This window comes from Ursus maritimus, unplaced genomic scaffold, assembly GCF_017311325.1.
Source record: "Ursus maritimus isolate PB19 unplaced genomic scaffold, ASM1731132v1 scaffold_32, whole genome shotgun sequence".
Lineage (NCBI taxonomy): Eukaryota > Metazoa > Chordata > Mammalia > Carnivora > Ursidae > Ursus > Ursus maritimus.
In genome coordinates, this window is record NW_024425786.1 from 17,104,089 (window position 1) to 17,175,951 (window position 71,863).

At 40.1% G+C, this 71,863-nt stretch overlaps 2 protein-coding genes and 1 long non-coding RNA gene across 13 annotated transcripts in view; 1 reads left to right on the forward strand and 2 right to left on the reverse strand.

Annotated features, from left to right (window-relative positions):
* Positions 1-12,821: 12,821 nt before the first annotated feature.
* HNRNPR (heterogeneous nuclear ribonucleoprotein R) lies at positions 12,822-45,782 on the reverse strand. Of its 5 annotated transcripts, none has more exons than XM_040618952.1 (11): positions 45,632-45,781; positions 42,263-42,428; positions 39,897-40,015; positions 39,152-39,259; positions 36,298-36,411; positions 25,784-25,960; positions 24,042-24,177; positions 21,152-21,366; positions 16,692-16,841; positions 14,242-14,363; positions 12,822-14,105 (listed from the first exon to the last, which is right to left on the reverse strand). In XM_040618952.1, exons 2-11 carry the CDS (start codon positions 42,417-42,419, stop codon positions 13,493-13,495), a joined length of 1,911 nt encoding a protein of 636 aa, XP_040474886.1. In that variant the 5' UTR covers positions 42,420-42,428; positions 45,632-45,781; the 3' UTR covers positions 12,822-13,492. The 5 variants fall into 5 exon arrangements, with proteins under 5 accessions (XP_040474886.1, XP_040474887.1, XP_040474885.1 ...); XM_040618953.1 differs by having other exon boundaries at positions 21,152-21,357; positions 42,263-42,431; positions 45,632-45,767; XM_040618951.1 differs by having other exon boundaries at positions 42,263-42,431; positions 45,632-45,767.
* An 11,140-nt stretch (positions 45,783-56,922) lies between these two features.
* ZNF436 (zinc finger protein 436) lies at positions 56,923-67,038 on the reverse strand. Of its 2 annotated transcripts, XM_008694620.2 has the most exons (4): positions 66,958-67,038; positions 65,571-65,663; positions 64,673-64,799; positions 56,923-62,450 (listed from the first exon to the last, which is right to left on the reverse strand). In XM_008694620.2, the coding sequence occupies exons 2-4, from the start codon at positions 65,601-65,603 to the stop codon at positions 61,198-61,200; spliced, it is 1,413 nt and encodes a 470-aa protein (XP_008692842.1). In that variant the 5' UTR covers positions 65,604-65,663; positions 66,958-67,038; the 3' UTR covers positions 56,923-61,197. The 2 variants fall into 2 exon arrangements, with proteins under 2 accessions (XP_008692842.1, XP_008692843.1); XM_008694621.2 differs by lacking the exon at positions 65,571-65,663 and having other exon boundaries at positions 66,958-67,026.
* LOC103666565 overlaps positions 66,897-71,863 on the forward strand; it is a 6,525-nt gene continuing 1,558 nt past the window's right edge. The window contains exons 1-4 of one of the 6 annotated variants that reach the window (XR_005831512.1): positions 66,901-66,915; positions 68,023-68,211; positions 68,614-68,673; positions 69,359-69,498. This is a non-coding gene — a long non-coding RNA (uncharacterized LOC103666565). Of the gene's footprint in view, positions 66,916-66,994; positions 67,112-68,022; positions 68,212-68,384; positions 68,461-68,506; positions 68,674-69,358; positions 69,499-71,863 lie in introns of those variants that run through there. The other 5 variants (XR_569548.1, XR_569549.1, XR_005831511.1 and 2 more) reach the window with 5 other exon arrangements.

Here is a 71,863-nt window from a genome sequence, read left to right on the forward strand (position 1 = left end):
CTCGCTGGCTGTCTCCATCTCTGTCGAATAAATAAATAAAATCTTTAAAAAAAATAAATAAATAAAATGCACACACACACAAATGGAAAGAGAACAAACTGCAAGTAATCAGAAAGGTGTTAAAAAAAAAAAAAGGATCATCAACACTACACAAAGCCATGGTTGTGTATGCACCCAGCATACTTCATGACCTTCAGGTAGCCACTTCAAAGACATAAAAGAAAGCCAGGGAAGGTACAAAACAAGGCAACTAAGAAGTGTTTACAAAAATAAAGTGGCTTTTACCTTCAAAGAGTAAGAACTCCAATCTGGAAAGAAAGTTAAGACAATAAAATTGAATTCCATATAAAATCATAATGATTGCAGATAAAATACCAACAAGACTGGCTCCATTTTATTTAAAGTAATTTAAAACAAATCCAGAACCCTCTAACTAGATGTTTTAAAAGTGGTAAAAGGAAATTTCAAATCACAAGATGTTTGTGGCTTTTGTCACAAGTACAAAAAAAAAAAAAAAGAAAAAAATCATACACAGGTTTAAGAAACATTGTTCCATTAATGGAGGCTACCCAAGTTAGCATTTATTTCCAAAGGGAATTTTCACAGCTATTCAGTGGCAATCAGTAGTTTTAAATAGCTCCCATGCTCTTATTCCTAAAACTAGTTTTTGGTCCCATCTTTAGTTCTGAGCTGGGGAAACCACCAGTCTAACACACTAGTTAGCAGCATCCCATTTAGTCTATATTTCAAAGAAGCCTAATGACATTTACCTGATAAGACAGCAAAGAGTAAGTAAAGCCCAGGAGGTAGTATAGAGTACAGCGTGGTGGTTAAAATGTAAGGTCTGCCATCAGCCCCACTGGTTCCTTTACCAGACTGGCTACTGCTGCTTAGCAGGTCTTAGACCAAACTCTCTCTGGACATCCGTTTCCACAACTTAAAGTCCAAATAACTTAAAACAGCGACAGCCCATTGGAGATATTCCATATTAGCTCTTTTGTCAAGTTTATTTTTGACTGAAATTATGCCAACATATTAACCTCAGTTCTCTCTTGCTGACTGAAGTTCCAGCTGGCAGCTACAGGTCTTAGAGAACTTTGTAAAAAGGAAAAGGTTCATGAGTGAAAAAACAAGAGGCTGTAAGCTGTAAAGGCTGGTAACCCAGTGGGTTAAACCATATAGTCTTATGAGACATGCAGTCTGGAGTCTTTTTTGAAAAGGAGCCATCATATCTTTTCTTTCTCAAGCACCTCAGCAGTCGCTCCTGTCAAGTGTATTAAAATCCTGTAATACTGTGACAAAAAATGTATTACCAGACACTAGATTAGCTAGTTTCAAAAGACAATAATGAAGTATGAGAACAGCCTGCCCTCATAAGGAACTTTATGAGTTACAGGAAATGGAGAAGAGAGTTATTTTTGGTAAATCTATCCCATTTGTACGAAGCAGTATCTGTATGTCTGTTTATCTTCAGGGAGGGAAGAAACATTTCAAAGAACTGTTTATTAATTCAACCATGACCAGAGATTGCTCATGTAAAGGTTTAAAGTTTTCAGTAATGGAAAAAAAAAAATACAAGGAAACCTACCTTCACATTTGTTCTTTCAGATTCAGACACAGTCACCTCATCTTTATATATTTATATGTTCTTTAATTAAAAATTGAACCGAATAGGTTAAAATTCTTAAAATCAAGTTACTTTGATCACATCCAGTGGGCACTATATTTTCAGTTAGCTAAACAAGTAAAAAAATCATGACACAATTTACAAACTTTTTGGCTCTCCAGGGGTAACTGAAATCGTACACACTATTCACGTATTCCAGTTATGAGCTGAAATAGGAGGACAAAATAGATTTTAAGTTTCCAGCAGTGTTTCTGGAAGATTTGGTTTGATGACTGTCACTACTATTTATAAATCTATTATTGCCTCCTGGAATCTACGTTGAATTCTTTGAAGATAATGATCATGGATTACTAATATTATATTCCTAACTGAACACACAGAACACTTAATGGTTGTGAAATGAATGGATCACGAATCAACTATCAATACTAGGTATAAACTAAACTTCACCTTTTTAATAAATAGCTGACTTTTAGCCAATTATCTAGATCTCATAGATGTCGTACAAGATTGATCCATTCAATATCCCTTCTTAAGCATTAACAGCTTGATGGAGAGGTTACTGTACTTTTTGAAAAGAAAAACAAATTAATTACTTTTATAATGCCTTTCAAGGGCAAAATCCAGAATGGGAATTTTTAGTAGTTCCTACTATTACTGAGAGCTCCCACTAGAGAGAAATAAACTAGCAGCTATTGTATATATTTCTGCAATCTCTAAGGCAAAAAAACATCATGTTACAATAAAATAAGATTAAAGTTAAAAATTTTCAACACCAGAAGACATGATGACGACTTAATTTGGGTTTGCTATCTCATTAGATGTTTACTCATTAAACAAAATTGTATGCTGAGAATTTACGTTCAGTGTTCTGCTGGTAGACTACAGTTACTCAAACTTCTTTCTTCAAGGCTACTACAACCATCTATGGAGATGTAAATATATTCTACCCTAGACAGAATCTCTGGGTAAATTTTAAGAAGCACTTATGGTTGCTTTGACCTATTGTCCAGATTAAAATAAAAGAAACACTAAAATTAATACATGTTATTTTTTTAAAAAGCAATTAACATTGACTTTTCAGAGATTAGGCAGATCATTATTTATGTAATATTTCACATTATTAATAACCTCCCTCGGGCAGACATTTAGTCTACACGAAACAAAACTAACCTTGTGAAAATTTTGTTAAGGAGAACTAGTTTTCTTTGAACCAGGCCAACTGATCAGTTATAAACTCAAAGAAATGATGTGAGAATTTAAGTATAGTAAATGAGCTTTTAGGCTCCTCCCCCAATACAGTGTCACATTACTTACTTGTCATGGTCACCTTAAATTCAGGACTGATGAATAGAGAATCCCTGATTGTATCCTGAAATACCCATTACTTTAAGCAATGGCTCAAATTACACAGAATTCTACAAGCAAGATATTAACAGTTAAGAATTAATAGGCTTTTAACAAAACTACCGATTATCTGCTCGCTTATATATTTTCTATACGGCTCAGATTTTCACGAAATAGAAGAGCAGAAAAGAAAATACCTGGAATAATCTAAAACCATTATTAATTTACCTAGAAAAATGTTCTAAGGCCACCTTTCTGTATCAGGGGAGAGAACATTTTCGTTAAGAGTGCATAAGTAAAGTAGATTCTTCATACCACCAAACTGGCTACTTATATGCATAATTTTGTATTCTTGTGCATGCCTGCACACACAGGCACACACTTAGGTCAGGTAAGTGAAGTTGTTTAACAAACTCTTTCACTAAGTCCTTGAAAAATAGAGAAGGGCTGAAGTCACATACTAGACGATGGGAATGGCTTAATATACCAATACTTTAAAAATGCTTAAATGCTAGTACAGAGATGGGGCTGCCTGGCTGTCTCAGTCGGTAGAGCATGTGACTCTTGATCTCAGGGTCGTTGAGTTCAAGCCCCACACTGGGTTTGGAGCCTATGAAAGAAAGGAAAAGGAAAAAGAAAGGAAAGGAAGAAAGGAGGAAAGAAATACTAATACAGATGGAACTCAAGAATAAAAATAAATCTGGATTTTGTGAATAAACTATGTTGAAGTGAAATTTAAAAATTTTAAGTCATTTGGAAAGTGGCACCCCTTTCTAAATCAAGTATAATCTTGCCTAGGTGAAAGCTGGCTTTCTGAGAGAGCAAAATTCCATGATATTTTGGCCTAAATTTTTACAGATGAACGATGGATGAGAAAACAAAGGACAACTGAACTATCAACGTAACACATACATAAAAGGACACTTTAGCAATCCACTTTAATCTAGGACAAAATTATTTTAAATTCAAACTAGGCTGGCTTTATTTTAGGCTTAAAGGGCTTTGACGTAAACATAAATTTTTTTTGTAAGAGTAAAAATTTTAAAGTAAACATAAAGCTTAACATTTAATTCTGACCTCACATTATTAGGCCTATTTCTAACCCAGTAGTTAAGAGTGTACACCTGGAGTCCGGAAGAAAAGGGTTTGAATCCTGGCTTTGCCACTTCACAGAGAGGTGAACCACTAGCTATAATATAACAAATCATATCATCTCGATCTCTGAATTCCTCATATGTAAAGTAGGGACAATACCACCTACTTTAAAGGGTTGTTGATTATACAACACACAATGTACGTATTCACAACACAGTATTACTAACCTACCATTAAAAAAAGCTTGGCTAAGGAAAGGAAACAGCAGAGTATTCGCTTTCCATACTTGACCTGTTTTTATTTTTCAAAATAAACTTTTAGAGTTGAAAAGCAGATATTTTGCTACATTTATCAAGGACTATTTTCTAGCCCCCTATATAAAAACTGATACATACACCTGCCATTTCTATTCTCCACGGAGCATTTCCCATCTGTTGATCTTAATCCATATAAATTGTTTTTAAAGTCACCTTTAATGATTTTCTTCCCTAATCTGCTTTAGCTTTTCACCACCCACTCTGGTTTACTTTGACCTAGTGAATGTTAACCACGGTTTTTCTTTCAGAGTTCAAGATTTCAAGAAAAATAAAACCAGAGGTATCTTTTAGTAACCTATCAACTTTCCCCTTCTAAGCTTTTAGAAGTTATTTTGTCTTCCATGACTCTTGTAACCTGCTTTCTGATCTAATTCCTAAATAAACATGCCATGACATTTCCTCAGCCACCTGATCTTTTTTGCTTTTTCCTTCCTGTTGGTATTTTCCACCAATTTCCTAAAAGTTTATTAAAGATTGTTTTTCTAAACTCATTTCATTTTCTTGAAGATGATGCTCCTAGCCTTTCCTTTAGATCCTGAACACTATTAATATTCGTGGTGGCCTTTGCCAAAGTTTTTAATCTCCAACTAGACCAACCAGATCCTGCAAACCACTGCACGCATCTATTGCTGATACCTTTTCTATGAAGGTCTACTCTGAATCCCCCAGGGAGTGTAAAGATAATCTATCACTCAAAGTGCAGCCAGGGACAGTGGCATCACCGAGACGCATGTTAGAAATGCAAATTCTTGCCCCATCTCAAATCCAGGGACAGTGGCATCACCAAGAAGCATGTTAGAAATGCAAATTCTTGCCCCATCTCAAATCCACGGACTTATCAACTGCATTTTAAAAAAATCCCCAGGGATTTCCACCCACACTGAAGTTTGAGAAATACTGTTGAATGATGAACTGTGACCTAAACAGTTTTTAACTAAGAAATTAAAATAATCATCAGAAGTTCTTTCAAAATCATTTTTCACAAATGCAACAAATGGTCTCATTTACCTTTTTTCCCCACATTTTTGGGAAGTCAAACAGAAACGACATTACAACTAACAAACTTACATTACTCTTCATTATTTAAAAGATTGTTAATAACAATATTAATAATTGGTATTACTTTTTTTAGACAGATCAAATTTCTCCACACCAACTCTATATAAATATGATTAATCTGGTAAGGTTCTGCTTCTTAACAGGAAGCATGGAAAGTTTCAACTAAGAACAGCCAATACTAAACATGGACCGTCTAACCAAAAATATTTAGTTATATCATAACTTCTCAGAAGTATACAAGTTGCTCTGACCACACCAATTCAGCAAAATATATAAACCTCTTTATAATCAATAGGTTCAAATGAAAACAATTTGTTTTGATAATATTTTGATCAATATAAACCATAAAAATTTCAAAATAGTGATTTGGCTGATAAAAACAGTAATGGCTTTTTAAAACATATGAACCACTGTTTGAGCTACTTAAAAACCCAGACAACTGAAATTTGCAGTTTTAGAGGATTCCTGACTGAAGTATTCAAAGTAGAGGCAAGTCTTTGTCTCCAAGTTCTATTAAAAAGTGCTTGATATAGTATATGAGGTCTTCAATAATGCAATATTTTCATATTTAAGGAAATATTTTCCCTTTTACATATCTGAAAACTGAGGTTAGGGTGAGGGTTAGGGAGCTCCTGCCGAACTCCCAATGTTACTATCCTTGACAATACTGATCCTCACCCTTTACCCTTGTGGAAAATAATTTTAAAGTGATCAAATCTCATGTTATTTTAAAGGCATGACTTGAGTTGTACAATTTGATGACTAATGTAACCTCCTGCTCTCTTAATAAATGGATAGCTGGGCTTAAAAATCATCTTTTGGGACTTTTAAGTAAATAGTTGAATAAAGCACTACTCTTGCTTATTAATTTTTTTCTGCATACTAGTTTTTGAGGAAATGCCTATACATGATTGTGAGTTCAGTCACAAATTTCAAGTCTCAGTAAACAGAAATGTGATTTTTTTCATAGCTACAGGCAGAAAATACTCCATGTGAATATAATTCACTCCACCGAAAATATCTAGTAAAATCTAATTATTTCTAAAAATAAACTAAATAAATTCAGGGCTTCGGGTAGAGCCAAAAGATACCAACAGAACCTAAGCTTAAAATGATCATCAAAAGCAACCTGCTCTTATTTTTGGAAAAAACACACCATAAATCAGTAAGTTGCCCCACCCCATCCCCAGCTCTGTCAACACCTAAAGGGGCCCAAGTTTAGATATTTTTTTCAGTTAGAATATTCCTTCTTGTCTCTGTGAATGATCTGTTAATTTTGGACAAAAGGAAAACAACAAATAAAATCTTTCTGGAAAATACAACCTAGAGGAATTATTTTGTCTACTCCTTATCTTAAAACAGTAGGGGGGGGGAAACCCAACCAGTAGGGTAGTCACTTTCTCTTCCCTACAAGCTCATATTTATTTAACAGTTTTCATTCAAAAGAGACAAGGCAGAATATATTGCTATTCCTTCTGAAGAGTTTCTTACTCAATTTGTTCATAGATCATTAGGTCCCTATCACTTTCCTCCTAAGTCTTTTTTCCTATTAATAATACAGTTTGCAGAAAAATGAGCACATTTCTTCAGGTAAATTTCCATTCTGAGTTGCAGAACTTCTATCTCTTCGACTGATAAAGAACTAAGTACACCCTCAAGGGAAAGAACTCCCAAGAAAAAGTACTGAGTTAGGGCTCTCCTCAAGAGAATGGGATCAACATGAAAACAGAAACCCTTATGAAGTTTTAAGAAATCACACTCAATATGGTACTTCTTGTATACTGGAGACATTTCCCAATGATGCACCTAAACCCTCCGACACAGCCTTCCTCAAATATTCCCTCACCCCTTCTTCACTTGCTGGCATGTTATGTCAAGGGGTCAAGAACATGGGGAATAAAATGCCAACTGAAAGCAAGGTTCAAGTGTTTCCCTTTGCCCACCTCTGTATGTTTTCTAGGATCATTTCCAAATGGATACGCCACATTCCATCAGAAAAACTTTACTGGCAACCTTTTATGCCAAAAGCCAACATTCCCATCTTAAACCTATAGACCCAGATCTAACCCCCAGTAAAACTACTTCCTGACAGTTTAATAAACCCCCTCAAGTTCAGCTTTTATTTTTACTCCTTCCCACTCCTTCACTGTCTTCCTTCAAAGCGGTACCCGATACCTAGTACTGAATTTGAAGACAGAACTCCATTTGACCACAAAAATCTCAATTACAGAACTACTGAATCTGTTTGGCATAATCAGAACCATCACACCCCACCCAAAATCACCAACACAACATTTTGAACATGTTAGATTTTATTAAAAATATTTAACATTGTACAAATATTCCAATACAGTTATGGTACCTGAACACTGTACCAAAAGCACGATTTTTATTAAACTGCTGATTAAGTGGTCTTGCAAGTGTTCCTACTTTAATATTCTCATATTACTGTATGCATATAGCAATGTAATGTTCACAGGAGCTTTCAGCTCAATTATAGAAATAGCCTTATAACATAGTACTAAACATCTTAGGATTTGTTAAAGTACAATTCTACCTATGCTACTGAACAGGCTAGAGACATTCCTTCTGTTCAACCATTATAAATGAGAAATCAAGAAAAGCAGTGTTTATGGGATCCTGACAAAGTTACTACATAAAATGAAGCCCTTGTTTGTATTTGAGGAATTTAAGCTTTCCCCCACCCCGCAATGTCTCCCTTCCTGATCCCATGAAATGCATTCTGTTGTTAGTATATCAAAGCCAGTAAGAAGACTGTGCTGCAAAGATGAACCCCTCAGAATTACCTGAGTGTTCCTACTACTTACTATCAAGCTTTCCAAAGAGCACATTATCAGTGCAATTTTTATAATCTTTTCTATCACTGGTACAACATAAAATGTGTCAGAAGAGAAACAAGTACCTTAACAAAATGATGCAATCACTGCAATTCTTAAATATAATTTCATTGTAGCGATTTACAAGTAGTCCACAACAAGCTTACAGACAAGATTTCAGGAGACTGACTAGCACGTTTAACACCTAAGAGATTTTTCCTAGACTGATACGTTCAACCAACAAGGAGGCATAAGAATATTAAGGAGGGTCTTCTGGCATGAATATGCATAATTATTTTTAATCAATGATTATGTCATATTACAATTATTTGTTTATATGTTGTGGTCAGAAATGCTTAGTTATTAAATTTCATTGCCCTGATTTATACTTTACTATCACGAATCCTATACTATGAGAGATTTTAATCTTTAATATCATCTAAATATTGAGTAATTCTACCAATACCTACTAATCCCAACAGCTGTCCTGGGTTTCAGACAAAACACAAGTTGATGACAGATTTATGGTTTTGCTATGTTCAAGGTTCTAATATTTAGCTATGTAATGTCCTCTTGACCCAAAGTCATTATATCATTGTATTTTTAAAACAAGCCCTCTCCTGTTTGTGAAACTGCTAGAACTTTTAAGTCTCATTTTACAACGTTAAAATTTTTTGAAAGATTTAAAAAATAATTTCTCCTAGTGTTTAAATCCTCCATCCTATTAACCCCTTCAACTTTTACTACTATCAGCGTGCAATTAACATCTCTTAAGATGCATTATGTGCTCATCTGCCCAATAAAAATGCAAACATAATAAAGATATTAGAGGGATTGAAACCACAGTAAAATAAAGCAAATTTATTGTCTAAAAGACTTTAGAATCTTGTAAAGTATCTATTTCAAATACCTAAAATAACACCCTGAGTATTTTATTACTTCATACTTGCAGACCTTTCCTGCTAAACTGTAATTTGAGAATAGAAAGTATGAAGTAGTTATTATATGTTCCTATTAAGAACTAAATTATTTAATATTAAAGTCTTACTTGTCTACAAGGCCAACATAAATGCCCACTTATAAAATATGGGCATTCTCCCACACTTAATGTCCCACTACTGATAAAAAAAAAATAGGAAAAAAAAAATTTCTTACCAACAATTCCACTGGTTATCGTCCCCAGCGAACCCCACCTAGCAAGTCGACATCATGACATGTCAGGTCAGGGCAGCCTCAACCTCGCTTCCCTGATAGTCAGGTGATAAAAGGAAGGAGTTAAAACAGGAAAAGTACACTTGCAGATTTCTGGATAACATCTGAAAATGGTTAAAAAACAAAAACAAAACAAAACAAAAAACCCAGAGCTTCTGGTAACCTCTAAATAAAAAATACATAAGTATATATATTTAAAAAGAAAAAAAAACTATTCTAGAAAGATTCACAGTAACTACTTCAAATTAAATATTTATATTAATTACTGACCAATACATTAAATATGCAGTATTTTTAAGGCTTGGTGGTTCCATTTCAAAATTCAGAACTCATTGACAAACTTCTGGTACAAAAGTAAACATGCTTGGTTAGTGGATTTGTCATTCTGAATTCTCTAGCCAGTCACCCAATTCACGGGCTTACTCAGAACTAAGTTAACAGAAGCTCCCATTCTTAGAGAAACATAAACACACTTATAAATCCAGTGCACTCTTTCTATAAGGCTTTTTCTTAGCTGCTCACTTAAGAGATGCCACACAATAAGGGACAACACTAACATTAACATTTCTTCCACATATTTTGGTTGGTTTAAGAATACTGGATAGCTCAGTATAACAAAATTCTCTTTGAAAAATCAAAACTGCAAATTTTAACATATGTAGAAGTCTTTATAATTGACATGTAATAGCCTTATAGCAAGTATTTACTGGAAGGGTTTTGGATTTTACAAATAATACACAATTAATAAAACGTAGGTATGATTATCCAAATGGGCAGGAGGCAAATGATGTAATGAGTTTCCAGAATATTATGTGGCTTTATGCTAGGAATGGAATTTTATGTTCTTTCTTGTTTGGAATTTAAAATAGAATTTATTTTGATGCATGCTTATCTTTTTAAAAAGAGGGTTCACCTCCTAAGTCAGATTTCAAATGAGAGAAAAATTGTCTACTAACAGAAAGCATTGGGCTTTCTTATGCAGAATAACCCCAGTAACTAAGAAAACTGAAAAACAATTATGCTGAACTCTTTGCTTAAAAAAACTAACTACAGAACCATAGTAACTCAATTTCCATATCAATTGATCAAATAAACTTGGATTTATTAGAAATCTGGCAACTTATTAGAACTTTTTTGCTTTTAAAAAATTAAAACACCGTCATTTAAATACATACATTTAAGCAACTGCTATAAATGAGTGATCAAATAAAAATTAGCATTCCATTACGGGGAAGGGGTATATTTAGGTCAGTTAGGAGGGTACCTACAAAGAGGCTAGCCTCAATATGAAGTAAATATATTTCCCAACACACACTACTGTAGCAGGCTCGTAAGTAAAAACAAATGAGTTAGGTTGGGGAACAAAAAATATGGTGTAAGAGCAGGAAATTAAATTTCCCAAAACTCATTTAAAAAAAAAAATTCATTAAAATAAAACACCTAATGAAAATCTAAAATGAAGATCTCTTGAATGGACATTTTTCAGGTTTAAGTATTAGATTGTTAGATTTATTTCTGTGAAAAATTAAGCTCTGAATCGATTTTCTCTGAATGCTGCTACAGCAACAGTTTACAAGATGTCAACAAGGGAAAAAGCTCTAAAGTGAGGCTTACTGTTCAAAAAGTTGTTTCTCTGCAAAATAAAATAGCTACAAAAAACCTATACAGCAATATTAAAGGGACATCTCTTAGACATATTTTAATAGGTGAGAGTAAAATATTATTTGCAATTAAAGGAAAGGATTTTGACATGGAATCCAAGGTTTAGTCTTATGCTTTTGCTAGGGTTTATATTTTAGGATGGGTAGGGGAAGCACAATCAATTACTTTTTCAGAATCACTTCTTTACCCATTCCTAATTTTCTTCATGATTAACTTTGTATCTGGTAACATCTAATTTTAAAGAAATACAAACAAATCAAATTTTACTTGTAGATGCTTTCTTCTTTCCAAGAAAAATCAGGATTTTATTTAAGTCTAATTTGGGCTTTTAGTTAGGATAACTACAAATTGTATTTTCAAAGTTTAAAAACAGCATTTAAAGAATGTTTGGTGTCTTTACTTGCATACATGGGCGTAAGAAAAACCAACTGAATCTAAGCTTTACCTAATAGATACCCATGTTAATTTGGAACTACTATACAAGAGACTACATAATTCCTTTATGAGTTTTCAAAAACACAAAAAGAGTATTAATAAGGCCTGTTAACTTACTGAACTATATAATAAGTATACTTTTAAAGAGAAATGAAATGTTAATTTTCTTACTTAAAATCAAAAGAGAAGCCATGAAACCCAAAATATGATCTAAGCATGCTCATAAGGAATTGCTCATAAGGAATTATTAACTGGCTTATGATTCTGAGATCTATTACTGCTATCATAAAAGACACCAAACAGGAACAAAACACAAAATAAAGGTGTGCCCATTTTAATTATTCCCTAAATGGCTTATTTTTATAATTTAATTAAAAACATTTTAGACCCACCTAGAAGTCAAACGGAAGGGAAATTTTTATGGTAATTTGAATGTGATCCAGACTTTTCTGCACTGTGAAGTTTGGATTCTTTTGTTCCTCTTACTCTCAAGCAAAACTGTCACTACAATAATTCAGAATTTCTAAAGGAAACAGGGAAATAGATGTCATAACTCGGCCAACAAAAACTTTAGCCAGGAGGGTAGTAAAAAAATAAAAGAGGTATTAACAGAACGTTGGAAGTATGACTAGCGGATATTTTTAAGCCTCTCTTATAAGGCACGAGTGCTTCTCAAAGAAAATTTACATAGTGATAGGAAATTATATTCCTAAACCAGTAACTGAGGTGGTAGTCACGATCATGTATACTACAACTGAAGTTTAGTCCGCAGTGCAATTGACGCCACAGTACTAACATTTTTTTCCTGTTATTCATTCACTTATCCAGCAAATAAGGTCTTCAGGCAACAAATTATCCTTTATAGAAAGAATGTGGGTCAAAAATAAATTGCAGTCTGCTTCCCCAACCCCATTTTATTTAACGCAAATTATCCAATGCCTGCAAGAATGTTCAAAAGCCTTTGAACCTGTTTTTATAAAAATAAAGGATAAAATTTCAAAATTAGAAGAGACTATGAAAGAACACCAATCAATAAAGTGCTATTTGGAATAAACACTAGAATTTAGACTAATCCTCAGTCTGATAGCCACGATACATATTGGAATAGACAAGAAATTTTGCATGAATTTGATCACTCACATAGGCAGTTATAATTTGAAAACAATATTCCTTGCAAAGGATTACGAATAAAATAATGTTTTAGGACACAATTGAATTTGAAATAGGTAATGTTTTGAATAGATTTTTTAGTTTTATTGAAATCTTACATGAACAAGAAATTGGAAATACAATCACATCAAAGAACAAATTGTCACGGCTTTGACGTTTAAGCCAAACAAATTTTGTAGGGCAGATTTCAAAAAGGTGTGAAGTTATAACAATTTAAAAACACAGTTAACCTACTTCTAGGAATGCAAAACATACAATCATAGGTTATTTTCAATACAAGAAAACTTAAATTTGTTTGCTTTAATTTCTTAAAACTACTAAGACAAAGCACTAGCTTGTATTTTTATTTACAGCATACTCCATACTCCTATGTAATCTATCCCAAATCCAAAAAAATGAAACTGTCCAAAACCAAAGGTTCTGCAAAATCATGATTTAACAGTGTGCTCAGCTTGTTTTTGAAGCTAAAATGAAGCCTGAAACGATAAAAGCATTGTAACCCCCAGAATAAGGGAACTCTGCAAGCCCAATAATGTCCAAGAGCATTTATGAAAAGAGGAAAAAAAAAATAAAAAGACTTGAGTATATATACAATAGTGATTTCTTCAGCCCAATACAAATGGCAGCAAACTGCTACTTAAAGATGAAACAGTTAAGCCAATTTTTTTTTTGAAGAATGTAGATCTAGAGCCAATCGATCTTGCCAATATCATTTTCAAGCCCTCACTTGTCTATTTCCACTGTTGCCCATAAGTATCCTGATAAAATTCCTGGTTGTCATTATTGTAACCATAGTTACCAGAATAGTCACCACCTTGCTGAAGCGGCTGCTGAGCGATGGGTTGGGAACCCCAGTTCTGTTGGTTGTTGGTCTGACGGCGCTTGGAATCAGGTTGGTTGTACCCATCTGCCTTTCTCTTGCCTCCTACATTGCCCCCACGATTGCCCCGAGATCCACGGGAACCACGGCCTCTCTGCTGTTGTGCAGGACCCCCTCTGCCACCCCTAGAGCCTCTTGGTGGTCCCAAAGGTGCCCCCCTTTGTGAATAGCCAGCTCTACCTCTTGGAGGTGGTGCTCCCCGCCCCCTTGGTGGTGGTGGAGCACCTCGCCCTCCCCTTCCTCCTCCTCTTCCTCTTACTGCATAGCCATCATCATAGCCGTAGTAGGGATCTTCATAGCCTCCACGATAGTCGTGATAATCGTAACCATAGTAATCGTCATAGTAATCTTCATAGCCATAGTAATCTGGAGGGTAGCCATATCCACCTCTCCCCCCACCACGACCCCGACCTCTAATTGGAGGTGGCATACGAGGAGGAGGGTGATAGTAATAATCTTCATACCTAGCAATGGAGGGAAGGGAGAAAAGAAAAAACAAGTTAGCTTACTTCAAGACTATTCCTGAATTTTTTATTAAGTTGATCTCTATTAACAACTTATTCTTTGTTCAGAGATGAAATTACTAAAATATAGACTCACGCAGTGCTTCTGGAAGCCTGTCTAGCAGCTTGGCGCTCTTTCCTTTTCTTGTCTGGTGGCTTGGCTAAGACTATTTCAATTTCTTCCCCTTCTATTTCCTTGCCATTCATTTCATCCATGGCCTATACAAAATTACAAAAATAAATTTATTTTACAGGTAAAAACAGTACTTCAAGACATTATTACATAGACATACCTGTGCGATTTAATACAATTAATAAACAATTTACCTCACAACTATTTTAATTGGCAAAAGAATCTAGCCATGAAGAAAAAAAATACAAAGTACTTATTTCCCTCAATCTTACCTTCTTACGTGTAAGATTATATTGAAAACAAAACTGATGTCCTACTCTTATATGTAAAAAGATAAAAGGGGGGCGCCTGGGTGGCGCAGTCATTAGGCATCTGCCTTCGGCTCAGGGCATGATCCCGGCGTTCTGGGATCGAGCCCCACATCAGGCTCCCCCGCTGGGAGCCTGCTTCTTCCTCTCCCACTACCCCTGCTTGTGTTCCCTCTCTCGCTGGCTGTCTCTGTCAAATAAATAAATAAGATCTTTAAAAAAATAAATAAATAAATAAAATAAAAAGATAAAAGGGCTTACAGAGCCGCCTATCACTGCTTACTTCCAAATAACCAATCCCTCAAGGCTGAGCCATACCAAAGAAGCAAATCCACATCTGGAAAAAGTGCCATAATTAACACAAACTTTTCAGGATTCAAATTTTAAAATAAAAACATGGCGTTCAATATGTAACTCTGAAACTGCTCTTCCATAAAAATCTTAAAGACTTGAAAGACAAATGAGGTTATTGAATGAGGTTATCAGTGAAACTGAACAAGATACCGACCAAAAATGCCTAGGCTTCCCCCCCAACACTTCACCCAGAACATACTTCACCTGAACAGTTAAGAGCAGAGCCCAGAACAGGACTAATGAAGACTTGAGCATTCACCTGGAAAGCAGTCATCAAAAGCATCCTATGCTCTAGCCCTTTATCTATGTTGTTCCCCTAACCGCCTCTGCCATACATCCAAGTTCAAGTAACTCAGGAACAAAATATCACACCTACTCGCCACAGCCTTTCTGCTTCCCTACACAACCTTCTGCTCTCTGGACAAACAGAATAAAATGCCCGATCCATAAAGAACATTCAGAGATTTACAAGCATCTAGACAAAGATTAAATCAGTCCCCCTCCACGTGCTAACTGCTCCCCTTTACCACATTAGCTTTTGGCTACTTCACCTAAAGCAACTAAGTAAGTCCACAGAAGCTTCCCAGTTGCTGACACATTCTGTAATTTCACAGACTTCTTTGGCAAACCACCCTACCAGTTTTTATACTTCTTTTCAATTAGAGACAACCAGTTATTTAGTAACAACTGAATGAAAAGGAGTATTTTGAAGGTATGAATTAGTTATCCGTGTTTCATACCACTGGCAATTTCAGAAACCAAGCATTAAATTATGCACTAAGCTGTGAATTTTATAAGCAATGCCATCTCACCAATTAGCTTTCATCAAAAAGCAAGCCAATAAATTCTAACTAGTCCAAAGATTCTATAAGGCACACTTTAAAGCAAATATCCTGGGCAAGAAACAGAAACTGCTCAAATTAGAGGGGCCACCATCCCAACAGACCATGCAGAGAAAGGACCAGGCCTGAGTGAGTCCCTGTGGATTCTGAACCTACTTTCCCAAATACATAAAAAAGCTTTTGTTAAGTGTCTTGCTTCTCTCCCCCACTCGGAAATGTGAGAGGAACAAGAAACTACAAATTTTACCCACGAAAGATCCATTCTTGGCAGAAAACAGCACAGGTACTCAGGTTTTACCCACTAGCCACCACATGAAAATACTTTTTTCACACTTTTCAATACATCATCAAATTGACTATTATATGCAAGATCTCTAACAACTACTGAAACCAGCAACACAGTTAATACTATTAGAATTCTGCAATGACTGAAGAAAGGCAAATCTATGAAGAACTAACCACTCTCTCAGAACCAATCTGCTGAATTCGATATGCTGTGCTGTGTGTGAAGTCACGTACGCTGCTCTGGGTCTTTCACAGGCCCACAAACCAAGGTAAACAAAGCAGTTATAATACGACTCATTACCTGTTTACCATGTATAGCAGCTCATTACTATACCCTGCAGTGTTTCCAGGGCATCATGCTATCAGATCTTAGGTTGACAAAAACAATACAGAGATTAAAAATAACTTGCCTGAAATCACAAACCCAGTTAGTAATAATCAGGCTCTGAAATATGAAATCTTACCTGTTACACTACTATCACTTCACAGATTATTAAAAGAAAGTTCCAGAGTTCGGCAAAAGCTGAAAACCAATTTTATTTCAGTTTTTAAAGTCATTTTATGTGTTTAGCAAGTTTCAACAACAAAATTCAAATATCCAGAAGCAAAATTTCAAAATCTCTACCTTAACAGCTGCTCCTCTGTCTTCAAAATGAACAAATGCATAATCTTTCAACTTCTTCACTCGTTCGAGTTTTCCAAATTCAGAAAATGACTTTTCCAGTATTTCTTCTGTCACTGTAGTAGCCAAGTTTCTCACAAATAAAACTTTCACCTAATATAACAAATACACAAAATTGGCATTGGCTATTCAATGTTAGCTGAAGTCTTATGTTAAAGTATTTCTTTCTATGCTCACAACAGGCTTTCCTTCTCAAAAACATTAAATAATAAAGGCGCATCATAGAAGTATAAAAATTGCCAAGAAAATTATTCTGTCAGTTACCAACTTCTATAGATTATCGGTTCCTTCTCCTGCCCTGTCATTAAAGTAACTACCACTGGGGTGCCTGGGTGGTTCAGTCAGTTAAGTGTCTACCTTTGGCTCAGGTCATGATCCCAGGGTGCTGGGATCAAGCCCCACATCGGACTCTCCGCTCAGCGGGGAGCCTGCTTCTCCCTCTCCCTCTGCTGGTACCCCCGACTTGTGCTCTGTCAAATAAATAAATTGTTAAAAAAAAATTTTTTTTTAATAAATAAATAAAAATAAAGTACCTAACACTGTGAACAGAACCTTCAAGGAGCCAGCAGGTAATTAGTTAATTCACAAATTTAACAGGACCCTAAGTACCAACTGAAAACAACATGTTTTGGGGTTTTGCTCCCCACCAGAACTGAGTAAGCTAATTCTAAAGTTTGTATGAAAAAATAAACAAGAATAGTCAGAAAAGAAAAAATAAAAACAAAATTCAGAGACTAGCCCTAACAGATACAACAAACTATAATGCTTAAATCAGTGTAGTGTTCACCTGGATAAAAATAAAACTGGGGGGGGGGGTGTGCCTGGCTGGCTCAGAGAGGCATGTGACTCTTGATCTCAGGGTCGTGAGTTCGAGACCCATGTTGGGTGTAAAGATTACTTAAAATCTTAAAAAACAAAAGTTGGATTCAGACCTCAGACTATGTACCAGGCTAAACTCCAAATAGAGAAAAAATTTTAAAAGGGGTGGACAGGGGTAGAGATGGGGAAAGACTGAAAAATATTAGAAGAAAATAAAGGTGGGCACCTAGGTGGCTCAATTGGTTAAGCATCTGCCTTCGGCACAGGCCCTGATCTCGGGGCACTAGGATTGAGCCCAGCACCGGGCTCCCTGCTCAGTGGGGAGCATGCTTCTCCTCCACCCTCTGCCCGCCACTCCCCCTGCTTATGCTCGCTCGCTGTCAAATAAATAAATAAAATCTTAAAAAAAAAAAAAGAAAAGAAAAGAAAAGGTAATTCCTTTACGTAACATTGTTCCAAGGAAGGTTTTGTAATTTAAAATCTATTATATAAAGGAGTGATAAAATTCAACTACTAGAAATAAATGGCTTTCACATGGCAAAAAATGCCAGAAGTGGAGCCAAAAGACAAATGACTTCTACCACAAAGAGTTAATCTCTATTTTTTTATATCAGAGCTCCAGAAAATAAGAAAAAGCTCAGTGGAAAAGTGAATAGAAAGATATGCAAAATTCATGAATACGAGGTTCATACAAAGAAACACAAATGGCCCTTCACCATATTAAAAACTTAAACCCATGTACAGTAAGAGAAGCAAACCATAATGGCTTTGTGATATATCATTTACCAGACTGGCAAAATCCAAAAATATGATCATACACTATTTTGACAAGGATGATGAAAGTGGGCCCCTTGTGTTTTGCTGGTGGGAGGGTAAAACGGTACAGGGGAATATGGCAATATCTTAATAATTACAGATGCATGTACTCTGTGGCCCACAAGTCTATCTCTGAGAATCTATCCTACAGATACATCTGCACTTTTATCAACTAACAAGATACAAGCTCATTCACCACAGTATTGTAATAATAAAAGATTAGAAACAACCCAATGCCCAGCCACTTGAATACAGTATAGTATATTCACACGATGGAATATTACGTAGCCATAAAAAATGAGTAAGGCTCTAAGAGCGGATATGAAGAGACTGCCAAGATACACTGTTGGTAAGGCATTTTTTCCCTTTTTTACATCTCTGAAATAGGGATCCAACTTACAATCAATGTCACATGCACTGTGTCATAATTTAATTGTCAACATTTAATAATTTCTTAGTGGTACACATAATAACGGTATACTACCTTAGAGCTAATGAACTAGGATAGTGAATAAAGCAAATACAGATCAGTGAACGCAATAGGTTACCTGTAACCACCACGTAAAAAGTCGGAAGAGTTAAGAATAAATACTCATATTTGCCTGTATCTGCCTAAGAAAGCACTAAGAGATAAACTAGAGACTACTAAAACTGGGTGTGTATTGGGGACAAGGGAACACAGCAGATGGAGCTAGGTAGAAGTGGGACTTCTTTGTCTATACCTTTCCAAGTAATTTTGATTTTTGAACTAAGGAACCATACTACATATTCAAAGAAAAAACTTAACACAACCACTGAACAAACTGTTGCCTCAGATAAATGGGTATATGAATAAAAATTATTAGGGGGAAGGTATTAATCCAAGGGGGGGAATCTAACACTGTCCACCACCACCCTCTTTATTTTTGCAGTGTTGGCGTAGAGATCAAACTCCACAGTACGCAGGCCTCAGCTTATTTACTTTTTTTTTTTTTAAACTCAACACAGATCTTTTATTCTTTTTTGAGATGAAACCAAAACACACTATATAAAAATTACCTGTGGAAAGTTTGTTTAAAACATTCAATAGGAAAAAAGCCCCCTTAAGAAAGATACATGCAGGCTCTTAGGTTTTGGTTGATTATAAAATTGACCCAACTTGGCAAAAAAATCTTCAATGAATTAGAACACTGATAATGTTAACATCAGAAGGGTAGAACACCCACCTCCCAACTTAGAAAACAATAAAGGAATCAGTATAGTCAATCAAATTTATTCAATCAGTATTATTCAAGTTTACAGAGGCCTTCTTTTCATTCTGAAAGTTGTTTATGATCCAGGAAGAATAGTCCCTAGAATAAAATGTTGAGGTCTTCTAACCCTGTAAAAATTTAGGATGCATTTCAATCTGAAAGGTTACAAGAGGTATGTGAAAAGTACTGATGAACAAATCACCAGCTATACTATACTTTAGTTTTCTGAGAATTTTATTCGCCTCTCTTGATGTGTAATATATCTATACTGATATTTTAAACAGGCTTTTACAGAAAAAGCAAAACAAACTCTACTCAGTTTCTACAAGACAGTTCAAAATTATAAGGGTTCTTAAAAGATTTATCCAGCTCCAATAAAATAGATGACATCCAAGCTCAATAGGTTTGCCCAAAGTCACAATTTTATTAGAAGAAACAAATGGAATTAAAATCAAGTTAGTAAAAAATAAAAATAAAGAAAATCAGAGCTATTTAAATTCCCAGTCCCTTTCCTTAACACAATCTATTCAAGGAATATAAGAAACAGACACTGAGCAACACATCTGAGAGCCTCTCTGGTTCATTCTCGGTCATCTTCTCTAACCCAAAGATGTCTCTGCCTACAGAACTTGACCACACTGGTATAAACTGGGGCTCTCCTCCAAACTAATTAGAGTGAAGACTACCTGCTCAGAACCTGGAATAAAAAGTTTTAAAGAAAGATTTCTCAGTCTAGGAGAATTCAACCACTAATTTATGGTCATCACAGAGTTGCTGCCTAACCAAGAAGGGAAGAGACACACCAAAATACTCAAAAATTCACTAAAAACAGCAGAGATGCAACTCTGATGAGTCCCTTCAATTCCAGGAGTCACCCAAAGGAAAGCCTAACAATCAGGACTCATGGCACCATTATTTACCAGACAGAGATCACAACAATGCAAGTATAAGGCTTAGGAGAAAAGTGAGGGCCTGCCACAGGACCCGCCATGCGTATTTTGCCACCATCACGTAACAGCAAACATGATAACCCTTTGCGCCTTTCTTCATGGAGATGACAGTCTAAGGGAACTTAATCATTAAATTAAAAAGACGAAAAAGAAAAAGAAAAATCAGCTATAAATCTAGATAAAATATTTTCAATGGCAATGTAATAAAAGTCATAGTATGGTCAATGAAGACTGCAAATCATAATCTCCAAAAATCATTACTTCTGTCTTTATTCAACAAGACCCTATCTTTTTTTATACCTCTGTATCCCTCCTAGTGCCTAACCCTAAACAAATTCTCAATGTATATGGAAATACTTAAAGGAATTTCATTTCAGTTCCTTTTGCACATTTAATCTCCAAGAAAAGGGATGATTAATTTAACTTCTAGATACCCAGACTGACAGTTAAGTTTGGTATTAAAGCAGATCCTAGAATTAAGATCAAGAGCTATAATCTCTATCACAAAACTTTTAAAAGTTGAGCTTTACTCTGAGTACAAAATTTCAGTAATAATCTCACTCCCATCCCAAGCAACTGCATTTACCTTAGCCATGACTTCTGGATCTGGTTCTTCCACAGGGTCAGCCCATTCAACTGTAACTACATTTCCCCATACTTTTACTTTTCCACTCATCAGCCGGCGTCTGGCTTGTGCTGCTGACTTGTGATCCTCATATTCAAGGAAGCAGAACCCCCGATTCTTCTTTTTGTCATCGGGTTGATGATAGAGAATAACGTCCACCAAACCCTCTGTTAAACCAACAGCCAGATATATAAGCCAAAAGCATCCACCACACATCTAGTGATTAGGCAGACCTAAATCCATTTGCCGAAGAGCAAAAAAATATTGAAGAAGCCTCAAAATGATTCCCTAATTACCTAGTAGACAATTAAATCAGCATTGTTAGATATGGGTTGTGAAACAACATTTTATGTTCCTTTTTAATTTTGGAAGGGTCCTGAGGGCACAGCCATAAACAACAGGTCTAGTTACTGTATTCTGATGTATAACGTTCTACCATATTTTAGAGTGTTTGATATAACATGACCTTGTAATTTATGAAAACACTACCAAGGAATTTAAAAACCAAACTATTAATATAAATTCAAAAGAACTTACATTCAACCAAGTAATCGTAACCAAAAATCATCCTTGGATCTAACTTAAAAGTTACTTTACCAAGAATGAAAATGATTGCTGGGGCACCTGGGTGGCTCAGTCGGTTAAGCGTCTGCCTTCAGCTCAGGCCATGGTCCCGAGGTCCTGGGATTGAGCCCCACGTCGAGCTCCCTGCTCAGCGGGGAGTCTGCTTCTCTCTCTCCCTCTTCCTCTGCCCCCCACCCCCAGCTCATGCCGAATCTTTCATGCTCTCTCTCTCAAATAAATAAATAAAATCTTAAAAAAAAAAAAAAAAGAAAATGATTGCTAAATATTGGTGTCCCTCTGGTCTTAGTCCTGTGCTCTCATCTTTCCACATATGTTCTAAGTAATATCAGCTAGTTGGTACTTTTAAAAGCTATCTGTATCTTTAAAAATGCTTACATTTTATTTCTAGCCCACACTTAAACACATTTCAAATTTAGCATGTCCAAAACGCAGTCACCACTCCCCAAATCTGTCTTCTCTACTTACATATCTAATAAATAGTACCACCTCCTGGTTCTCAAGCCAGAAATTGAAGCCTCATTCTTGGATTTCTTCCTTTACTCCCCTACCCAATTCAGAGCCCATCTACTTCTTTCCACCTTCACGACTATTACCCTAAGTCCAATCTTCTATCCAAACTACTGTGATAGCCTCAACTAATTGATTAGCTTCTACTCTTAAGCCCCTCTAAACCATTATCTATATGGCAGGAGAGATAATATTCTGTAAACATGAAACAGATGTTACTCCCTGCTTGAGACCTTTAAATACCTTCTCATTCTACAAAAATTAAATCTAAACTCCTTACAAGGTCCACAAAAGCCTTGCCTAATTCATCTAATTCTACCCTTAATTCTACAGTAATTTTAACAACACTGGCCTTCTCTCAGTTCCTGTAATACACCAAGTTCTTTCTTGCCTCAGAGACTGGGCAGATGTTGCTCTCTTGGAATGCACATCCCTCTGCTCTTTGTATGTATGCTACATCCTCCTCATTCTTCTGGTTTTGCGTGAAATGTCATCGTATCAGAAAAGCCTTCCATAACCATCAAAACAGGGATAATAGCTGTTCTCTAGCTAAGTATCCTTTATTTCCCTCTTCTCAGTGCTTACCACAGTGTACAAATATTTAATTTTTTTGTCTTATCTCCTTTCCCAGAATGTAAGCTCTACACGGGCAGAAAACAGATCTTATTCACCATTGTATCCCAGCACATAGCACAATGCCACCACTTTAATAGGCACTGGATAAACACCTGCTGAAGGAATGAATAAATGGGTAAGAAGCCAGAAAGGAGCTGACAGGTAATAAAGTGATGAGGTCAAAGAACTGCACCATCTAGAGCATGCGACCGACACAACTGTAATGGGTAGTGGCAGTGGTTACGACAAAGTAGAACGCTAGAAATCAAGATTTTGGAGTGAGCAGAATTTCTGGCAGCAAGATCCAGAATGTGATCTGGATGTGGGGGAGCTGAAGTAAAGAACCGGAGATGAGGTGGTCAAAAAATCAGGAGGCTAGGGGATTGGACAGTCATCCATGTACATGTTAACGGTACTACAAATAAGTGAATTTAGGGCAGAAGAAAAAGACTATGAGCCAAAAGCAATCTTCAGTTAATGAAAGACTGACTCCAGAAGAGCAATGGATGACAGCATCAAGGAAGGAGGAAGGACAGTTTATCTGGAGGACAAAATCATGGTTTTTATGGGGAGAAGTAATGGTCTAAATCAGTGTTTTTTTTAAACCTTGGCTAGCATGAGTGTATCTCTACCCACGTTTTAAAAAAATGAAACAGGAGAAACAGGAGAGATCACACTAAATCATGTAAAATAAGTGAAAGTACAGTTTTGTTAAATTTGTTTCAGTTATAAATGTAGATAGCCCTGTGATGTAAAATGTACTTCTCCATCAATTCCAGGGATTTAGAATTGGAAATTTTGAAAAATCTGATCTAGACAAGGCAACAGGAAGGAAGAGGATAAGAACTCTCATCCTCTTGGCCCTAAAGCACACTGACTGTCGGGAAGTCTTTACTGGAGGGCTACAAGGGAAAGACTCTGGCAAAAGCTAAGAATCAATTAAGGCACAGACGTAAGGGGACATTCCAAGAAATTACGAATATAAGGGAACATGCTTAGACCAAACCACTGTAAAGCAGAGAGGCAATTTATAGACACTGAAGATTTGAATTTTTAGATTAATATACACTTCCTTTTTTTTTACTTATAAATAGTACCACAGATTTCTCAAAACTAACTTCTACTAAATACATTTTTGTTTTACCTGTGACTTTACTGAATTCTTCCAGTATATTTTCCTTAGTCTTATTCTTCGGAATTGATCCAACAAAAAGCCTGTTGTTTGCCACAGAAATGCACACTCCAAGGTGTTTACCGGGGCGAATTTCATAGCTGTCACACTGCAAGGGAGAAAAGAACCAGATACCCCACAACCATCCCAAACTCAGGACAACTGATCTCAATCTAAAAAATTCAACAATATAAGGTCAAATACTTCCTGCTTCATAAACTCACCGAGTCCCCTCATGCTTACCATTATAAAAATGTGTATTTTAAAACTTGTTATGGCCTCTCGTCTTAGTTTGGTTTTGTTAACTTTCACTGTTCTTCTGGATATAAATGACTCAGTTATTCACTTTATTTTTTAAAATACTTTACATCATATTTCAATGTTATCTATCTGAGAAATTTTCCAGAGAATTTCAGAAAAAGTACCCAAGACTGATCATTCAGGATCCTTGGAGATAAAATTAGATACAGATAAGCCAAAAGCAAAGTAACAACAGAGTCACAACTATGCATAATCAGTAAAAAGAAATTCAGAAGAACTTCACATTCTACACAAAACACAGTATTCTGAAGGTATACATGAGAAGTTTTAAACTGCATATCAAACACAATACCTTCAAAATTATAAAAAATGATAGGAAATAAAAAAGGCTTTATTTAAATCACTATGGCCATAGTTTCCTTGATAAACTTCAGCTTCTTAGGCTTTAACATTACTTACCCATTAGCTTACTAAAAAGATATGTGATTACTAAAAAATAAAAATCATCCATACGTTGCCGAAAATTATAAAGCTTTGACAATTTCTCAATAAAAACAAGTTGGAAAGAAAAGTTCTTAATAAAAACTAAAATCTGGGTCAAGCTAGAAGTGGAACTAATTTAGAAGTGATTAATGAAACCAAAAGCCCTATAAGGACTGGAACTAGACAAAGTGAGGCTTTTCAATGTCTGGGAAGAGTATGCAGAACAGTGCCACGGCTAACTTAAGTTACTGAGATGGCTGTACCGACACAGGCATGAAGATAATTCTCATTTGCAGAACTGTTACAACTACTACTACTACTACTATTACTACTAGGAGCAGTAGTATTGTACTACGAAGTGCAAAGGGTAAAAGGAAGTTACTAGATTACAGAAAATGGGCTATAATATAGTTAAAAAGGAGAGAAAAGATTGAGGACAGAGAAGACTGAAGGGCCTGAAAACAAAATACAGAAATGAACATATACCTAGGAAATAAATTGTATGATTAGGTTGTGACAAAAATAAAAGAGTCTCAATCATTTCCTGAATTGTGTCCTAAAAGTCACTGTCCCCCGGTTATGTTCTCCGGGATCCATCCCAGCCTTCATTACACTTTTAAGAATCTTGTCCTAAAGTTTAACAGTAACAATTCACATCTTTTTTGCCTAAAATCCAAAGAGAGAACTGCAGAAGCCAAATATTCAAATGAAACTTTAGATACTAACCAATCTAATAAATAACTTACTAGAATCCTGGGAGACTTTCTCTAACACATTATTTCTCGGGTATTTTCATTCTTTTTTACTTTTATAATCAGAATAATAGAGCAAAAGAGCAAAGGTCACATATCAACTTTATCAACATCTAACCATGCAAAGCAAATACTAAAGAAAATGAAACAATGTTAATGGCAAACATTTTAAAATGAGGTGATCTGCCACTAAACAATGGGTATTTGTTTATCACATACCAGTTTAACAGCTTCCTGTGCAGCTTCCTTTCCACAGAAGGTGATAAACGCATACCCTCTGTTCTGACCAGACAGTGGATCCATCATAAGACGTAGATCCCAAATGGGACCAGCCTTTTCAAAAAGGGGTACCAACTCATCCTCATATAAATCTCTTGGTATTTTACCTACAAAGACCTGAAATAAAATCTTTGTATTAGAATCCCAATGTAAGCATTTTAGAGCCATAAAGCCCAACAACCTTTCTTCTAAGGGGCTAGGGGCACAAAGATGGTTAAGGAGGAATGAGGACAATTTGAATCTTTAGGAGTTAACCCTGATGTTTATTATAACGACCTTAGGGTCACTAACAAAGAACAATATTCTATGCTGAAAAATGGAAACTATTAATAAGAGTGTGCAAAATCTATACAAACTCTAAATTCTTTAGTTTCTCTTTTTCTCACATAAACACAGAATAAAGGATACATGTATGTAACTTTGAGAAATATGATATCTGCATTTTTATAAAAACAATAATTGAATAAAGACGTTTTCTCAACTCTAGGGGTGCCTGAGTGGCACAGTCAGCTGAGTGCCCAAATCTTGATTTCGGCTCAGGTCATGATCTCAGTGTCCTGAGATCGGGCCCTGTGGCGGGCTCCATGCTCAGCATGGAGCCTGCTTAAGTTTCTCTCGCCTTCTGCCCCTCCGCCCCACGTGCGCTCTTTCTCTCCCCCTCAAATACGTAACTCTTAAAAAAAGTAATTAAAAAAATTATCTAACAAGGGTTCAATTATAATATACAATAAATTAAAATTAAACAATCAAAAATCTTCTCGGTATTTAATATCAGACCACAATTTCTTCAAGCTTCCACCATGTCAGCAACACTAAAGACAATCTTTGACGTTCAAACATTTGCAATCCGCATGCAGTCTTTATTTAAAGATTTATTTATTTATTTAAGAGAGAAAGGGAGACAATCTCAAGCAGACTCCCCACTGAGTAGGGAGCCAGACACAGGGCTGGATCTCAGGACCCTTGCTCAGATCATGACCTGAGCCAAAACCAACAGTGGGACATTTAACTGACTGAGCCACCCAGGCCGCCCCCCCAACCCACAGCCTTAAAGAGTAAGTCAGTGTCTACATTACAGATGAATTTTTTTTTAAAGAATTTTTTTATTTATTTGTCAGAGAGAGAGAGAGAGAGCGCGCACACAAACAGGGGGAGCGACAGGCAAAGGGAGAAGCAGGCTCCCTGTTGAGCAAGGAGCCCAATGGGGGACTTAATCCCAGGACACCGGGATCATGACCTGAGCCAAAGGCAGATGTTTAACCCACTGAGCCACCCAGGTGTCCCTAGAGATGAATTTTCTAGTGAAACTCATCTACGTCAACATTTCATATTCTGAAAAATGACCTGATAAATGAAACAGCAATTCAAAAGACGCCCAAATTATTACTGGATATTAAGTTTCTGACGTTAAGCTCTGTAACTGTGCTAAGACAATCCTTTTCAAAGTAATTAGATTTACCTTCACTGTTGTCTGGTAAAACTTCTTTTGAATCCCTAGGAGCATTCTCACACAACAGCTATTCAATCCTTCTGTCTCCTTAAAGTCTCCAATCTTCATTCACTAAGTCATTCCAAGGAGATCATGTGGAACAATCAGTGGTTTCCTCATATTCTTTCCTCTCAGCCTTAGAACTTTCTCAGAATCTATTTCTACTTCTTCGTACCTCAGAAAAAGAGATTTCTTTCCTTTCCAAGGTTAACTTCTTAACCATAATAACTAAGCCCATTTCTTCACACCACCTTCTCCCGGAAATAACTGCCAACTTTTATTTCTTCGACTCTCTTATTTTGCTAAGTACATCCTTCCAAACATGCCAGATCTCCCACAACAAAACAATATGCAAAAAAAAAAAAAAAGAAAGAAACATTTACCCATTTATCTTTCCTCTCACTTTCAAATGCTTTGAACACATGGCCATGTCTGTTTCATTTTATTCATGCAGTTATTCAACCCATCTACCACATCCTTAGTACTGTGCAGCTACAAAGTGTAAGACATCTAAGGCATCATCAGAGCAGTATCGCTACAGAACCGTATTTCTAACAAAAACTCACTCTGAAGAGCCCTTGGCGTCTATGCTCTCCAACTACGACACTGGCTTCTTCCTCTAACAACACTAAGCTGCGCGCCCAAATGTCACTAATGGACTTCAAATGACTTAATTCAAGTCTTTTTTCCCTCAGTCTCATCTTGCCTTCTCGGTAAGCGATAACATTGGTGATGTTGCCTCCTAAAAATTCTCTTCCCTTCAATTTTTAGAATCTTCCACTAGCCTGGTCTTTTTACCTTTAATTATTTCCCTATCCTTTCCATAGTCATTCTTCTATTCATCTAATAAGTTTGCATATTTCCCAAAATTATGACTCTATCTCATCTTCCCTGTATTTCCTTCACTTCCAAAGATCATATCCATCCCCCAAGTCCATATCTATACAGTCATCTCTCACACCTACATCCTGAAACCTAACTTTATACTTCCAACTGCATTTGGAAACATTTCCTCTTGGTTGTCCTTATTTTACCTCAAATCATCAATAAATAGCAATGTCATTTTTTTGTTTTTTGAATATAAATGTATAAATAGATATGAATGACTGTGTAGTGAATAGTACTAATAGTGATTTATCAATGCATGAAAAACTGTTCTAACTTATTCTTTTTCTTTAATTATATTTCCTAAATATTCTACCATAGATATAATAGATTTGTAACAAATGTTTCTTTTTTCCAAAAATCAAAATGAGTAAAACCAACTCTTGTCAACCAGCTCCTTTGATTTTCTTCATTTCTCTTGGAGAACATAATTTCTGCTGCCTCCTCCACCACCCCTCAAGATGACCAAGGAAATAATACTTTCATAAACAAAAATCTCAGCTATTTTGAATCCCTCCCATTCCTAACCATACCCAATTAATCTTCTAAGTATCAGCCTGAAGTTGTTCCAATAAATAATACGTAGCCTACATAGTAACTCACTTCCAACCTACTCATAGAATTTGTCCTAACTTTTCATGAGACCTGGAATTCCATATACCTTGATCTCATATGCCATGTATTTTTCTAAGTTCTAGAGATGCAGTGAATACTACAAACAAGGTCTAAACATTCATGAGACTTATATACTACTGATAGAGACAAGAATTTTAAAAAATATGATTTCAAGAGGTATTAAAGGCTAAGACAAATAAAAGCAAGGAAAGGGAATACATGAGGAGAAAGAGGCTGTATTTTAATTAGGAGGGTGTCCCTAAAGAGGTACATTTGAACTGAGACCTAAGGTAGAAAATTAAATATCTGAGAAAGAGCATTCCAAGGTAAAGAACAACTACAAAAAGACAGGAGCACACTTGATGTATCTGATGAACAGCGAACAGGACAGTGACTGGAAAAAAAGATCCACATAGGAGACAGTGTTGAGAAAGAGAAAACAGGGACCGGATTAAGTTAAACCATGTTAGGAATTTGCATTTTATTCCAACTGTGTTGGGAAGATATCAGAGGGTTCTGAGCAGACAAGTGACTAGGTATGACATGTTCTAAAGCGTTGGCAGCTAAGTAGAAGATGGATGGTATGGAGAAACAGGCTGCCCAGTCAGGTTCCCAAGGCAATCCAGGCAAGGGATGATGGCGGCATAGAGCAACAGGTTGACAGCTACAAAGGTACAGAAATTTTGAGAAATAGTTAAGTTTTTTTTTTTTAAAGATTTTATTTATTTATTTGACAGAGAGACAGCCAGCGAGAGAGGGAACACAAGCAGGGGGAGTGAGAGAGGAAGAAGCAGGCTCCCAGCAGAGGAGCCTGATGTGGGGCTCGATCCCAGAACGCCGGGACCACGCCCTGAGCCGAAGGCAGACGCTTAACGACTGAGCCACCCAGGCGCCCCAGAGAAATAGTTAAGTTTTAAGTTATATTGGATTCAGATCTACATTTTAGTTACTTTTTTTTTTTTTTTTAAAGATTTTATTTATTTATTTGACAGAGATAGAGACAGCCAGCGAGAGAGGAACACAAGCAGGGGGAGTGGGAGAGGAAGAAGCTCATAGCAGAGGAGCCTGATGTGGGGCTTGATCCCGCAGTGCCAGGATCACGCCCTGAGCTGAAGGCAGACGCTTAACCGCTGTGCCACCCAGGCGCCCCTACATTTTAGTTACTTTGAGCAAGTTTCTTAATCAGTGAGTCTCAATATCCTCATATGGGAATAACACCATCCGAAGAGTTCAATTTCCATGTGAGCAGACAGCCACATCTTGTTCCTCATTTTACTCCCAGCTTAAACACAGTGCCTGGAACATAACAGCTGCTCATCTTTGATCAATGTTCAAATGAACATCTACCTCATGCGGTTAACTTTTACACTAGATCCCATCTCTTCTCTTCCACTCAAGGACACATGGTCCAGCAACAATTTGATCATCAGCACACAAGAGATTACAATTTCTCACTTAAAAAAATTTTTTTTCAAGGGGCCCCTGGACAGCTCTGTTGGTTGGGCATCGGACTTCAAATTTAAATGAAAACAAAAATATATCTTGACTATGACACACCTTTCAGTTATTGTCCCATTTCTCTGCTACCCTTTTTAACAAAATTGCTCAAAAGAGCTGTATGTACTTGCTATCTTAAATCCCTTGCCTCCCACTCTCTTGAATCCTCTCCAAATATGGCTTTCACCACCATTCTTGTCAAAGTCACTGATGACATCCATGTTGCCAGAATCAAATGTCAATTCACGGTCCTTGTCTTACTCGGAAAGTTTGTTGTAACCGAACACCTTCCTTCTGTGAAAACTCTCTTCACTGGACTTCTAGAATACTACATCCCTGATTTTTCTCTTACCTCATTGGTTCTTTCTGCTCAATTCCTTCTTATCTCCCCAATCTCTAAATATGGATGGCTGCAGGGATCAGGTTTTAGACCTTTAGTCAATTACACACACTTCCTTGGTGATCACATCCAAACTCACGGTTTTTAAATACCATGTAGATGCTTATGCCTCCCACACTTATAACCTCCAGCCAAAATTCTTCCCTCATTCAACAGCTCCACTTGGAGGTCTAAGAGAAATCTAACTCTTAACATGTCCAGAACGGAACTACGATCTTTCAATCCTGCTAATCTGCCCTTTTCTACAGCATTCTTCATTTCAATTAACGGCAACTCCATCCTTCTAGTTGCTCAGGTCACAAGCCTTGAAGTCATCCTTGGCCCCCTTCTCTCACACCCTCATCAATAAATCTGTTAGATGTGCCTTCAAAATATCCAGAATCTGACCACTTCTCACTAGCCCCAGCTTATCAATCCTATAAATAAGCATTCATAACAGGGCACAGCACTAAAAAAACTACAGATAAAAAATGTCCTGACAAAAAAAAATATACAAGGATACTTGGTATTCATTTTGAAATGTATTTTTTGGTGTGGCTAAGCTCTCAAGCCCAGTCGGACAGTGTTTTTGTATTTGAGGGTATTTGTATTTGAACATTTAAAAACTGTTCTGGGAACCAAATTCTGCTTCATATTACTTCCGTTAACATAATGCAATGGTGCTTCATAATTACATTATTCATTATCCCTAATTCTTCCATACCCCTTACAAAAACACATAAAGCAAAGAAAGAGCACATAAAGTGGCACTGTGAAAATACACCTGACACACAGCTAAGTGAGGAAGCTAAGTGTCAGGTTAATACACTACTTATGTAACACTTGTGCCTATATTTTTAGAACAGACAGGTTTGCCTCATTAAGCAAATCTAAAATGAAAAACCTGTATTTTCAGAAAAAGTAATTTAATGATTGATTAATCACTTTATATAAAGGATTCATAAGAGCCAAGTTCCTTGTACTCCGAAGTATCATTTGAATGTTAGAAGTCCAACTTACAGGTTTTCCGTAAGAATACTGTTTTACTTTAGAAGAAAGGTCAATACATCTGTGGTCAACAAAGTGCCCAATATTATAATCACTGGGATCCAAGAAGAAACAGGCTAAAAATACTGATTTACTGAGAAGCAGGAGATGGCTTCACTTCCAGATCAGTTTAATATAGGACATTTAAATAACTTAAAAAGTCTAAAAATAAACAGTATTCAAAACTAAGCATCTTTCCTTTAAAAGTTTCCAAGCTCAATTTTTAATTAACTAAAATGAAATAGAAATGTTTTCCTTTTATTAACTTGTTGGTCCCTGAGCCATTCTGGCTCCATATGAACTGTTCAGAGTAAGCACTCAGGCATATGCAGATAAGCCTCCCCCACCCCCTGCCCCTATTAGAACCAACAGAATCTAATGAATACTGTTAACAACAGTTCTTCATTTACTCACTAAGCATCAAGGCTTGAAAAAAGTTTGGGCTGTCTACTATCTAACCATCAAGTACTTCAACATTAATAGAGAAAGCCTTTTGAGGCTCTGGAAGGAATAGAGTTAAACGAGTTAACAGGCAGCGCAACATAGTCTTTTGAGTATCTACTAGGGCTCTTCCATTTCCCCCTCCTACGTGCTATTTTGCAAACACAGCAGCTTTTCCTTATACATAATTCAAATCCGGTACTACTAAGTCATATACTTTTACATCTCTGTTAAATACACCGGTTCTCTAACACTTCCATTAGTTAAAATACCAAAGAATTAAATTTCAATCTACCACGTCCTTTGAATTCCTCTACAAACTCCAGTGCCATGCTCTTTAAAAAGGTAAGTGCTTATTATAATGGAAACAAATAAAAACAGAGGCTGCTTCCCAAAACAGTTTTACAATGCCAGGTGAAAAACACAAAAGATGCTATAACCGGTCTAGATCTGAGGGCCCACACATGCTAAAAAACACACTTCAAAATTAATACCTATCTTTTATATTTCTTATCTCAGGACAATGCTTAAAAACAATGCAAAGGAGCGCTCTTTTATAGGGTTAATTTACAGTAGATTTTACCAAGATGAAACCTCAGTCTTCTCATAACTTAATTTTGATATTGCCAGACTCAGGCACTGACCCTAATTTCAACTTCCTCAATCAAGAGCTAAAAATTTTTAATGACCACAGTGAATCATAAAAGAACAAAAACCTAAACCTCACAGCACCAAAAATGACACCAACGAAAACCAATTTATTTATTAAATCAGCAACCCAACATACTAAAAACCTCCTACTTTTCCAATTTTTAAAAAACTTTAGGGGTGCCTGGGTGGCTCAGTCGTTAAGCGTCTGCCTTCAGCTCAGGTCATGATCCCAGGGTCCTCAGATTGAGCCCTGTGTCAGGCTCCTTGCTCACCGGGAAGCCTGCTTCTCCCTCCCCCGCTCCCCCTGTTTGTGTTCCTTCTCTCGCTCTAATAAAGAAATAAAATCTTTAAAAAAAGAATAATAATAACAAATAATTTTAGGGGCGGGGCGCCTGGGTGGCACAGCGGTTAAGCATCTGCCTTCGGCTCAGGGCGTGATCCCGGCGTTATGGGATGGAGCCCCACATCAGGCTCCTCCGCTATGAGCCTGCTTCTTCCTCTCCCACTTCCCCTGCTTGTGTACCCTCTCTCGCTGGCTGTCTCTCTCTCTGTCGAATAAATAAATAAAATCTTTAAAAAAATAATAATAATAATTTTAGGGGCACCTGGGTGGCTTAGTTGATCAAGTGTCTGACTCCTGTTTTCGGCTCAGGTCATGATCTCATGGGTCGTGGAGTGGCCTTGAAGATTCTCTCCCTCTGCCCCTCCCCCACCTGCTCTCTCTCTAAAACACATAAATCCTTAAAAAAACAATACTTTAATTTTCAACAAGTATAAGCCGAATCTCATAGAATTTAACTTTATCGGAAGAATCCAAACCTTTACACTAAGATTTTGTTGTAAAAAACTGCTTGGCAGGAGTAGCAGTGGCTTAGGCTCATATAGGGATTTCACCGCAGAGTTATTTGCTGTATGCAACGGTATCTGATATATAGGAAAATGCATTTTTCTCCTAAAGACACAATGCAATAAGAGAATACGCATATTTTACAAGTAGGATACCAACTTTGTTTCTAATGGGATACTCAAAATAGTTGATCCTATTAAACTGTTTAAATGCTTTCAGTGAAATCTTAAGAGTACTAACAAACTGCTTGCTTATCTATATAAAACAAAGATAAGTCCCCATTAATGAGCTCATTAATAAAACCAATCTAATGGGCTAAAGAAGTTCATTTTTATAATTCTGAAATAGATACAACCAACTAATTTTATACCAAGCTATACTGGGCATTGGAAAGAACATTAACAATATTGTATACACTTAATTTTTATTCCTAAGGATTTTATAACTAAAGAAACAAGACTAAGATATATGTAATAATTGGTAAATACTGACGAGGATATCACATGCTGAATGGTATACTACAGATAACTTTTTCTAACTGTATTCCCCTCCTGAAGGTGTTTTAGGCTGCCTCTAAATAAGGAAGAAGCAAAAGAGCAATTCCATTTTTTAATTTTATATGAGGGTTTAAGGGAAGAAAACAAAATTTAAAACCATTCGGAAAAAAATACCTATGATGCAGCAGTTCAAGTAAGAAAGTTGAACTATATTTTTATAGTGTTTAAAAGTTAATGACATGTAAATGTAGATTTGAAAGGGTTCACAGTCTAAGTAGAACATTAAAAATGAAGGATGGCTTGAGGCACCTGGGTAGCTAAGTCAGTAGAGTGCAATTCCTAATCTCAGGGTTGTGAGTCTGAGCCCCACGCTGGTACAGACTACTTAAAAATAAAAAATCTTTTTTTTTCCCTAAGATTTTATTTATTTGAGAGACAGTGTGCACAACCAGGGTGAGCAGCAGGCAGAGGGAGGGAGAAGCAGGCCCCTCCTGAGCAGGGAGCCCGATGTGGGGCTCAATCCCAGGACCCTGGGATCATGACCTGACCCGAAGGCAGACGCTTAACCGACTGAGCCACCCAGGCGCCCCATTAATAAATAATCTTAAAAATAAAACAAAACAAAAAACAAAACAAAACACTTAAAAAAAAAAAAAACGACCAAAATACTTGTATACTATGTTTCAATGACATTTGCTCCTGTAACAAACTTACAGGGCTCACAGACCAATTCCAACTCTGTAATAATTATGGAACATGAAATAATTTACAGTTTTTTAAGAGACTCAAAACAAAAATATGTAGATGATTGAGGTATCACGGAAAGTAAAAATGTTTAGAGTCCCCTTTAACACTACTAAATATTAAGAAATAGATTATTAACTGTAATAATGCTTGAGGGAAGTTCAGGAAACAAAGACCAATGAACGTAAACTCTATTCTATATACAGTGAACACACTGGAATTACTTCCGATATAAATCTAAAAAGTTATGTTAACTGCTGATGTCTCTATTCACAAACCAGAAATAATAATCTTTGCTTTTGGCTACCTGAAAGACACCAGAAAGAAAAGACCCTGCCGTAACCTTATATTTTGGCACACGGTTTTTACCATTTGCAGGATCAGAACTGGTGGGGCACCTGGGTGGTGCAGTGGGTTAAGAGCCCAACTCTTGGTTTTGGCTCAGGTCAAAATCTCACGGTTGTGACATCAAGCCCTGCATTAGGCTCCACCCTAGCACAGGAGTGTGCTTGGGACTTTCCCTCTCTCTACCTGCCCCCACACCACCCCCGTACTGCATGTGAGCACATACTCTCTCTCTAAAATAAATAAATCTTGGGGCGCCTGGGTAGCGCAGTCGTTAAACGTCTGCCTTCGGCTCAGGGCGTGATTCCGGCGTTCCGGGATCGAGTCCCACACCGGGCTCCTCTGCTGGGAGCCTGCTTCTTCCTCTCCCACTCCCCTGCTGTGTTCCCTCTCTCGCTGGCTATGTCTCTGTCAAATAAATAAATAAAATCTTTTAAAAAAATAAATAAATCTTTAAAAAAAATAAAAATAAAGGATTAAGAATTGTCTAACATAAAGGTATATGAAGAAAACTTTATGAAGGCACAGATGGAGCAGAAACGGCTTCTTCGTTCAATGACAGATCAATGTGCTCGACCTTTCATCTGATTCTCTAACCTTCCCCTGTGTGACCCACTCCCATCAATAAATCTCTCAGCAAATACTGAGCATCCTTTATGTGGTGGGGGAGGGTCAAGGAGGGAGGACAAGCACTGTTCAGAATTACTGACATAAAACAAAAACAGAATAAAGCAACTGTCTCTCCTTAGTAACCGCAACCCAAGCACCTAAAATGGTGTGTTGCTGGTTGCATGGTTTTAGCAGCCAGTTCCAAGAAATCTATATTCCTTTACAGAGTGTTTGGGTATCTAATAGTCACATGGTTCTCCTTGCTTATGACTACAGTAAAATACAAATGGATATCCAAAGAAAATAATTATAGCTACACTACAAAAAGAATCAACTAGTCTTCCCCATCATACAATAGAATAATTTACAAACTGGACAGGTTTCGGCAAACAGCTGAAGAACACTTACTTCTGTTCCAATTCCAGGTTGTACTCCAGAGTACACGCTGTCTGGAGGAGGACCACCATACTTCCTCTGTCCTGTGGTTACATCCAGAGTATAGCCAGTCCTCTCAAGCAATGCCTAAAGATAATTATACATCTGTTTATACTTGAATATTGTATCACACATCAGTATATTAATCTTTTCCAAAAGATACCCCAATATCCTAGGCTATGTTTAGGTAAAATAATGTCAAAATTCACACTGTTACCACACACACGTGTTGCTCCCACTTCATTTTACTGCTCCTTTCCATGCATTTAATGGAAAGAATTGTAGACAAATTAAATCTCTAAGCACACAACAATTTTTTGATATGAATGAGAATAGAAAAATGGGGCAAGGATTATTACAAATGTGACATAAGCTGACCCCAGGCTACCTATTCATACTTCTATACGGCAGTAGTCCTCAATTTGCATTCTCCTCTACCTCAATGAGAGCTCTCCTTAACTTGTTCCCTTTACGTACCATCTACCTACCTGTGATTCTTTCAAAATGTTCTCTAATCAGAAATCCTACCTCCTTCATGCAGCTTCTCTCATTCACTATTCCTCACATCTTCCTACTGTGACTTTCTATTATAATCAGGTAATTTAACCTTTAATACTTTTGTTTTGTACTTCTGCTATATCATAAGCTCTGTAAGAACCAGACTATTTCTCATACAACACAAATTCAAAATATTTGGCAATTACCAAATGAGTATACTCAGGTTTCAGGAAAAAACAAAACAAAACAAAAAAAACCTTATGTTTCCTGATTACCAACCTTCTTCACAACATTGTATTAGGTATTAAAGAGGGACTGTAGAAAAGTTAATGTTCTTGCCCTTAAGGGTTTGTATTTATATGAGAGGCCAATAGCGCGGACACAATGGAAAAAAAGAAATGCAATCTACCTAAAAAGGGGAGAATTTTACACTTCATGTTTTAAAAATTAGATGGTCCCCAAATTGCAATGACTCAACTTACGATTTTCATCTTCAGGATGGTATGAAAGTGATACACATTCAGTAGAAACCACACTTCAAATTTTGATTTTTGATCTTTGCCAGGGCTAGCAATATGCAAGACGATACTCTTGTGATGCTGGGCTGCGACAGGGAGGCTCAGCTCCCAGTCTACCACTCAATCACAAGGGTAAACAACCAATACACTTACAACCATTCTGTTTCCATACCAACCACTGTTTTTCCTGTCAGTACAGAACTCTATAAATTACAGGAGATATCCAACACTTTGTTACAAAACGGGCTTTGTGTTAGAGGTGATTTTACCCAACTATAGACTAAGATAAGTTTTCTAAGCACATTTAAGGTAGGCTAGGTTATAATGTTGGCAGGTTAAGTGTCATAAGATATATTTTCGACTAAGGATATTTTCATCAATGTCCAGATAAACCCATCCTAAGTTGAAGATCTATAACACAAATGTCAAAGCAACAGGAGATTTTAGACATCATCAAGTTTAGTGGCTTTCAAAAATATCATTGGAGGAACCCTGGGATTCCAGAGTTACCTTAGGGTCTCTATTTTTCTACCTTTGACTCAAAAAGAGCTGCTCTAATTTTAAGCACAGAAATACGTGTAACATATAATATACACACAATATATATATTACATATTTAAACATTACTTGTCTAATATGTAATATACACGTATCACATATACAATATATACCTTACCAAAAGCAAATACCCAGTTCTGGGGAAATAACATAGGCCTATTCAATACACACTAATAAGTTTTTTTAAAAAAGCAACTATTACGTTAAATGGAATTTTCATGTATTTATTTTAAAAATATAAGACCATTTTACAGATGAAGGAAAAAAGTACAAAGGAGCTCTATGTAAACTATTATATGACAGAAAATACAAGTTCCACTTCCTGTCTAAAACAAAACTATAGAATTTCATTAAATAAAATAACTAATTCAGTTGGAAAAGTCTATCACTATGGCAAAACGTCAATATCCCCTTAACTAAGGAATGAGGTTCACTGGTCTTTCACCAAAAGCCCTATATTTATCTTGCAGAGCAGTTCATCTAAATAATAATAATAATAATAATAATAATAATAATAATAATAATTGGTCTGGTTACACAGTTCTTGCCACATTCCAGGCATTACTCTAACCACCTTACATATCTTAATTAATCCTTTAATCCTCACAACTCTATGGGAATAGGTACCATTACTATGCCCAGTTTACAAATAATAAAACTTAGGTAAATAAAAATTCAGGAGTAAAGCAGTTATAAAACACCTCTTTACCAAAAAAAAAGAGAAACAAAGCGCTTAGAAAGAAACCGAACCAAGAGACATGACTGAGTCAATCTAAAAAGCTATTACCGGAAGCATCAATAGACATGTATCACTCATAGCCAGAACAAGTAATGAGGCAAGGGTCTGAATTCGAGTTTTTCACCAAACATGCAACTGAATGTTTGCCCCCCAAATTCTTCTTGTGTAATATTCCTTAAATTATCTCATTTCTAAACACTAGCTTAAAAAAGGAGGGGGGGGCCTGGGTGGCACAGCGGTTGAGCGTCTGCCTTCGGCTCAGGGCGTGATCCCGGCGTTATGGGATCGAGCCCCACATCAGGCTCCCCTGCTATGAGCCTGCTTCTTCCTCTCCCACGCCCTCTGCCTGTGTTCCCTCTCTCGCTGGCTGTCTCTATCTCTGTCAAATAAATAAATAAAATCTTTAAAAAAAAAAAAAGGGGGGGAGACAATGAAAACTGTTTCTAGGAAACATGAAACATTCAATGTCATCATTAAACTTATTATCATTTCAATGACCTGATTCAAATTTTACCTTGATCTTTGCTTCATCAGGCCCCTTTGTGGACTCTTGCACCTTGCTCCCCTGTTTCTCCCTTTGCCTGTAGGTCTTCATAACTCCACATAAAAATGCACTTTTGTTCTAGAATAGACAAGTAATTCAATGAAAAAGAACCACCAGGAATCACTGAAGGGTCAAATACATAATTAATTTACAATTTCAAAAAACCAGAATATTAACGAAATATTTACTCATTTATTCACTCTACAAATATTTGCTGAATGATTACTATGTGCCAGAGACTGGAACAGACCGCAATAAGACAGCCAAGACCCCAAGGAGCTTACCTTCCACGCTGGCAAGAGTCTTCCACTTGTTGATATTCAAATGCATCTGGACTACCTTTGCCAGATATTCCGAGACTATTCCTCCTACCTACATTACTTTCCTCCAAAATAATAAAACAGGATCACATAACCCAAAAATGTTTAAAACCTGAGTAATTTAAACCCATAAAAGCCTACTAATAACAATCAGCAAAACCTGACTTTAAGTTTTTAAAGTAACTTACTGCAAAGAAGTAGGGAGAGATTTTACTTTACACTTGTGTTTCTGAGAACTCTGCCATAAAAGGTCTTTTTTTTCTTTAAACTATTTTTTTTTAACAGAAGCAGAGGTAGTAAAAAACAAACTATCACTTCGATTCAGAAAATAAAGTAATGGTAAAGTAATTTCAGATCATTAGTTGTTCAAAGGCATTTCTAGTAAATGGCCTTACCTGAACATGTGATAAGTCACTTTCCTTGAACTGTTGTAGTACAGAGAGTGCTCCTTCTTCATTAAATTCCCTGAGAGCATCAATTGCTCTTTCATCAAGATCGACATAAGCTACCAATCCTAAAAATTAAATTGAAAAGGGGTAATGTTATTGCAACAAAAGGGATAACCTAAACTGTGCTATCAATGTTTAATCAAGTTATATTCAGTACTATTACTAACAAACTACATTTTCATTTAATATGCATACAGACAGCTATACAAATACTATACAAAAAGGTCAAGAGTACAAAAACGAAAATAAAAGATAAAATGTCAAACATGAATTTCAATCCCCACATCCCACAAAAAAACCCACAAAAATCCTAGCCCCATTTCTCCTCCCCTCCTTAAGGCTTGGAAGTTAAATCTGATGTACACCGTATACTACAGATTAAGCATTAATATAACAAATTCTGATTTACGTTAGAGTAGTAAACGTACACTGTATTCCCCAAGGATCAATCTTCAAATTATATGGACTGTTATAGTTGTTGCTAACCACACAAGAGGTGGGAGAAAAAAAGAGAAACCATTTTTACTAAATAATTCTTTCCACTCTCCAAAAGGTATCAAAGGCTCTCCCTCCTTGGCACCAAAGAGAAAATGAAATGCGGCTGTTTATCTGAGCACCTACTTTGCTGCAATCAGAATGTGGAAAGGCATAATTTTAAACTCTTCTACAAATGCAAGTGCAGCTTGATTAATCAATTCTGAAAGTCATATTTTAAGGCATTTTTTGGTTCTTCTGATGTGTCAAGCTGAGGTTTAAAAGATGCTGTGGCATTCACAACACTGTCAATAAGGACTATTTTTTTTCAAATGGCATTAGGGACTTTACTACGGACTTACAAGTAAACTATACAGAAAATATTTGCACTGCATTCCATACACATAGTATATTAACTGCACACAGAACATCTACTCAGTTTGAAATGTTATTCTTAAGTCTGTTAAGTTTGTGTTGTAGTTCTCTCTCTCTAAGGAATATATTTCAGAATTGATCCAATGTAAAAAGGAAATATTTGGCAGGTTAAAACCCCAAGTCCATATGAACTAACATCAAAAGTGACTCCATTTTGATAAAGCGAAAAAGAACTTTATTCCATACAGTAAATATATTTTAAATAAATGTAATGCCATTTGTAAAGTTACTTTAAGAAAATGCTGCCATGATTTGTTTTAAAAGCTCAAAATGAGCATGCCTAAATATTTGGACTTTCCTTACTTCAAAATTCCATACCACCACCCAAAGCCACAACTCAGGACACCCATCGATCCATTCTGTCAATCCAACCCTACACCCAAACCATCAGCCTCTTATCAATAACAAAACACTCTACAAGAGAGCATCTCTGAGCAAATCACTGCCAATTCTCTATGGCAGAATGTCAACAGAAAGTTCCTGAGGACTGATTTTCAAATGGAACCATCACCCAGGAGTCATTTTTAGGAAGTCATTTTAACGTCTAAAATTATCCTAAGCTTCTCGGATTTGAAAAAAATTTTAAGGACAAAAAAAACAGATATTTGTTACTACAGTACTTAAGACACATTTGTGAGACAATTCAATTCTCTCTCCCAGAATCTGGATAGGCACACAAAACGCAGAGGAAGAAAGTTTCCATCTATGGCCCCAAAGGGGGAGGACACATTTATTTATGAACAACACTCCCTAAGGGTAAATATTTCTCTCCCTCTTTAAACTTCAAACCGCTTGCAACCGACCATATTAAGATATTCAGATTTGCTTAAACACTTATCCATGGGACTTCTAGATTTTTTTAAAAAGCAGCTGTTACAAACCAAACACTTCCAAATTACTGAGAGATGTGGATTTTCGTCTATTAGAAACTAGACAGGCCACAAACTCTCAAGGAGTCTGACATTTATTATCGTTTCAGACAATACAGTCTAACCAGTCCTCTTATTATGCCACCTAATCAGACCTAAGCTAATTTAACAATCACTTTAAGAAGCTAAAAGTAGAAAAGTAAAAGCAAAATGATGACTGATTTAGATTAAGAAAAAAATGTAAAATTTGGTATGCTGAAACATACATTTTAATTGGTGGTAAATCTAAGACAAATTGATGTACTGTTCTGAAACAACTAAGACTGCATATTCAACACTAAGAAGGCTTCAAAATAATGAAATAAGAATATCAAAGTCAAACCCAATATGCCTTCAATGAAGGGAAAGTAACAAACATTCAGCTCTACATAGATCAGAAACAGTATTATTTAACCTTAAAAAAAAATCTATAAAATTCAAAGTGGTTTGCCCTCACTTTCATAACCAGTCAGAAACAAGAAATGCATATTATACCTGTCTGAAATATTTCATCAAGTCTTTCTGCCACCTTCTGTGGGAGGCCTGCCTCTATCAGTGTCTTGTAGTGTTCTGTGTGAGTTACACTGGAAGTATCCATTGGTTCTTCCTCTTCTTTTAACTGTACCGCATTACCATTCACCTGATTAGCCATTTTATTATGCTGCTGGAAAAAATTCAGGAGCTATATTACATTAAGCCAGAAATAACTAGTTTGTAGGACAATGCATGATTTATCTAAACTAATTTGTATACATGCTGCTAATAAACTCTATCAAAATAATATTATATGCCTTTTGTGATGTATCTGACCTAAGTTTGCAACAATAATCCTGTAAAACCGTAGAAAATGTACATGGAAGCATTCGGTCTTTAAGGAACTTCATGTACACAGGGTTAAAAAAAGGCTTGAATTTACTGAAGGTAGAATTGCTGATTAACAAAAGTAGCTGTTGTGTCCTGACAAGCATATCAACAAATCACCACAAAATCCTAAAAAGCCCATCAGCTCTCGATTCTTACACAGTTTTTTAAAAGTTTGATTTAGAAACAGAATGAACACCCACAGACCACTTAATCAAGGTTTAAGGACTTTCAAATTTTCCTAGTTCTGCTTCAAATCTAGGATAGGTGTGAAATAAATGCACTGCTGTCTCTAGTTCAACATGCTGGTGGTTTGGGTTTTCTCCGCCTCACTTAAAAAAAAAAACAACACAACTTGACATTAATTTTTGTTCTAAAATTAATTTGCTATTCCCATTCACAGATTTAAAAGAAAAAATGACCAAGTTTAAAAGCTAAACGATTGTTTTAAGTCCACGTAAAATAAAAAGTGAGCTATAATTGAGGTTGCATCTTTAAAAAAAAAAACGTGAGTACATATTGAATTTTTCATATCAGTAAAATAAAGCTGCAAATACATATCGAAGGATGGACAGCTAACTTCTTCCAGTTTCAACAAACATTACCTAATGAGGGTAAACTTAGGTCAGATGTCCCAGATTAACCTACCCAAATTATTCTGTATGTTCAACCTGTATATAATACTGAAATGGAACAACTCCCTGAAGAGAGAGATTAGATAATAAAACCATACAAGACCAGTCTCTATACTGCCTCAAAAGACAGGGAATTAAAGTGCTCTTGTCTGTGGTGAATGTGATGAAGATAATAAGCAGCAGAATAAAGACATTGCAACAAATACTGAAACAGAGGACATGAAGGTGGATCTCAAGAAGAAGCCTACTTTTCTTGATGAACCCCAAGGCACCTAGTCAGCTATAAAGAGAATACAAGCTTCCTAAAAAGCACTAAAACCCACAAGATAACCACACTTCCAGATTGCTTACAACCACTGTGCAAATGCACCAGGTGCAGTTTTCTGACCTAAAACAACTTCTCTTCATTTCAGAGTCCACTGATACTTAGTTGAAATTAATGAAAAAGGGAGGAAGACCGAGGGGAACAAGGTAACATAGAGTAGGAAGAGAGGAAAATTCAGAAAGGGCTCTTCTAAAAATAAGATAAATATCATGACTTATGATTACAAAACGTTAAGACCTGATGACCCACTAAGGTCTACACAGACGCAGACTCTCCTTAAACTTTGGGTGGAGAAACGCTTCTCAAGGCAAGCCTCAAATTCTGATGAACTGGCAAAAAAGAAAACATTCAAAAATGGCACACTTTTCATCAAGAAACTACTTACAGTGTAGGATGAATACGTTTACTAATTAATACAACCTATTTCTATAAAGATGCATCCTAAAGTCCAAAATCTCTTTGTGAACATATAGTTCTGTTTTCCCATGCTCCCCCACCCCAAATACAACCATAAGATCATCAGAACTCAGAAGTTCTCAGTACCACAAGACCCTTAACAGTATTGCACTTGGGAATACTATTAGTCACAGAAAGAAAGCAAATTTTTAACAGGAAAGTTCAATGAACATCTGCTAAGGTGGTTTTTTTTTTTCTTTTAAGTACGTGTAAAGCAAAAAGACAAGTTGTGTATTAAGCACAAGATAGAAATATTTATGACAACCATTTCATTGCAAAGGCTCTCCTACAAGTTGATTCTGAAATTGGTTGATATTGTCAAAAAGTTTGTACACTTTAACAAAAAAAGTAAAATAATTAGATTCCAGAAAATAAAACCTTTCAGATCAAGGAAAACCTCTCTCTTCAAGCCAAATACAATGTGCTCATTTAAAAAAATCTTTTATGTCATGTGAGACTGTTTAAAACTTGTGTCAATTCAACACAATGCCACACTGCCAAACCATATTTCTGGATGCAGCAAATGTACTGTGACTGGAGTCATTTGATTTAAGCGTTTTTGCAAAAAGTAAACGTTTAAATAAGATTTTAAAGGGCTGCTGGGAGATTTGGGAAGTCAGCACTAGCCCCTCCCTGACTTTTTCTGAATATCTCTGTGCAAATTCTTCATATTAAGAGACGGGCTTTAAAAGAACCAACGAAATGAAAACTAACGGTTATCTCATGGGTTAGGACTGTCAAGCCCTTAACCTACGACTGACTCATGAGACATAAATTCAGTCTCTTGAGGACAGCAAAAATCTCAGAGGTCAGTGTGAAAGGACTGAACCTTTCAAGAACCCCTTGGCCTTAAGTTTTACACTCTGGCAACACGGTTACTACCGTATAAGAAAAAGAATCGCCTTTCCAATTTAGTACGCCTAAGACATTCTTAGAATTATGTATCTCAGGCGCCGCTTGAAGCCTAAGTTTCATGGCCTCTAGTAGTCATTTTTTCCTTCAAATCTCGGCTCGCAGCATGCAGAATGGGGGAGGGGAGGGAGGCTTCCTACACAAATCGGCCCTCGGGCTCCAGCTCGCACAAAAGTTTTCTCCCGGCTCAGGTAACCCCGGGTGTGCATCCCGCCCTCTGCCCACCCCACCCCTTCATGCCCGTCCCGATCAGCAACACATCCCACTCGTGGCTAGGCCGGCCGAGACGAGAGCGAAGCGGCTCCGGAGGAGAGAAGCGAAGGGGCCGCGGGCGTCTGAAGCCTCCGGCCGGGCCAGCCGCGTGGAGCAGCGGGCGGAGGCGGGAAAAACACGGCCTTCCCCGGCAGGCCGCGCGGAGAGTGCCCCGCGGGCCGGACCGCGGGCCGGGGGCTGGAGGGTTGGGGGGAGGATGAGCAAGGGCGAGGAAGCGCCACGGCGGAGCCAGGCCCTCCGCTGCGCGGCCGGACGAGGCCGAAGCCGCCCCCAGCCCATCCCCACCCCCACCCTGGGGCCTCTGAGCGAAAACGAAACTGGGGCCAAGGCGCCAAGCCCGGGCTGGGCCGGGTCGGATCGGGGCTCCCGGCCCCTCCCCCCACGGGCCGGCGCGAGACTCACCAGGGCAGAGCTGGGGCCGCCGGCCGGGCCCGTGAGAATCAGCGCGAGGCGCTTTGAAAACGACTAGAAATGGCGCGCGCGCCACCCCCTCCCCCCCTCATGGACAGAGACGCGATCCCGGCAGCACGCGGGGTTTCCCGGAACTGCTTCCAGGGACTCCGAGCGGCCGGGCAATCACCTCGCGCGGCGGCCTGAAAGGCAGCTTGGGCGTCCAATAGTAGCTAAAAGAAGCGGCTCACGCTGGACGACGAACGAGCCAATCGATGGAGCCGTCGGCTGAGCCAATGAGGGAACTCAGCGCCGCCGGCTGGGGCGCCTCCGGGGCGGGGGCAGGAACACAAAGGGGTCTGTGGTGGAGATCCGGGTAGAGGCGAGGCTGCGGGGCACCAGGCCTTGAGTGGCCGAGGCTCTTCGCTGCTCGTCCGCCGCCGGTACGAGACCGAAAAGCTAGGCCTCACGCCGCGTGGCCGCCTCCGGAGCCCCGCCCCCTACTGTCCGCACGGGCCTCTCTCCTCCGCGGCCCTCCCGCCCCCTCGCCGGCGCCTCCGCGTCCCTAATCCCCCTTCGCGCCGCAGCCGCCGGCGTTCGCCCCAGACACGCCCACCGCCACGCGGTCGGGCCTCCTTCTGGGTCCTCTTTTGGGCTCTGGTTGGACCACGATTTAAGAATGGTCTGGCTGGAGAATTTTCACGGAGAAAATAATCCCTTGGAGCGATCGGAAAACTGTCCCCTGGCTCAGAACGTGAGGGAAATCGCTAAAGTTGGCACCATTCAAGAGCACTGTTCACTCGCAAATTCTAGAGCAGGGACCTTTTCCCACTGGGTCTGAGGCTAATTATGAAGACAGACATATGTATCTGCGAAGCCAAAAGAGCCGTGCAGGGAGAAGGGCTAAGTCCCAAAGGAGGCGAATTCCTGTTACTCCTAAATCCCTTTTTCAACCCTCCACCCTTACTGGTTTGTTTCCTGTCTTTGCCTTAGCCCGAACCTCTCCCCTCCCACAATCTTCCCAGCTCACTTCTGTAGAGCCAGCTCTTCCCTACCCCAGCCTCCAATGGCCTACCTTAGGGACTGGAGAAGGTCAAGCAGTGGTCTACAGGATTTCCAGATAACACTGGCGGATCATTTACGTTTCCCAGAATCTATCAGCCCCAAATTAACTATTAAAAACGTACTATGGGGGGCCTGGGTCGAGTTGGTTTGGCATCTTGGTTTTGGCTCAGGTGGTGATCTGGGTGGTGGGATAGAACCCTGCCTTGGGCTCTGTGCTCAGTGGGGAGTCTGCTTGAGATGCTCTGTCTTACTCTCCCTCTGCCCCTCCCATTTCCTGTTCTCTCTCTCTCCCTAAAATAAATAAATCTTTAAAAACACGCACACACACAACCTACTATGTACCCAGTACTGAACTAAATGTCTCAGTGGATCCAAATTTTGTATCACAGATTGTGAAACTTACACAAATGCTGGGATCTTTTCTGGAAGTAATATAAATGATAAATACAAATTGAGAAACAGAATCTTGGACGGGCATGGTAAAAGTGAGAGACCTCAAGTGAGAGACCTCAAACTTATTAATCTCTAACTCAAGGGTTCGTAACATTTTTAGTGCTATATGGTAAGGGCTATGGATCTCTTAAAGATTTCAAAATAAAATACATAGCATTATAAAAGAAACTTTATATTAAAATACAATTAGGAGATATATATATATAGAGAGAGAGATATAGATATATATATTTTTTTTTTGACAGAACAAGCATGGGGAGTGGCAGGCAGAGGGAGAGGGAGAAGCAGTCCCCCTGTGGAGCAGGGAGCCCCACCTGGGGCTCAATGCCAGGACCCCTTGATTAACGACCTGAGCCTAAGGCAGATGCTTAACAGAATAAGCTACCCAGGCGTTCCAGGGAAAAAAAAAAAAAAAGAAAAAAAAATATATATATATAAAGATTTTATTTATTTGAGAGAGAGATTGAGAGAATAAATGGGAAGAGGGGTAGAGGGAGAAGCAGACTCCCTGCGGGGCAGGGAGCCTGGGATCATGACCTGAGCCAAAGGCAGATGCTTAACTGACTGAGCCACCCATGAGCCCTAGGAAATATATTTTAAGAACAAATTTGTGATGTAAATCTGTTTTTCTTTTTTAAGACATTAAATATCAAGATCTTGCAGCAGGTCAAATAACTACTGAAATTTTAAAGCGATGATGAGAATATATTCAAAAAGTCCATGATAACTATAATGTGATACAAAAATGCCTTTGATTTCTTTTGGTGAGAGGGTGAAAGGTGCTGCTAATTCTACTGTGGTTTGTTGCCTGCATTCACAATGGGGGAAAATGCTTAGTTTCAGCTAGACATTCGTGAAAATAAAGATTGGGGGGGGCACTACTGGATGGCTAAGTCAGTTAAGCCTCTGACTTCAGCTCAAGTCAGGATCTTGGGGTCCTGGAATGGAGCCTTGCCTCAGTCTCTTCCCTCTCCCTCTGCCCCTTCCCCCGCTCTTGCTCGTGAGCGCTCGCGCTCTCTCTCTCTCCCAAATAAATAAATAAAATCTTTAAAAAATGTTATTTTTTTCCATCCAAATTGAAGGGTCATGCACTTTCACCTGGAGACTCCTTTAAGTCCACTGACAGCAGACTAAGAACCCCTAGGCTGGATACCATAATTAAAGAGATTCTATCACCTGATATTTTCTGGGATAACATTTCAAGTATTTTGGCCATATAGTCCTCAGAAGTGTACCCCACCTTTTCAAACCATTTATCGTGATTTTTTTTTTAATTTTAGAAAATATGGTCATTGGAGCTTTGCATTTCAAAAAAGAGAGAGTGTGTGTGTGTGTGTGTGTGTGTGTGTGTGTGTGTGTTTGATATTCCACAAATAGGTATTGTGTGCCCTCTGCAGACAAATCACTGTGTTAAAAGTAGGGAATATAAAATAAATGAAACTCGATCTCTGTCCTCTAAGAGTTTACATTCAAGCTAACAACGCAGGCCAAGTATATAAACAAACATAATAAAAGTGAGCTGTTAGGGAGCATTTCAGCTATATTCCTAATCTTTTGAGATTAGGTAACACAGGGCAGCCAGGCCATTTGAGAGGCACAACCCTTACCTACCACAGACCAAACATGGGGTCTGAGCTGATATGTTAATGAACATGCTTTTGCTTCTTAAAACAATTAACAGGGCACCAGAATATTCAAATCGAAGCACTGCCTTTTACTACTTACAACCTGAAGTTAACAGAGAATTTTTTAAATTACCAACCCTTCTTACTGGATCCGTAGATCAATCTTCATCCTGCTTTTCCCTTTTATAACATTTAGTCTGTCCTTCAGACTTCAAACATGATGACATCGATTCAGCCTCTTCGAAGTATCCTCACTTGCCACGAACAAGGACAAGCTAGCCCAGCCACAGTTCAAAGGCACAGGCAGGGGAAAGAAAGAAAGAAACAATACAGAAAGGAAGAAACAGAAGAGAAAAATGGAAAGTAAATACCACATGTAGCATGTTGGGGAAAGGACATCGCCAGCCAACCCTTGCTAACATTAGGTGCCAAGAGTCTTCTACTCAGCTTTACTTGAAAACTTCAAACTTCATTTTCTTCATCAAACTTTAATTTTTATGTATTATTTTAAGGTGCTTTCCCAAACTGTGCTACTCCAATCAAACTAACCAGAGCTGAAGATTGTCTAGGATTATGCTTCTTTTAAAAAAGAAATGTGCCAGGGATGTCTGGGTGGGTCAGTCGGTTAAGCATCTAACTCTTGATTTCGACTCAGGTCATGATAGCGTCGTGAGATCGAGCCCCGCTCTCTCTAAAATAAATATATCAACCTTTAAAAAGAGAGGGGGGGGCACCTGGGTGGCTCAGGCGGTTAAGTGTCTGCCTTTGGCTCAGGTCATGATCCCAGAGTCCTGGGATCAAGTCCTGCTTGGGGCTCCCTGCTCAGCGGGAGCCTGCTTCTCCCTCTGCTTGCCCCTCTCTCTCTCTCTGTCTCTCCCAAATAAATAAATAAAATCTTTTTAAAAAATAAAAAAAGAGAGAGAAAAAATTAACGTGCCATATGGCTGACTTGCAATAGCTTGTAGTCAATTTACCCCAAGAGCTTCTCACTTGTCACCTTCTGCATTATTTTCATAGCATTTTTTAAAAAGATTCTATTTATTTGACAGAGACAGCCAGCGAGAGAGGGAACACAAGCAGGGGAGAGGGAGAGGAAGAAGCAGGCTCCCAGTGGAGGAGCCTGATGTGGGGCTCGATCCCATAACGCTGGGATCATGCCCTGAGCCGAAGGCAGACACTTAACGACTGCGCCACCCAGGCGCCCCTGTTTTTGTAGCATTTTTTGTCTTTTGAAGATTATCCTTGCACTGGCCTGTTGAATTCTCTTGTAATTCTCAAATTCATCAAAGGCACTTTAAATTGGACAGCATATCTCCACCTTAGCAGCAAGACATCTTACTGTGAGTTGAGCTCCTACTGTATATTGGGAGTTTTACAGACGCTACTGCTGATCCTTAAATGAAACCTTAACGATAAGTAGTATTTTCCCACTTTCTTGAGGAAACAAGTCTCCGAGAGGTTAAAACATTTGCTCAGAGCCACACGGCTGAAACCAAGACTGAAACGCAGCTCCATGTGACTCCAGAAGCTACCCCAGCAAGCTACTTTTCAATTAAAGTCCCAGCATCGGCAGGTTCTTCGCTGTACATGTTTTAACCAGTCAAAAATCGTCAGTGTCAATCTGATAAGTTAGAAGACACTATTTAGAGTCCCAAGCAAACTGTAATATAAGATAATGACATTTTTCTTACGCGGTTTGCACATTGGCTTCACAATGCAATTGGAACTTGTTCTGAGAAATGACAGTATCTAAGAACACGACTGTGGCCTCACAAGGTCTCAACATTGGGAAGCAGCAGTCCTTTGGGTAGGTTTGTCAGAAAAGAAAATGACTCATGAAGATTATGCCTAGATGGACTTCGTCATGCTAGTTAACATTTGCTAAGCACTTACCAGGTTATCTTATTAAGTGCATGCAGTATATAAAGCAAGTACCAAAATGTATCCTCTCCTTTTTGCAGATGAAGAAACTAAGGCTCAAGCTAGAGCTGAGACTCAAACTCTGATGTAACTCCAAATTCTAGTCTCTCTCGCTCTCTCTCTTTTTTTTAATAGGCTCCATACCCAGCATGGAGCCATGAGGGGCTTGAGTTCACGGCCCTGAGATCAAGACCTGAGCTGAGATCAAGAGTCGGATGCTTAACTGACTGAACCACCCAGGCGCCCCCCAAATTCTAGTCTCTTTATCATTATGTTACACAGCCAGAAGAGACGATTCAAAACCAATAAAGTTAATCCTCCCTCTTTTTAAGCCTTCATATTCCCAAACTTTATGTTGGAAGTCTCTGATTTTGAAGTTCTTTTTGTCCTTATTACTTTTTTTCATGGGTTCTTTCTTCTCTTGGGTTCTGTTGAGGGAATATGGAAAAACTGGAAAAAGTGGGCTCTCCTTTCCAATCCCCCACTCCAACCCGAGAGAGCAAGAATCAACATTCAAGTCTAATTAGGATTATTAGATCCAGGGGCGCCTGGGTGGCACAGCGGTTGGGCGTCTGCCTTCGGCTCAGGGTGTGATCCCAGCGTTATGGGATTGAGCCCCACATCAGGCTCCCCTGCTATGAGCCTGCTTCTTCCTCTCCCACTTCCCCTGCTTGTGTTCCCTCTCTCGCTGGCTGTCTCTATCTCTGTCAAATAAATAAATAAAAAATCTTTAAAAAAAAAAAAAAAGGATTATTAGATCCAACTTGAGAGTGATGGACGCTTGGTCTAGTGGAAGAATTTAACAGACTCAGCAACAACAAGATTCCTTGGCGACTCACCACCAGGAACTCCATGCATCTACCCACTGACACTGAACTCTGCAGCCATTTAAAGAGAGAGGCACCGGCAGCAGCAGCTACTGCCACCCAAAGTCCAGAAATCAGATCTTAGGAGACCGTTGAACATAACATTTGTCCACTGAGGTCTAATTATTTTAAGGCTTCTCTGTAGGCAGGCAGAAGATCTCTATCTGCAAATCTTTTATGAAAATGTTACTATAAGTTTTTAACCCAAACCCAGGGAACTCAAAAATTCTAACAATTATTATCCATATTAAAATGTACAAGTTAAGGGGCGACTGGGTGGCGCAGTCGTTGGGCGTCTGCCTTCGGCTCAGGGCGTGATCCTGGCGTGCCGGGGTCGAGTCCCGCATCGGGCTCCTCCGCTGGGAGCCTGCTTCTTCCTCTCCCGCTCCCCTGCTGTGTTCCCTCTCTCCCTGGCTGTCTCTCTGTCAAATAAATAAATAAAATCTTTAAAAAAATAAAATAAAATGTACAAGTTAAATACACTGTTAGCCAAATCAGATTCAACAGTGCCTGCGAATCCTGCTCCTTCAGTATAACTTGTCTTGCTTTTAAAACCCAATAAAACGGTAAGAATTGATTATAAATAGACGATGTGTTTATAACTAAATTCTCATTACCCTTAAATCAAAATATCCATTAGAAGGGGACAAGTGCTCTCTAACTATCATTAATAGTAACGAGGCTATAATACCTGTACTCACATAGAGTTTTTCCATTTACAAAGCGTTTCAAATATAGTATTTCACTGGACATCCTCGCTGTCTGGACATCTTGAAATGTGCCCCATACTTGGCCCGGTGACTCTCCTCTCCTGATTTTCTGGGTTCTGTAATACTTCCTTCTCGGTCTTCTCCTCTGCCCATCGTTATCTACTGTTCCCAGGATTTCATCCTTGAGGCTTTGTGAGGGCCACCCATTCACATGCATGGTTTACACCGTCATCTCTATTTCTTTCTGTTCTTCTATTCTTCTTTCTATTCGCATTTCTTTATCGATAGCCCCGCTTTTGGTCCTGGGCTCCGACTCATATTTTCAACTACTTGCTGCGCATATGAATATATGTTTGGATGTAACAGGTTCTTTGAACTCGACACCTAGTCTCTAAAGATGGTTTTTATCTCCCACCTTTTGCCCCCTTCCTCAATGAGCTCCACCCCCACCAACCCGTGGTCGTTCCTCCAGGATGCCAGCCACAGCCTCACTACCTTACATTTGCATTTCAGTAAATGAAGTAGTTAGAACATTTTCCGCAGATATCCTGATGACTCATTCAGGGCTCTGCTCTAATGTCACCTCTTTGGAGGGGCTTTCCTTGACCACTCTGTCTAAAATAGCAGTCCCCTTCGCTTTCCTTCCCTTACTTCTGTTTTTCTTGTTATCACCCGGTGTTATAGATGTCTTTGTTTATTGCCCATCCCCCCACCAGAATATAAATTCTACAAGGGCAGAGTCTGCAGCTCATTCAGTCTTATGCCGGGTACAGAAACTGGCGCTTAGCGGATGTTTGTTGAATGACTTAACTTGTAATCTAGATACCCATCCCAGACTCCTCTTTTGTGTGTTCTGGCTCCATTCATAGCATACTCATCCATTCAACAAATCACTTACCTCAGAAATCTGCATTTCATAGCTTCTAACTCCTCCTCACAAGTCACTCATGGAAAAAACATTTTTAAGTCAGCTCTACATCCAATGTGGGGCCTGAACTCACAACCCCAATTTCAAGAGTTGCATGCTCCACTGACTGAGCCAGCCAGGCACCCCCCAATTAAAAAAATTATTTATGTATTTATTTTAGTAATCTCTACACCCAACATGGGGCTCAAACTCATGACCCGGAGCTCAAGAGTCACATGCTCTTCCTACTCAGCCAGGTGCCCCGGAAATGTTTGCACACCTGGAGCCAGGACAGGAAAATCATACAAACAGAGGCCCGCCCCCTTCTTTTCCCATCTGTCTCTGTCCCATTCTAGGAGGGCCCTAATGTCCACATGTGTGAGGCTACCCAACCTTCAGGTATAAGGTCTATCCTCCCAAACCTAGGCCTACGGTACACACATGAATGTTGATTTGCCCTCAAAAAAACAACCTGGGGGAGAAGCTTGGAAGTGGGCTGTTTGGGCAAAGAATTCCAAGGTCCTAGGTACTCGGAGTTTGTGATCTAGAGAAGGGGGGAGGGATGTGAGCTCTCAATGGGTGTGTCCCCTTAGCCTCATGAGGAAATGTGCAGCCGGAGAAGAGTCAGATCAGGCCGTTTAAAGAGCAGGGCTCAAGGGGGTGGCCCTGTTGTCCTGGTCTAATGGCAGTACTACCTAGGCTAAAGCCCAAACTCCACTAGAGTGGATGTAACTAAACAACAATGAAGTCCAGAAAGCATGCTTCTGCCTTCCCTTGCTAAAAACCAAAGATTTAAGTGCTATAATTCAAGAGCTATCGGTGTGGAGATCCAGAGAAGGAAACCTTGGGTAAAAATCCTATCAGAAGATGAACATCAAAATTTAAAACTGGTTCGTTGAAAGACACTATTAAGAGAATGAAAAGACAAGCCAAAGACTGGGAGAAATATTTGCAAATCGTGTGTCTGATAAAGGACTTGTGTCCAAAACATATAAAGAATTCTCAAAACTCAATAAAAGCAAAATGTTGCGAAACTTTCATTAGATTCTCAAAGGGATCCGGATTCTCCCTGTAAAAAATTAATCACCATTGGTTTATGTGCTCTGCTTGGAGAATTCAGAGATTGACCAAATACCAAACTTAGAGCAGGGAGCTTAAAATCCTGCTCATGCTCCCTGTACTGACAGCCTGCCATGCAACACAGTTCTTGCCATAAAGAGTCTATACCTAGATAACCCTCCAAAAATGACAATGTCTCATTAAACACAGGAACCATCAGGGGTGGGTGTCTTTATGATCCCAGCTTTATCTGGGGGAGGGGAGAGGGCGTGTCTTAGATGGGTCACAGCACCTGGGGGAGCCTTCATCCTCCTGCATAAGGCCCCACCAGGTAAGCAATGACAGAATTTCCATAGTTCTTTCGTTCGGTACCTTGTGTGATGACAAATCAGAACTGAACTCACCGGCCTTGCTGAGGGGAAGGAAGTTTACACATGTTCTCTCATTTAGCCAACAAATATCTGTTGCCCGCCTACTCCACACCTGAAGTCAAACATTTGCTAGCGGCTGAAGATACAATGGTGAGCTAGACACAATGACTTCTTCAAGGGTAACAAAGTCTAATGGAGGAGATGAAAAAGTAAACAGGCAATTATGAAACAGGGATAAAGTGCTTTGATTGGAATAAACCCATGGAACACTGACAAGGAACATCTGATCCAGTCTTGTGGGATCAGGAAAGGGTTCCTAGAACAAGCGAGGTATGAGACCTGAAGGATGAGGAGGAGTTGGCCAGAAGAGTGGAGAGAAAGATAGTGCAGACAACTGAAACTGAGGGCAGTGGAGGGCAGCAGAGGCCAGAGCAAGGATGACCTCCTCAAAAATTACACCAAAGGAGTTTCACCGTATGCAGATGGCAATGGGAAGCATGAGAAGGTTTTACACAGAACAGTGGCAAGAAAGGATTTGCCCTTCAGAAAGATCTAGCTCCAGCAAGGCAGAATAGACCTAAGGGGACTGAAAATAACAAAGAGACTGGGGGTGCCTGGGTGGTTCTGTCAGTTAAATTTCTTGACCTCGGCTCAGGTCATGATCTCAGGGCTGTGAGATTGAGCCCTGACTCGGGCTCTGAGCTGGGGATGGGGCCTGCTTAAGATTCTCTCTTCCTCTCTTAAAAAAAAAAAAAAAATGAAAAGGGTGCCTGGGTGGCTCAGTCAGTTGAGTATCTGCCTTCAGCTCAGGTCATAATCCCTGGGTCCTGGGATCGAGCCCCACATCGGGCTCCCTGCTCCCTCTGCCCCTTTCCCTGCTTGTGCGTTGTGTGTGTGTGTGTGTGTGTGTGTGTGTGTGTGTCTACTGCAAAAATAAACAAATAAAATCTCTTTTTAAAAATGAAAACTCATTAGGAGATGGTTTCAGTAAGCAAGATGTGGGGTTCTAGCTGGCTCAGTCAGATGAGCTTGCAACTCTTGATCTTGGGGTTATGAGTTTGAGCCCCAAGTTGGGTGTAAAGATTACTTAAAAATGAAATCTTTAGGAGCACCTGGATGGCTCAGGTTAAGCGCCATCTCGATTTCAGCTCAGGTCATGATCTCAGGGTCCTGGGATTGAGCCCTTATTGGGCTCTGTGCTCAGCAGGCTGTCTGCTTCAAGATTCTCTCTCTCCCTCTGCCCCACCCCCTGCTTGCTCGCTCTGTCTCTTTTCAATAAATCTTAAAAAATAAAATATTTTTTAAAAAACATGTTATTGGGGCGCCTGGGTAGCGCAGTCGTTAAGCGTCTGCCTTCGGCTCAGGGCGTGATCCCGGTGTTCCGGGATCGAGTCCCACATCGGGCTCCTCGGCTGGGAGCCTGCTTCCTCCTCTTCCTCTCCCCTGCTGTGCTCCCTCTCTCGCTGGCTGTCCCTCTGTCACATAAATAAATAAAATCTTTAAAAAAAATAAAATAAAAAATTTTATTTATTTGAGAGAGAGCAGAGCAAGAGAGAGAGAGAGCATGCACAAGCTAGGGGGAGGAACAGAAGCAGACTCCCTGCTGAGCAGGGAGCCTGACATGGGGCTCGACTCCAGGACCCTGGGACCACGACCTGAGCTGAAAGCAGACACCTAACTGACTGAGCCACCCATGCACCCCCCCCTCAGTAAAATCTTTAAAGGTATTTGCAATGACATGGATGGAGCTAGAGTGTATTGATGCTGAGTGAAATAAGTCAGAGAAAGACAAATACTATATGATCCATGATCTCACTCATATGTGGAATTTGGGAAAGAAAACAGATGAACATACGGGAAGGGGGTAAAGAAAAAAAAAAGGAGAGAGGGGAAAAAAGCCATAGGAAACTCTTAACGATAGAAAACAGACTGAGGGTTGTTGGAGGGAGGTGGGCAGGGGATGGGTTAAATGGGTGATGGGTTTTAAGGAGGGCATTTGTTGTGAAGAGCACTGGGGGTTGTATGTAAGTGAAGAATTGCTGAATTCTACTCCAGAAACTAATATTGCACTGTACGGTAACCAGGTAAAATTTAAAAGAAAAAAAAAAAACTGCAAGCAGGGTGTGGCCTGATGATGATAGGAGTAACTGCAGCTAGTATTTCAAGCCCAATTAGCTCACTTCTATCCTTGCAACTCTATGAGGCAGACATGATTACCCCCATTTTATGGATGGGAAAGCCAAGGAACAGGAAAATAACTTGCCCAAGGTTGCAGGGAAAGTGGTGAGAGAGCAAGTATAGAAAGCAAGGTTGGTCATGACTCAATGACTATTCCACTAATATTTATTGGTTTGGGGAGGGCGCCAAAAGGAACGGGAGCTGTTGAGTATGATATACAAGTTTCTAGCTTGGATAACTAGGCAATGACCGAGTTAAGAAATATGGGAGGGGTGCCTGGTTGGTTTAGTCAGTTAAGCGTTGGACTCTTGGTTTCGGCTCGGGTTGTGATCTCATGGGTGGTAAGGTGGTCCCGGTCCCGGGGTTCCCCTCTCAGCAGAGAGTCTGCTTGAAGATTTTCTCCCTCTGTCTGCCCCTCCCCTACTCTCTCATGCTCGCCCTCTCTCTCTCTCTCTCTCAAATAAATAAATCTAAAAAGAAAGAAAGAAAGAGAAAGAAAGAAATACAAGAGAAGCAGCTGGGAGGTGGTGGAAGAAAGTGGTAAGGTCAGTTTGGGGCTTGATTTTAAGGTGCCTGGGTAATTTCCAAACGGAGATGTCTATAAGGCAGCTAGGTGCAGGGGCTGTTGTGAAACTCAAAGTGAGATTTTGAGGTTATCAGCCTCAATCTCTCCCAGAAAGGAAAAACAAAACCACCTTTGGAGAAGCTGAAAATGATACAAACTTTGAACATGAAGCATTTAGGAAAACAGATTTAAAAATGGGATTAACTATGAAACAATTTTGGGTCATGACGAGGTAATTTTCTTCTATTAGTTTCATTCCTCAATTGTTTTTCATTAATGACCTTTTATTTTGAAGTCTCCCGTAGATAAGCGGTAGCCCAGGCTACACCGTAGAGATGGATATCTAACCAGTGCTTCAAAAAGTCCATTTCTCCCAGGGCATAGGAACTCCCTTTCAAATAATACCAACTTTTGAAACAGTAGGGAACCACTTAACAAATTATCATTTCAGTGCATTCATCGGTATCCTAGTGGCCTGGAAGCAAAGCCCTAACCTAGCCTCTTAGAGAACACATCACACAGAAGGAAGTCTGCTCCATTATAATAATGGCGAAGTATTAACATATCAAATACGCTTAGAGAGGAGGCTCCAGGTGAGCCCGCGTTTTCCTTTAACTTTTCCTCCCAGAAATAAAAGTTGTTGAACATGTAGAAAGGAAAAATTGAATTTTTAAAAAGATTATGATAAAATCTCTTTTCAAGTCCTGGCTATAGGGTTGTAGTTTTTCTTCCCTATGTGTATTTTCCCCCAATTTAAAGCACTTCTACTCCCTACCTCTGCCTAGACTGGCCCTCCCTTTAAAGAAAGGTTTCATTAGAGAAAATTGCTTGTAAGTAATTTGAAAATTGTGGCCCCACCCTAGTAATACATAATCACTACCTTAGGCAAACTGTAACTCTGTCATGCACAGAGGGCCTTTGACTGTTTCTAAGAGGTATCTGTTCTGGGATCCCAATACTGGTTCAGTAGAAATTGTTTTAGCGTTCTCAACAGATACCCAAAAATATCTCCTTAAAGCAACAAGGCCTCCTCTCATTTCTGCTTTTGGACGTGTTTGTTTTTTCCTTCTCCAAAGCTAATGAGGCACTCATAACCAAATATTTCCATGCTGTTCTGCCACCAGCCCAATCTTCATAGGAAACTATCCAGATTTTTGCATCTTCCCAAAGTATGGCAATATCCAGAGGGCTCACCGATGTGTGGAAACAACGTACTCCCAAATTTCCACAAGAACATTTGTACAAATGCATTAATGTCAACACAATCGTGCCCCATTTTAATGAATCTGATGAAATGCCATTTTAGGAATCAGTGCTGGATTACTAAAATAATTCTCAGTGTTTTGATTTTTAAAAATTATACTTTTAATTATAGAATATTGTTAGAATACAGATGTAGATAGACACTAGCATAACTGCGACCAATACCATACGAAAAACTGCTCTACACACTTACTTGTTCACTCACTCTCCACAACCATAGAAAACAGGCACAAAGTGTTTAGGGCATGTGCAGAGGCAGCCAGAGACTTGGGAGCAGAAGACATGCAAAAAGCATTAGCAAGGAGAGTCTGATGCATAAGTTCTACACAAAGTTCAACACAGCGAATGGGCAGCAATTGGGTAAAAGAGGAAACAGCTGGTCTGGCCCTTGCCCTTTTAACTTCCCAGCTGAAGTGTACACATATGGAGAGGTTGCTGGGGCACTTAGAAGCCTCTTCTTGAGCCACTCACCTCTAAGAAGCCAAAAGCAGCAGCAGGAACAGGTCGGGATGGGGCAGGAGAGTGGGGAAGAAAAAGGGAGTGATATACACTTGGGTCATGAGGATGCTGTCTTCTGTGGCCACTCCAAAGCTGATGCCCATTGTGGCTCGCAGACACAACAGGAGAACCTCGATATTCATTAAAAACATTAGCAACACTGATACAGGAAAAGACATACTCGAGTTTAGTCATCAAGAACATGTAAGTCATTCAACAATTAAAATAGGAATACCCACAGTCAGCTAGATTCTGTATAGAACACAAAACATGCTCCCTGCCCAAGTTTGCATTTCAATAGGAGTGGCAACATAATAAAGAAACCTCCTTGGTGGAGTGGTGTTTCATTTTGTTACTTTCAGGGCTGTGTCACTGCAAAGGATGCAGTCCCACACGGTTGTGGGTCCTGATGACTCATTTTAGTAGACTACTCGAGAGACCACTGGCTCCTTAACACACCAAGTCCAAAAGAGCTATGGCAGAAGTATTTTTCAAATGTTACAACACTCACAATAAAGCACAGTAGAAAGAATTTGGGGGCACTCTCAAAAATATATATTCCTTACTCTAGTCCCCTCACACTGCCACCCCCAAATACCTGGGTAAGCATCAATATCTGGGGTATTTCTTAATTCCTATGGTGGGCTGGGATAAGGAGAACTGACACTAACAGGCTTAAATTGGGTCAACTCTCATTTTAACCACATGTATCTGTAGACTGAGAGGATGGAAATACATTCCTACCTAGGTTTATTAATTCCTTGTGACTAGCCCAAAGAGAAGATAATTCGGTCTGAGAACAGGACAATCAACCTCTCTGTCTAGTCATTATCTCCCACAATTGACTGATACACATAAACAAGTGCTTAGTTCTGTACAAAGACAGATCTTACAGGAGAGTGCACACTAGAGCACTAGTGTTTAAATTTTTTCCTTAGAAAAAATGAAACCAAAAGGACATTTCTCACATTGGAGTTGTCTGTAGTTCTGTCACATGATCAACATCACCCAAGAACATGCTAATTCTGTGTGAATTCAGTTTCCACTACTGGAAAAATTACAGGAATACACGTTTTACTGTACATTACACATGCCCTTATGCAAGCCAAGATAAACACTGGGATGTGGCCTTTAGCAAATTCTAGAGTTAGCAGTATAAGGAGAGTTGATCTTAAAGGGTAGAGGGGGAAGAACATAGAAAGGACTGGTGGTGTTCCTTGGGGAGGAATTCTGTGTTTCCTTCCCTGAAGTGGTCAATCTCACTTGCTCTTTATACTCCACCATCAGTATGGTCCTAGCTTTCCTTGAAGATATTTTCCCTACAACGTTCCCTACAGTGATCCCCAAAGAAAATGAATACATTTTGATTAATGGCAATAACAACAGTGGGCATCTCTTGCTAAAGTCACCACAACTGATGAGTCCTTGGTCCCCAAACCTGTGTCTCATTTTTCCTTTCAATCTGTATCTTCAGTTAGCCTTTGCAAAGATGCAAGCTTTAATAAAGTTAAATTAGAAACAATGAGGAAAAAAGTTTTGATCATTGCCTTCATCGTGCAGAATCCTGCTCTCAGGAAGATGGAAAGATACAAATGCAGGAGCAACTCAAGAAAAAAGCCTTTTGAAGGGGAAGATGTGTGTGCCCAACTACTATGGAGAGTGAATAGGTGTGGCAATTCACACAGTCTCTGGTTGTCTTTTTCTGAAGCAGCTGTGACCACCCTATTACAGTCCAACATTTCCCCCTAGCATAGTTCTTTGGGCCAAGGATGAGAGAAATAACTTTTAAAGATTTACTCCATTTCCAGGCCTGAGTATTTACCAGCATTTATCCCCTGGTCTTCAGATTCCCAGTTATTTGTGGGGCTGATTTTGATGAAGTACTTCATTAATATCGAATGAATAAAAATCACTACTTTGGAGGAGGGGATAACATTCCCAGAGTTGTGGGTCAGAACTGCAAATGGCTTATCTTCTTTGATGCTTTTAACCGTGGCCCACAAGGAAATTCAGTATGGTAAAAGAAGCTCAGTGTTGAGAGAGCTCTTTGATGTCAAAATTGTACCTTCAAATGAATCATTTCTTGTAATTACAGGACTTAGTCAGTGTGAACTCTCTTATGTTTAATAAGAGCTGAGCTCCGGCTGAAACTCTTCTCACATTCGGTACATTCATAAGGCTTCTCTCCCGTATGAACCCTTTGATGTGTGATGAGGTTGGAGCTCTGAGTGAAACCTTTTCCACACTGTACACACTCGTAGGGCTTCTCTCCTGTGTGGGTTCTCTGGTGTTTAATTAGATCTGACCTTTCACCAAAGCTTCGCCAACACTCGTTGCACTCATAGGGCTTCTCTCCAGTGTGAATTTTCTGGTGCGTGATGAGATGAGAGCTCCGGCTGAAGCTTTTCCCACAAGCATTACATTCGTATGGCTTTTCCCCAGTGTGGGTTCTCTGGTGCTGAACCAAGTGCGAGATGCGGCTGAAATTCTCCCCACATTCATTACAGTGGTACGGCTTTTCTCCTGTGTGGGCTCTGCGATGGCGCACTAGGTCGGAGTTCTGACTGAAATTCTTCCCACACTCATCACACTTGTAGGGCCTCTCCCCCGTATGGACTCGATAGTGTTTGATGAGATCAGATCTCTCACTGAAGCCTCGTCCACATTCATTACACTCGTAAGGCTTCTCACCTGTGTGGGTCCTCTGGTGCTGAGCTAGGTGAGAGCTCCGGCTGAAGCTTTTCCCACACTCCTCACACTCATAGGGCTTTTCCCCACTGTGTGTCCTTTGGTGCTGGATTAGGTGAGACAGCCGGCAGAAACTTTTCCCACACTCGTTACATTTGTGGGGCTTTTCTCCAGTGTGGATTGTCTGGTGCTGAATGAGGTGAGAGCTTCTTCCAAAACTTTTCCCGCACTCATTACAGTCATAGGGCCTTTCCCCAGTGTGCGTTCTTTGGTGCTGAATAAGGTGTGAGCTTCGACTGAAGCCCTTTCCACATTCATAACACTTATAGGGTCTGTCTCCAGTGTGGGTTTTCTGATGTCGATTAAGGTCTGAGATCTGACTGAAGGCCTTTCCACAGTGAGAGCATATGTGATATCGGATGCCTGTGTGGACTTCCTTGTGAACGAGCAGATCAGTGACTTGTTGAAGAGGATAGCTTACCCATTCTTCTGCTGTTAAATCTCCCCACTGTCTTTCTGGTCTATCTCCACTTTCAAAGGTCTCTTCATTTTCAGGATTTTCCTCAGTATTCCCAACAGGTCTTTCAGAGGCAGTCCCAAATTCTACATCTTCACTAATCTCTTGCTTCGGATTCACCTCATTCTCACTCCTGATCTCAAAATCTGTAATAAAGGATTAATAATAATAATAATAATGGCAAATATACACAAAAAATTTACCTACTGTGTACCAGACATTGTGCTAAATTCTTTACCCGAATTACCTCAACCACCCTGAAAGTTGAGCATTATGATGATTTCTACTCTATGAATGATTTAAATCCAAGACCCAGAGAAATGGGACACCTGGGTGGCTCAGTCCGTTAAGTGTCTGCCTTCAGCTCAGGTCATGATCCCAGGGTCCTGGGATGGAGTCCCACATCAGGCTCCTTGCTCAGAGGGGAGTGTGCTTCTCCCTCTGCCTGCTGCTCCCCCTGCTTGTGCGCTCATGCTCTCTCTCTCTCTCTGACAAATAAATAAATAAAATCTTAAAAAGAAAAAGGCCCAGAGAAGTGACTCGTGCAGGCTCATAGAGTAGTAAATGGTGGAGCCAAGATTTAAATCTAGGTCTGTCTGATAATAGTTCTTGCTCTGTACCACTATAGTTAATGGTTCTTTATGAAAATTGTATATATTCCTGGTGTTTTGAAAGAAAAGAGCCAGAAACAGAAAATATAAGAGACTGTATATTAGAATCTCTAAAAGCCAAGGGCCTAGATATTTTATGTGTGATTGTGTTGTGTGTTATGTTCTTAACTTTTCAAGTCTTTATTATTACCATTATATAATAGTTACTAAGAATCTACTGGGTTACTATAGAAAAAACAAATTTTTGTCTAGCTGTATCAAGTTTTAGTTGACAGGAAAGGTGACTGCCAAACACTACTTGCTACTTTCCAGTGGCCTTTTAATATGAACAGAGGAGGGAAGGTTGGAGGATGCAAAAACAATGCTTGGCTCAGAACGTTCCTGATATTATAACTAAATACAGTCTTCAAATGAAAATGAAAATATACAACCACTGTCTATAAGAAACTTTCTACCAGACACTGTATTTTCCAAGTTGTATTTCTTAGCGTACTCTTCAACAAAGAGGTTACTAGGTATCCTGGGAGGAAAGGGTCCTTGGATAAATTTATTTGGTAAATGGTGCATCCAACATCTTTTTCTTAGAATTCACATGCCATTTAACACATTAAAGGTTCCGAAGAGTCTGGAGATAAAGAAACCTTGTAAATATTATTATCCCAGTCCCAAATTTATTTGGGAAAGGAACTTATTTTTCTGTGTGTGTGTGTGCACGCGCACATGCATGTGTTCTTCCATACTTCCATCCTTCTAACAAGGGCTTCTTGGGCTGGACTACAGCCATATAAATTCACATTTCTTTAAGATTTTCACTTCTTGCTTTTGTTGGATTGAATGGAATATTTGGATCAGACACTGCAATACATCTGGGTAAATAACTTCATTTCTAGTTACTTTTCTAAAGTAAAGATCCAAGAATCTTGGAACATCAGGAAGAGCCCAAGTTTAAAAGGAAACCCCTCATAGTTGACTTTTGTTCTGGAAAAGGCTACAGAAATAAAGATTTTCAAAAAAGAATTAGTCCTAATGAGTGGCAGATGACCTAGTGAACCAAACATAGTTGCTAACTTCTGTCAAGTCTTACTGGGAGACAAAGTGAGTCAAAAGACTGTTCAGCTCAAGAATATTCTGTTTATTCTAGTTACACCCAGACCAAAGGATAGCTAAGAGAAGACAGGTTTGCAGACCATCAAAAAATTTAGGTTCCCTTCCTAATTGAATCTGTGATCTCATTTAGTTCATGATTGTCCTGAACAATATTTGACACACTTAAAACCTACGATCGACTCTGAGACATCTCTAGACAAGTACCTGCTCCAGATAAATAAAGGACCTCAGGCAAAGCTAGGGCTCTGAAGCCAAAACAAACACAAAAATGTGGCTTTTTGCCCTCCAATGAACCTGGGTCAGAACTCCCCTCATCTTCCAGTAAAACCACCATTTACAGGGGCATTTACATCCTGGCATGCACCATTATGTCAGACCTGTTTGGTCAGTGATCTGTACAAACAGGCTAGAAAATGGTAGATGACTCAGGGCACAAGAAAACCGAATGTTTCTAAAATGGGCAGAAACAGATTTTCTTTTTAGACAATATGACCTTGATGTTCCTACAAAGATTTGCCTGAGGACTCAACTCAAGCCAAGAGCCAATTAAATGCTTTAAAAATCAAACAACCAGATTGCGTTGAAAGAGTTAAGCCATTTTTGAGAGTCTTGAAAACGTGGGGGTGAAGAAAGAGAGAATCCTTACTTACCCAAGGAGACAACGTTTCCATAATTCTCCTGCATAACATCCCTGTAAAGGTCCCTTTGTGTAGGGTCCAGAGGTCTCCATTCTTCCCGAGTGAGGTACATGGCCATATCTTCAAATGTCACAGGTGCCTGAAATCACACAATGCTTCCTCATTACTTGGTATCCGGAGGTTACTACCAGTTTTTCTTCTTGAAATTAGAGACATGGTCAGAATTGTTGAGAAGGCAAAAGGAATTAACTCTGAAGAGTCGAGAGAAGAAATAAGCAGGCAAAAAAAGAAAAGGGAGTCATTTACCAGCTTACTGCTCTGGTTCCATGCCCAGATATCCCTGCCCACTCCAGAACTTTATCCTCTAGCGGCACTTTTCCAGAACACATGCAGCACCTACATCTCTCCATACCTTTACTCAGTGTTCCTCTTTTCTCTTTCTCAGACTAGTGAAATCTTACAATTCTTTAAGGCCCTGTTCAGTGCCAACTGTTCTTCAGTGCCCCCTATCCTCCTGCTCTGCTCCATTCCTCCCTCTGACTCTCGAGAATTAATCACTCCCACTTCTTGGTTCCCACACCACGGCACTATGTTCCTACGACAAATAAAGCTGTTATCACGTTGTATCACGGTTAACCGGATGTGTCTGTCTCCCTGCAGATTGTGAGCAGGCAGGGAGGGCCCGTTTCATCCAGCTTTTGTCTCCCCAGTATTTAAAGGCATACAGCAGGTGTTCAATAAACGCTTGTTGGTGGCTATACTGGCCTGGTACTGAGGTTCCTGGAGGCAGAATACCGAGGCGAGCGAATTACTAATCCCAGGAAATTTCCAACACGGATTTGCAGAGCAAAGAAACGCCGGGACAGGTGGGTAAGCAGAGGCAGGGTCCGAGAAGCCACCCCCGGCTTACCTGGGACCCAGCCATGAGCAGGGTGGCTGCCATCTCGGACTCAAGGATTCGCCTCCCAGAAGAGAGAGCAGGAAAGGCAGCTAGCAGACAGCGCTAAAGGAGGCGAAAAGCAGGGCGTGAGGCACAGAAAACAGGCCCTGCCCACTCCCCAGGGCTGGAGTTCTGGCCGCCAGGCGGGTGGGGAGGGCCCTGGACCCGGGCCGGGTCACTCTCCTCCCTGACCCTCGAGCACGACCCGCCCTCTGTGTCTCTGCCACCGTAGGGTGGAGGCACTGCAGGAATTTACTAAGACAGACCCCTGGCTCGGGCCCTCCCGGGCTGGGGGTCAAGTCGATGCTGTCTCGGGGAGGAGGCTCTCAGCCCAGCCCACAGAACGCCTCCGCTCTCCCCTCTCGAGGCCGGGCCCTTTCCGGCAGCTACCTCAACCAATCAGCGAGCGAAGCTCGCAAAACGTTCTGCCAATTAGATGCCGAACACTAGGCCCGCCTCTTGTACCTTGGCTGAGGTCCTCTACTACGCCTGCGCCTGCCCCCGTGGCCTGTCGGGAGTTGGAGTTCCATTCTGGCGTACAAAGGCCAGTCAGAGGCCAAAAACCAAGGAGGGAAAAGAACAAAAGGGTGAAGAAAGAAGCACGTCCTCCTAGCCAGGGCGTAGTATCTTCCGCTTTCTTCTCTTGGAGACCACAGCCCAATTAAGCCAGAGAGGTTGCCCTGCATCTCCTCACGACCTTAGAAGCTTGAGTCGGGCCTTAACTTCGACGTCGGGCCTAATTTAGGCGCTGGCCTGTGTTGGGTTCTTCTGGGATTAGTCTTCATTTGACAGCAGGGGCCTGAGAGGAAAGCGGCAGCCGCCCACTCCCCAGGGGAGACTCAGCGGCCGCGCTGTAACTTTGAGCTCCGCCCACGTACTACGTCTCCCAGCAGTGCCTGCGGCACTCTCACCCAGCCACTCAAACTACAACTCCCAAGAGGCCCCGCGCCGCCGGTACGCCGGCTGGTGCAGTCCGGGGCTTGGCCAGGCGGCGTCCCGGCCCCATCGCTATTAACCCTGTAGGGGCATCCAACCTTGTCCTTCTAAAGAGGGCTCCCCTTGAGGGGCGGGTTGAGTTGCGCCCAGCCGAGGGGAAGCGAAAACCCTGAGGGAATACAGAAGCGAGGGTGGGGGATAGGGCGCCTAAGGAGGAGCGAGTCAGGCCCCGGGACTGAGAAGAGTCGTCCTTATCATCCCTGAGAGCTTGTCTCCTAAAAGGATTTCTGACGGTCTTCTGCACGGATGGGCTCTTGGGCCTCTGAGGGCCTGAGCCGGGCGGACCCTCAGGATGCTAGCGGTCCCTGCCCGGCTGAAGGTGGGAAGCCGAAAAACCCCGCTGGGAAAAGAACAGACTTACCTCCTGACCCGCAGAAGATCCACTAGATCGCCGGCTCTGAGATCTGAGAGGCCTCAAACAGATTCCAAATCCGCAGGCAGAGTCCTCTGAGACTTAGGGTGTTTGGAAAGATTCTGGAGATCACTGGCAGATCCCGGATACCTCAGCCCCGCAGGTAGATTTCAAATCCGTAGACTTGCAGGCAGAGCCCAAAGATCCGTAGGCGGATCCCAAAGACTCACAGACTCTCAGGCAGCTCAGGGAAACCACAGACTCATAGGCAGCTCTCTGAGACCACAGCAGCTAGCCAAGAAACACCAGCAGCAGCTAAGCTGCATTCAACTGGAGTTCTTCCGAACGGAAGGACTTGCAGCCTTCCCTTTCCCCAGCCAGGATGAGAAAATTAGACAATGGCAGCGGAGCGCTAGGGAAAGCAGGCATTCTGCGTGGGGAAGAGCCCTGAGCTCGCTGTAGCCTTGGAGAGGGAAGTGATGGAAAAAGAATATAGCAGCTTATTAGGGACTCCCACCCTCTTCAAGTTATAAATATCCCCAGAACCTTGGCTACGTGCCCAGAAGCCTGTTGTCTCTAACTTTACAGGAGACTTCTCCGCCTGGGCTGGGAAAGGGGCTTTTCTTTTGTTTTGCAGATACATCCACCCACTGAGTGACTTGAATTCCCCCCCCTCCACCCCCAACATGACTCCAGGCTATGCTTTTATTAGTGAGTGTCCTGTTCCCAGTGCCCAGTTATTTATGGTTAAATTACTCAAGTGTCTAAAAAGAACTAGGACCCTACCCAGCCATGAGGCAGACTCTCCCACTCCCACTCCACTTCCCATCCCCAGCTGTGAGGCTAGGAATTCTTTAGATAGCTCAGAGTCGTACCATCCAACCCCATCTGAAATTTATTTGGGTTCCACAAAAAAGAAAACAAAAGGAGGGGGGAAGGAATTGTAGAGGGTCCCCGAGAGACAGTGTCCATAGTGGGAAGAGTGTGGGGTATCAAGGTCGGACAGACCTGAATTGAAGTCCAGGCTGTTTGTCCTTTAGATCGTCATTCAGTCTCTCCCTTTCTGTAAAACAGGGCAATCAGACCTCAGGCGGTGGTGAGCACTAAGTGAGGTGACATAACGCACTCCACACAGAATGGACACTCGCATGATCGCTGTTATTATTATTAATCCTGCCTTTGGTGGCAGGGGAGACTTCAGAAAGGTCTGTGGATATTTTCACTGGCTCAGAAAATCTGGGAAGTCGGAGTGGCCCAAGAGCGGTGAGAATCTGCTGGTGACCTTCAACTCACATAGTGTTTCTGCTAGAAATCCAGAGGGAATTGGAAGTTGGGCCAGTTGAGCAGACTCAAGCAAATTGGTAGATTGAGCCCAGTAGAGCAGAGGTATTTGAGGCTGCCAAAACCCAGCAAGTTGAGGCCTCACGCTCAGGGAAACTTCTGGGGGACAAGGAGGAGGGGCGTCAGTTCAGACTTTGGTTGAGTAATTGCACATTTCTAATTGGGCCTAAGGTGAGTTGAGCGCCTGAGCCCCTCAGCCCAGCAGGGCTCCCTTTTCAGTCCTTCTCTGACAGATTGCTTTGTAAACTTCCTTAGGCCTTTCTCCCCCTTGCTCCAGTGCTTTAAGTCCTTCTTTGTCCTCTCGCTGTTTCTTTCATTCCTTAGGCTTGCCTGGGGGCAGGATGGCTCTCCGAGCCCAGCTTGGCTGCCGGCCTCCTTCTCTGAGTAAGTGCTTTTCTCTCCCTTCACCTGGGACCCTCAAGAGGGTGGAGGAGAAGAGAGTCTGAGAGCAAAAGGAAAGCCTGACTGCCTTTGATGCCCTTGGGGAAGAAGGGGAGGAAAGACGGTGGGTGAGGGGCTTCCTGCTGCAGCCTTCAGTGGGACACTTAGGGCTGGGGGTCACTGGAGAAGGAGGTGGCTTCCTGCCCCATTGTTCAGGACTTCATTGTTTCTCAGGAATACTTATTGTATGTGAATTTTCAATAATTAACTTGGAAAGCTGCACGTGTTCCCGTCATTCAGCAAACACTGAGCACCTACTGGGTACAGAGGTGGCAGCAGAGCCCCTCATCACGGAAAGGGGCCAGAAAACCCACTGGGCCAGGGTCTCCAAGTTAGCTTTTGACATTATCTCCGAATGGGGTTATACATTATGTCAGATCCACTAACTAATTTGATGAAAGACCCTCATTCTTTGTCCTTAAGCTTGTTTCTTATTAACAAAGACTGCTATGCCTGTGGAGCACTATGCATTATTGTATTTTAATAAATCCTGTAATCATCTTGTGAGCAGCCCAATTATGGTGTAATTTTTTGAATTAGAAGCATTAAGGTATTAAACATGGAAAAACATGCCTCAGTATTTATTTGTGAACTTGTTTTGTCGTTTCTTCATTTTCAAATATACCAGGAGCCTGAAAAAAAATCGAAGCGTCCTGGGCTCCCCTTGACCCCCGCGCGGAGCAGAGATGAAGCGTCATTCCAGCACGAGTTGGGGACACGGGGGACACACCGACAGCAGTCGTTGCAGGCCAAGTGCTGTAGTATGTGGTGAGCAAGTCTGTGCAGAGAAGGGGGCGGACTGACAGCAGAGGGGAGGAGGCTTCCCAGAGGAGGTGACATCTGAGCTGGCTCGCAGAGACTGTAGGAGTCTCGGAGGTGGAGAACGAGGGGAGGGAAAGCATTCCAGTCTTCCAGAACAGCATGTGCGAAGTCAGGGAGGCGTGAAAGGACAGAGCTTGTTCCAGGATGGCCAGGATTGTGCAGGGCTAGAGGGAAGCGTGTGGGGGTGGAGTGGCAGGGGGAGGAAGCCGAGCAGGGACAGTCTCTTATGTCCCCTGGCCTGCCTGCCTCAGGCTTTGGCCTCGGATCAGCGGAGCTGGGGATGAGGTACAGATGGGGGGGAGGGGGGCGGCCTGGGGGCTGGCCTGGGGTGTGAAGAGCAGATTGACTCTGCAGGAGGAGGGGGAGTGCAGAGGATTGGGAAGTTCTTTCCGAGGTCCTGAATTTCAGCTGGTTTTCTCCTGAGAGGATCAACATTTTCCCCAAAACGTAAACAATTGCATTAAAATCGTACAACAAACTTATTTAGTATGAGTTGGCCTACTTAAAGGCATCGGATAGGCCCATAGACTGAACATGCTTACTGTGTCTCACTTCTGTATCAGTGTGCGGGGAGATAGGACACGGACCCTCACAATGACCTCGGGGCTGCTGTGACGATTAAATGTGAGAATGGCGGCAAAACACGGGCACAGAGGACGGCCTGGGCACACGGGCGCCATCACTGTTACGAGGGAAGTAAAACACATCACAGATGCCCTGTGAGAGGAAGCCATGTTTCAAAGTGGCTTAGAGCATGCATGGGGGCCTGGGTTCAAGTCCAGATGCCGTCTCCTAAAAGCAAATTACTCTGAACTTTGGTATCCTCAGTGTGTGAAAAGGGTATGATAATACGGGGCCCCTGGGTGGCTTGGTCGGTGAAGCGTCTGACTTTGGCTCAGGTCATGATCTCAGGGTCCCTGCGATCGGGTCTTGCGTCAGGCTCCCCACTCACTGGGGAGTCTGCTTCTCCCTCTGCCCCTCACCTTGCTCGTGCTCACTCTCTCTCTCTCTCAAATAAATAAAATCTTTTTAAAAAGAGTATAATAATACAATTCATAGAGACAGAAAGCAGAATAGTGCTTGCCTAGGGCTCGGGTCTGCCTCAGATGGTCTCTCTCCTTCTGCTTCTGCCCCTCCCCCTCTGTGTGTGCGCACACGCGTGCTCTAAGTAAATAATAAAATCTTTTTTTTTTTTTTAAAGGATGCACCTGGTTGGCTCAGTCGGCAAGGCATGTGACTCTTGATCTCGGGGTTGTGAGTTCAAGCCCCATGTTTAGTGTAGAGATTACTTAAAAATAAAATATTTGAAAACCAAACCAAACCAAAAGAGTATGATAATAGTAACCCAGTTCATGGGGTCTGAGGGTTAGTGGGGACAATAGAAAGTAAGCCCCTATACTCACAGTAGTGACAGTAGCTCACATTCACTAATCAAGTACTTTGTGTCAGGTATGATCGTAAGGAATCCTTACAACCCTTTGAGCCAGGTGCCATTATTACCACCATTTTACAGACGAAAAACAGAGGCATGGGCAAGTTACGGAACGTACCCAAGATACCTGGCTAGTGAATGCTCGATAATGAATAGATGTTATTGACACTGTGATCCAAAGAAATCATCATCATCATGGTAGAATGCAGTGTAATTATTAAAGTGTCACAGCACTGTGGGAGTTCTGTGGAACATCTCTTGTGGCCAGGGGATTAGAGAAGATGACACAGAAGATGTGCATCTGGGGAGGAAGGCAGGGGGAGGAGTGAACTAAGTGAAGAGGGTTAAGAGATATAAACTTCGGTTATAAAATAAATAAGTCACAGAGATGAAAAGTACAGCATAGGGAATACAGTCCGTAATAATGTTGTACGGTGCCAAAGGGTGACATACTCCCTGTGGTGAGCCCTGGGTCACGTGTAGAATTGTGAATCACTATGCTGTACACCTGAAGCTAAGAACGTATGTCCACAGGGACGCCTGGTGGCTCAGTTGGTTCAGCGTCTGCCTTCAGCTCAGGTCATGATCCCAGGGTCCTGGGATTGAGTCCCACATCGGGCTCCCTGCTCAGTGGGGAGTCTGCTTCTCCCTCTGCCTCTGTTGCTCTCCCTCTCTCTCTCTGTGTCAGATAAATAAATAAAATCTTTAAAAAAAAAGATGGTGAGTGATAAACAAAACAAAAAAGGGATGTATGTCAACTGTACTTCAATTAAAAAAAATGAAAGACAGGCACCTGAGGTAAGCCTTGAAGAATGGGCAAGATTAGGATGGGGGGGGCAGGAGGGAGGGGAATCAGAATAGGCAGTCACAGTTGGGAAG

What these genes read in the sequence shown, in the direction of transcription:
- HNRNPR (XM_040618952.1), bottom strand. Translation starts at nt 42,419, where the DNA reads ATGGCTAATCAGGTGAATGGTAATGCGGTACAGTTAAAAGAAGAGGAA. An exon ending in ATCCAGAAGTCATGGCTAAG is followed by an intron (nt 16,842 to 21,151) that starts GTAAATGCAGTT and finishes TTGTTATATTAG; the next exon opens with GTGAAAGTTTTATTTGTGAG. An exon ending in ACAGAGGAGCAGCTGTTAAG is followed by an intron (nt 14,364 to 16,691) that starts GTAGAGATTTTG and finishes AATTTTGTATAG; the next exon opens with GCCATGGATGAAATGAATGG.
- ZNF436 (XM_008694620.2), bottom strand. Translation starts at nt 65,603, where the DNA reads ATGGCAGCCACCCTGCTCATGGCTGGGTCCCAG. An exon ending in TGCTCATGGCTGGGTCCCAG is followed by an intron (nt 64,800 to 65,570) that starts GTAAGCCGGGGG and finishes GTGTGATTTCAG; the next exon opens with GCACCTGTGACATTTGAAGA. An exon ending in TGGAAACGTTGTCTCCTTGG is followed by an intron (nt 62,451 to 64,672) that starts GTAAGTAAGGAT and finishes CCTTTATTACAG; the next exon opens with ATTTTGAGATCAGGAGTGAG.